The 60,948-nt window shown below is 39.4% G+C and overlaps 1 protein-coding gene across 2 annotated transcripts; it reads right to left on the bottom strand.

Moving 5' to 3' along the window:
* Positions 1–30,962: 30,962 nt before the first annotated feature.
* CD200R1L (CD200 receptor 1 like) lies at positions 30,963–60,674 on the bottom strand. 2 transcript variants are annotated; one of them, XM_070373886.1, is made up of 6 exons: positions 60,470–60,674; positions 48,179–48,238; positions 44,969–45,286; positions 44,602–44,853; positions 33,358–33,481; positions 30,963–32,970 (listed from the first exon to the last, which is right to left on the bottom strand). In XM_070373886.1, the coding sequence occupies exons 1-6, from the start codon at positions 60,501–60,503 to the stop codon at positions 32,958–32,960; spliced, it is 801 nt and encodes a 266-aa protein (XP_070229987.1). In that variant the 5' UTR covers positions 60,504–60,674; the 3' UTR covers positions 30,963–32,957. The 2 variants fall into 2 exon arrangements, with proteins under 2 accessions (XP_070229987.1, XP_070230043.1); XM_070373942.1 differs by lacking the exon at positions 48,179–48,238.
* Between the last annotated feature and the right edge of the window lie 274 nt (positions 60,675–60,948).

The raw sequence follows: 60,948 nt of genomic DNA on the forward strand, positions 1-60,948 counted from the left end.
GTCAACCACTTGTAAAAGAATGAAACTAGAACACTTTCTAACACCATACATAAAAATAAACTCAAAATGGATTAAAGATCTAAACGTAAGACCAGAAACTATAAAACTCCTAGAGGAGAACATAGGCAAAACACTCTCTGACATACATCACAGCAGGATCCTCTATGACCCACCTCCCAGAATATTGGAAATAAAAGCAAAAATAAACAAATGGGACCTAATTAAACTTAAAAGCTTCTGCACATCAAAGGAAACTATTAGCAAGGTGAAAAGGCAGCTTTCAGAATGGGAGAAAATAATAGCAAATGAAGCAACTGACAAACAACTAATCTCAAAAATATACAAGCAACTCCTACAGCTCAACTCCAGAAAAATAAATGACCCAATCAAAAAATGGGCCAAAGAACTAAATAGACATTTCTCCAAAGAAGACATACAGATGGCTAACAAACACATGAAAAGATGCTCAACATCACTCATTATCAGAGAAACGCAAATCAAAACCACAATGAGGTACCATTTCACGCCAGTCAGAATGGCTGCGATCCAAAAGTCTACAAGCAATAAATGCTGGAGAGGGTGTGGAGAAAAGGGAACCCTCTTACACTGTTGGTGGGAATGCAAACTAGTATAGCCACTATGGAGAACAGTGTGAAGATTCCTTAAAAAACTGGAAATAGAACTGCCTTATGATCCAGCAATCCCACTGCTGGGCATACACACTGAGGAAACCAGAATTGAAAGAGACACGTGTACCCCAATGTTCATCGCAGCACTGTTTATAATAGCCAGGACATGGAAGCAACCTACACGTCCATCAGCAGATGAATGGATAAGAAAGCTGTGGTACATATACACAATGGAGTATTACTCAGCCATTAAAAAGAATACATTTGAATCAGTTCTAATGTGGTGGATGAAACTGGAGCCTATTATACAGAGTGAAGTAAGCCAGAAAGAAAAACACCAATACAGTATACTAACGCATATATATGGAATTTAGAAAGATGGTAACAATAACCCTGTGTACAAGACAGCAAAAGAGACACTGATGTATAGAACAGTCTTATGGACTCTGTGGGAGAGGGAGAGGGTGGGAAGATTTGGGAGAATGGCATTGAAACATGTATAATATCATGTATGAAACGAGTCGCCAGTCCAGGTTCGATGCACGATGCTGGATGCTTGGGGCTGGTGCACTGGGACGACCCAGAGGGATGGTACGGGGAGGGAGGAGGGAGGAGGGTTCAGGATGGGGAACACATGTATACCTGTGGCGGATTCATTTTGATATTTGGCAAAACTAATACAATATTGTAAAGTTTAAAAATAAAATAAAATTTAAAAAAATGGAATCATATACAGCAATTAAAAAAAAAATAAAGGAAGTCTTATATACACACCGTACCCTAAAAATTGAGAGAGAGGACAGGTACACTCAGGAATTCCTAAGCATGATCAGTATTTCCTTCTCCTGATGCTAACTGTTATTTAGTTTTGAAGGAGAAGAATCTTGAGGGGAAAGTTGGACTGTAGATATACAAAAAGGATCATGTACCAGAGTCCCATAAAAATGGCCCAATTCTCTTACCACCTGCTGGCAGTGAGTTTTGTCTCTTGTTATCTCTTTTCAACACTTTCAAAATTATCGTCTCACCTGTCCTACTTTTGAGAATAAGCTCTAATATGATCCTAACCTGATGAAAAAATCTTCCCTAAATTGTTAATCACTGGTGATAAGTGAATGTATTTTATGTATTTAGCCCTCAGGTCATTTGCATTTATAACTTCTGTGAACTTTATCCCGCAATCTTGAGTGTGAGAAAAGTGTACCATTTCTTTACTTTCTTCAAACTAAATCCAAGTTTGAGCTTCCTTCCTCTTGCAATTGTAGAAAAATTGAGCTTCATTCATTGCTGAGATTGGTGGGAAAAAGTCTTCTTCTTCTTAGGCTCCATCTATAATCTAGGAGCCTGATGTGTGTGAAAGAGGAAGATTCACCAGCCTTTAGTCCATCCTATCTCCTGATATACATAGTGCAGATTGCATTGCTCTCTGAAGTCTGGTGGCTCCTTTCCTCTTCTATATGAAGGTGGAGAAAATGTAACTAAGGCAGAAGCCTTGTGTCAGTGTCCAGCCTCCTTAGCTGCAGCTTTCCTGAGTCCTGCCTCCCACCTGGATCTCTTTCATGATGCAGGGTTCCCCATGAAGAGTTTCATTCCCTCCACTCTTAAGGAGTCTCCCTTCTCCAAGGACACTCACTTCTCTCGCATCTCCCTGGTATACGGTCAGTCCTCTGTATCTTCATGTTCCGTAGCTGAGGATTCAGCTGCAGATGGAAATTTGTTGTAAAAAACAAATCCATAAAATTCTAAAAAGCAGAACTTGAATTTGCTGCACCAGCAACTATTTACATAGCATTTACATTGTACTTACAAATAGTTATATTTTGCTAGGTATGATAAGTAACCTAGAGATGGTTTTACAAAACTTTGGGAGAATGTGCATAGGTTATACGCAAATTCTACCCTATTTTATATAAGGGACTTGAGCATCCACAGATTTAAGTATCTCGGTGGGGGTCCTGCAGCCAATCTCCTGAGGGATGACTAATCCTTTCAAGGAGATCACCTCTTGTGGACATAAAAGACAGAAAGAGAGATGTTCACAGTCAGATTTGCTTCCTGCACCCACAGCACAGTCCTTCCCTGAGGCAAGGGAGAGACTCAGAGGGCAAAACTACCCTCCTAGGGCAGTTACAGAAAAACAAACTGAAAAGAAAAACACAGATTAATATTTCAGTATTTCAACAGAGCACTCAAACATGTATTCAACAAGATACTACAGAAGTAGTAACATTTTCACTCAGATGAATGGTGCTTTTAGAAATGTGTCCTCTAGCACTCCTCAGGTCTGGGAAAGGTCCCTCTTCAGAAAGGCTCTGCTCAAATTCAAAGAACAATGCACTTGAGAAAATCCTGAGTTTAGGGATGTTATTACTGGAGTCACACCTTGAAAAGGGAGACATGCCTGGAAGGACACAGTCCTGAATCGTGTCTGAGCTGTAAGCATTCAGGAAGACTTCTTCCTGCTCCAGCCCCTGCCTCCAGGAGAATGTCAGCAATAATTTTGGTTAGCTAGCCAAAGGCTTGCCCTGCCCTACCTGAGTCCTGCCAAGAGCAGCTGCCTTTGAAAACAGCAAAAATAGCTTTCTGTGTTAGGAGGAAGCAACAGGACCCCTGGCACTGAGCAGACCTCACACTTCCTTCTTGCCACTTGTTTACAGGCAGCATGGTGTAGGGAAAATGAGGTCAAGGAGCTGCTGTTGTTGCCTCTTTAAGGTCCAGGTGACCAGGGAGATGATGTTCAGAACAGATACCTGATCACTGTCCTCGGTACCCATAAGACTTAGACTCTGACATGTGGCTTCAGAGGGGTTCTGCCAAAACCCCCTGTTATCCTGAGAATGGCAAACTTAAAAGTCTAAAATGATGTAGATTTTCATATCTAAACAAGAGAGGTTTTCTAGCAAAGTACAGGTTATATTTCCATAGGATACTCCGTTTTTTTGTTCACTTAGATCGAGCAACCAAAAACCTAAGCCCTTAGTCTCTGACTTGTTTCTTTTAGTAACCTCACTTTACAGATGAGGTAAACTGAGGCTCATAGAAATTAAGTCACTTGTTTCAGGTCCTACAGGTAGTAAATTATATAATTCAGAATTATAAGCTATGATTTCTGAATGACTTGATCCATTTGTGGCCTTTTTGGATATGTATTTCACAAAAACATGTTGTTTATTTGTTATTTTAAGATAGATACTTGAAGAAGCCTGAAACTTCCTAACATTAATAGAGGCTACATCACTATTAGGACAAGCAGACAGGTCTTTATTAAATTCTTAGCAAATTATTTGTCTCTGGAAGACACCAGTATATCACAGTTGGCATGAGAAATCTAAACAAGCCTCCTAACTATTTTACAAAGAATTGCTTTCTGTTTATGAGCTGTTAGCTTAATCTAAGCATTAGTGTGTGTACTGGGTGTGTTTGTGTATGTGTGTGTGTTAGAGGTGTCCACAGGGTAAACAAATAAGCTTAATATAGAGCTGAGAAAAGCCAAAGAAAAAGCACATTGTATACAAAAGAACTACTAGCGTGTTCTGTAGCTTTGAAAACATTGTGGCCAAACAAAGTGTTCTGCCAGGGGCAACATGGTTTAGCGCTCTATCATCTCAATATGAGCAGCTTATTTTCAGCTTCTATTGGGCTTCAAGGCCCAGTCTCATAAACCCTGTTCTTGTGTACCCGTGTTGTATAATAAGATTAACAGTTCCATTTGGGAAACTGAAAGGGAGGAGCTAATTTTTAATTCCTTTCATCAAAGTGTACATTTTTCAGAAATATTCTTAGTCCTGAACGATGCCTCTAAAGACGGAAGTAAAAGGTATATTTTCTTTTGAGAAGTTTATAGCATCTTTTTGAGTTGATTGAAGGTTTTATTAGGACTAAGTAATAGTGCTGTGCTGTGTGCTTAGTCGAGTCCTACTCTTTGCAGCCCCATGGACTGTAGCCCACCAGGCTCCTCTGTCCATGGGGATTGTCCAGGCAAGTTCCAGGGGATCTTTCTAACCCAGGGATTGAACGCAGGTGTCCCACATTTTAGGTGAATTCTTTACCATCTGAGCCACCAGCTGCTGCTGCTGCTGCTAAATCGCTTCAGTCGTGTCCGACTCTGTGCGACCCCAGAAAGGGCAGCCCACCGGCTCCATCATCCGTGGGATTCTCCAGGCAAGAACACTGGAGTGGGTTGCCATTTCCTTCTCCAATGCATGAAAGTGAAAAGTGGAAGTGAAGTCGCTCAGTCGTGTCTGACTCTTAGCGACGCCATGGACTGCAGCCCAGCAGGCTCCTCTGTCCATGGGATTTTCCAGGCAAGAGTACTGGAGTGGGGTGCCATTGCCTTCTCTGTCTGAGCCACCATAGAAGCCCAAGAATGCTGGAGTGGGTAGCCTATCTCTTCTCCAGGAGATCTTCCCAACCCAGGAATGGAACCGGGATCTCCTGTATCGCAGGCAGATTCTTTACCAGCTGAACTACCAGGGAAGCCCCAGGTAATAATAACCACTGCTAATTGAATGCTTACTATGCACAAGTACCATACAGGCATGATTTCATTTAATCACTAAGGAAGTCTCAGGATATAGGCAGCATTTTTCATCATTCAGAAACAGAAACTGGGTTTCAGAGATTTTAAATAATTTGCTTTAAAGAACCTTGTGGAAAGTGATGGAGCTTTCTGACCTCAGCTCAAGTCCTTCTGACCCAAACCCTGCCACTACACATATTGCCTCCCAACTTGACACTAGGAAAAGGATAAATTATCCACATGGGAGAGGAGGGAGTTGGCACCTGATGACCAAGAACAAAGTTGTGATCCTTGGAAGCTGTGACACTTGCTCCTTGGAAAAAAAGCTGTGACCAACCTAGACAGCATATTAAAAAGCAGAGACATTACTTTGCCAACAAAGGTCCGTCTAGTCAAAGCTATGGTTTTTGCAGTAGTCATGTATGGATGTGAGAGTTGGACTATAGAGAAAGCTGAGGGCTGAAGAATTGTTGCTTTTGAACTGTGGTGTTGGAGAAGACTCTTGAGAGTCGCTTAGACTGCAAGGAGATCCAATCAGTCAATCCTAAAGTCCTGAATATTCATTGGAAGGACTGATGCTGAAGCTGAAATTCTAATACTTTGACCACCTTGTGCGAAGAACTGACTCATTAGAAAAGACCCTGATGCAGGGAAAGATTGAAGGCAGGAGGAGAAGGCAACAACAGAGGATGAGATGGTTGGATGGCATCATCGACTCGATGGACATGAGTCTGAGTAAGCCCCGGAAGTTGGTGATAAACAGGGAAGCGTGGCATGCTGCAGTCCATGGGGTCGCAATGAGTCGGACATGACTGAGTGACTGAACTGAACTGAACTGAACTGAGCCATCCCTCCAAGTTAGAGGACAATTGTAACTTTGATCCTTGCTCTGAAGGGAACTTTCCTTTAAGCCCAGTGTGTTTTTTTCCAGCTTTCAGCTGTGTAATTTGCTAGGGGGAAAAGATACTAAAATTTAATTGCTTTGCAGAAAACACCTCTTTTTTTCATCTCTTGGGGCCATGGGAAAACAGTAAAGAAAACAAAAAAGCCACATAAAACTAGATCACATGTAAAAACTTCTTCTGAGCTAATCACATAGATTATTCTGTCCTAAAGAAAAATCACACGGAGGTTCAAATGTGTCTAAAATGAAAGTATCTACAGAAACGTTTTTATTAGTGACATTGATGGCTTTAAATCACAGTAGTCTTCACAAAATGCTTATTTGAATGTTCATGAAAAGTAAAAATGGTAGCACCCAAAATTGTGAAATTGTGATTAGTTTTTCCACTTGGCATTAACATGGGTGAATATTGTGAACATAAGGAGAAGCAAAACACAGAAATTTCAGAGGAATACGTAAATATGAGTCCATTTATATAAAATTTAAATATGCAAAATTAAATAATATATTTTATAAGAATACAAATATATGCCAAAACAACTGAGAATTTCATGAGAGCAATACTCTCCAAATTCAAGAGAGTGAGGGGAAGGAAGGAGGTATAATCTAAATAGGACACACAGAGAGCATTAACTGGGTTTGTCAAGTTTTCTTTCTTAAGTCAAGAGATGACTGAGGTGTTTCTCTTTCACTGTTTACATCTTCTGGTTTTTTGAAACATCTCATGATTTTAAAAAATTTCCCTGTTTTTCCTGAGATCAACACATCCCCTCCAAGTGAGCAAAGGTCTGTTCAGCATTGGAGTACATTGCTTTCTTTTGACCTGAGAACTCATATCTCAGATTAAACACTAAAGACAACTCACAAGATTCTGTTCTGGAAGAATGTGGAGCTGTCCTAAATTTGCAACCTGGGCCGTCTTCAACAACATTCAGAAGTTCACTAGTGTGGATTCCACGACTCTTCCCTCACCCTCAGTCCTGGGAGCTGGTGAAGAAGGGGTGCTGACTTCCAAAGACAGAGAGATTTGGGTTTCATTTCTAGCCTTACCACTTTCTAGCCTTAATTTCATTTGTAAAATTGACCTAATAAGACAAATCTTCTCACTGGATTTTTATAAGGATGGAATTAGTTACCACTTACAAAATAGTGCCTAGCATGCAAAAAACACTCATAAATAAGTTGCCATGGTTTATGTAAATCACCAGCCTAGGAAAATCCGTTCTGATTCTTTTCTTGATCTTACTTTTTTCCCAGCTGTCTGACATTTTCAAATTTGCTTTGTAACTAAAGATTTTCATTCAAATCACTTTCCTGAGACCCATGGTAACATGCTTAATTCATTGTTTGGATAGCCCACTTTCCAATTATTTCTGAACTTTTTAAAAAAGAAATAAAAATGTTCTACTTATTCATGTTTCTTTCATTTTTAAAAGTACTAGTTGAGGTCATGAGACCATTACCTCAGAGTGCTCAGACGTTATTAAAATAAATTATGCTGGGTCACTGCAAGGGGAGCCCTAACACTCATTCCAACAGAGGAGGCTGGGAGGCCCCCTGAGAAGGAGTGAAAGAATGGATCTTTTGTTGGCTCACACATGACATTATTTAGAAATAGCTTATTTTGCTAATATGACCAGATGTGTCCCAGTCATATATAAAAACATTCTAACCCACAATGATTTGCTTAACAAGTGTCCACAACAAGGTAGTTAACAAGACCAAAGGGCCTGTGTCTATTTAAGGGTAGACTTTGTTCAAGAATTACATCGTCTGCTGACAACAGCTCTTCCTTAGAAGTACTAGAACCCTCATGTTAATGGGAAAAGTACTTACTTGAGCCAGAGATTGGAGGTTTGAAACTTTACTCTACCACTTCCTGATGATGTGGTATGAGTATACTGTTTAATTTCTAGGTCTCTCTTTCTTCATTTGTAAAACAGGTATAATAATATGCCTCCCAAGGAGTTCTGATAAGATTTGAGTGAATACTATGAAAGCATTTGGAACAGAGACAGATACATAACAGGCATTAAATAAATGTTAGGTGAAGTATTAGTTGACTCAGTAGATCAACTTGGACATGTTATCTTCAAATTTCAGATCCTAGTTTCAAGATGATAGGTATGATAATGGAGTGGAAAAAAAGTATTAGACTTTGAGTCAAGAAACATAACTAAATTGTACTTACTACTCGCTCTGTGGCTTTGTACAGATTCCTTAACTTTTCTAAGTTCTATTTACTGAATGTATAAGTTGGGGCATAATAATATCCTCTCTCTCCACATCCTAGGATTTGGAGAGAAGCAAAATTTGGGTTTCCTCAATCTTCAGATTATGTATTCCTTCTGTTTCTAAAAGTAAGAAATACTGTTAAGGGTATGTTTTGTTTTCTCAAATTACTACCTTCTAATGGAATGGATGACCTGCAAAAGGATCCAGTGGAAGAATTGTAGCTCGATTCTGGAATTCTGTCTGAGGGGACACTTTATATGCAAAGGCAAACAGAATGCTAGTTCCTCCACACAGAGCACTAGTAACAGCCATAGTTAGGATAATCCTCCATCTCTGGAGAAATGCCACCACCTTCCTGACCTTGTGCTTTTCAAGTTCAATAAGGTGGAATAATTCCATAATAATTTAAATACCAGAACTACCTTTACTAAGAGCCTGAGTAATAGTTCCTGAACACTCTCCAAATCAAATTTTATAGCCAATTGGCTACATTATTGGGTAAAGGATAAAGCCTGACTTCTGTAACAGTTTAGACCCAGTGAACTGGGTGGTATTCTAGAACATTGTGTATGCATGAAGGTTTACATAATATTGCCTGGAGAAGAATAACTTGAGTTAGATTTTCATTTAATTGAATAGAAAATATGTAATTTATTTTCTTCCACTGGAAAAAAAAACTTTAATGTCTAAATAATATGTTAATACATTCTTACTTGAAAAGAGCTTAAACCCAACTAACTTCTTGTTTAATGATAGGAAAATGGTATCTCATTGCTGTCTTTATTTGTATTTCTTTGCTTAGTAGTAATATTGAGCATCTTTCCAGGAATGTAATAATGATTTTATCTTTAATAAGTTACCTTCTGGTATATTCATAAACTCTACTTATTCTGTTCTTTCAACCTTTTTTTCATTTTCCAACATCAATGCCACATGTTTAGTTTTTCAGTGTTTCAATATTTTGGAGTAGGAGCTCATCTTCCAGTTATATAGATATTTTTGTGAATTTATCACACAAGGAAATATCTAATTGCCTATGATACCTGTGACCAAATGACATCTGCTACTCTGCATTTCTTAGAGATGAGGAAATAAAACCACAAAATGTATAAAGCCAGATCTAAAACCCAGATCTTTGGATTCAGTACATTTCCTTCTGAGGCTCTGCAGTTATACGCAGATCCCATAGAAGCCTAGACTATTTGAGGGAAATTAATTTAGGCAAGAATGATCCAATTTAAGCACCTCATTTCACAGATGAGCAAAGTAAGGTATGAAAAATTGAAATACCTGTGACCAGATACAAGAACACAGGCATTCAGGCTCTAGTTGGGATTCTCTCCACTACTCAATGTAAGTTTCCATAATGGCAGCATTTCATAAAAAATTTCTAATGTTTTATCCCTATTAGTTACCTGGAGGAGGAAAGAATTCAGAACTCATTCTCTTAACTCATAAGAGTTAATAATGGGAAATAACATTGAAATAAGGGGAAATAACATTGTTAAAGTTGACACAGGACACTTGAAAATTAAAGCTTGCCAGTATTTTATTGATATATCTTTGTATTCACTCTGTGAAAAGACAAAGGGAATAGAAATATCCTTGGTTAAAATGAGGGCTTCCCTGGTGACTCAGATGGTAAAGAAGCTACCTGCAGTTTGAGAGACCTGGGTTCCATCCCTGGGTTGGGAAGATTCCCTGAAGGAGGGCATGGCAACCACTCCAGAATTCTTGGCTGGAGAATCCCCATGGACAGAGGAGCCTGGTGGGCTGGTGGGCTACATTCCATGGGGTCTCAAAGAGTCAGACAAATGATACATTCTGTTCATCAACTGTCTGTCTATAGGGTATTTCAAGCATTTCATGACTGATGTTGCATATATAATAAGGATTGTCATTGTTGTTTAGTCGCTAAGTCATGTCTGACTTTTTGTTACCCATGGACTGCATTAGCCAGGCTTCCCTGTCCTCCACTGTCTCCCCAAATTTACTCAAACTCATGTCCATTGAATCGGTGATACCATCCAACCACCTCATCCTCTGCCATCCCCTTCTCCTCCTGCCCTCAGTCTTTCCCAACATCAGGGTCTTTTCCAGTGAATTGGCTTTTCACATCAATTGGCCAAAGTATTGGAGCTTCAGCTTCAGTATCAGTCCTTCAAGTGAATATTCAGGATTTATTTCCTTTAGGATTGATTGATTTGATCTCCTTGCAGTCCAAGGGATTCTCAAGAGTCTTCTCCAGCACCACAGTTCAAAAGCATCAATTCTTTGATGCTCAGTCTTCTTTATGATCCAGCTCTCACATCTGTACATGACTAGTAGAAAAACCATAGTTTTGACTGTGCAAATCTTTGCTGGCAAAGTGATGTGTCTGCTATTTAATATGTTGTCTAGGTTTGTCATAGCTTGGGCAAATATATTTGGGATGAGCAGTCATAACTATCTTGAGGACTTCTCTGAAACAGAAACTGATTTAAGGTCTTTCTTTTATTGGGATACTTCACACCTTTGTTTTTGGTATTCTGAGCTAGGAAACAATATAAACTGTGTTTCAACAGCCCTCTTATTTCATCCAATCATACTTTCCTTTGCCTGTGTAAAGGACAAGAATACATTACCTATGTCTCAAACTTCAAAACTATTGTAACTACTCTTGGAAAACAGGTATAAAAAGTTGTCCTTAAACAGACACCAGTACAGATCTGCAGGGTAAGTTGCAGATAAGTTGCAGATAAAGGAAGCAAGGAAAAAGGAGTCCTACAGAGTCATGAGCCAAAAAACCTGAATGAATAATTCCTGATTGTTCCTGGGTCCCCAACTTGGTTATCTTCCAGCCTGTATGCAGTCCTAGGCAAATTCTTTAAGCTTTTTGGTTGCATTTTCCATTTCAGTTTGTTTTAAATAATAGGTCAGAACACATGTCTTGAATAGTCTAAGATCTAAAACATATGTTTGTACAATGAGACCACAGAGGTAGAACTACATAACCTAAGCCAGTTTTATTTTTAGCAGAGACTTTAGATGTCTGCTCAACACATTTATTTGTAAAGTAATATTTGTTCATCCAATATGTCATGCTGTCAAGAAACATACCAATGAAGAAGACCAAGTTCCTATTCTCCTGGAGTATATAATCTTGTTGGAAAGCAAATGTCTCAATCATAAATGCCTTTTCTCCATACACAGAGAATACTAGTTTAAAGAACTAGATGTTCAAAAAAGGTAAGGGAAGTGAAATCAAGTTGAAGGGGAGTACACTTTCCCTTTTAAGCTACTCTTTGTTTTTTCTTTTTAGCTACTCTTAAGCCAAGAAGAATCTTTACCAATTACCTTCAGGCCCTTAAATAAGAGCCATTGACCTGTCAACTGTATGGATGACTCAGGTCTACTTTATATAAAACACTCCTTTGTACCCTATAGTTGTGTAATCCTCCTATTCATGCACATACTTTCTTGACTCTAGAGCAGAAACATGGGCACAAAACTCATTTCTCAGCTGAGTCTATCTTTTTCTTTTGGTGAGGAAAGTTCCATATGCTCAGATATTCCTCCCTTTAACTTAGTACAGGTATCTTTCTTCACTAACTTGGCAGGTACTTTCCTGCTCCTTCTGGAGATTTCTGCTCTTAGAACAATTATACTCTTCCTCTTACCCTTCCCAAATTTCTAGAAGAGGATTGAGGAAGAAACTGTGTTGTAGGAAAACCCTGAATTAGAACTCTGGACCCTACCAGTTAATAATTTGAATTTCAGTGTTCTCGATTATAAAATAGACAATGAAATAGTGTGTGTTTGGTTGCTCAGTTGTGTTCTACTCTTTGTGACCTCATAGACTGTATGTACCCTTCCAGGCTCCTCTGTCCATGGGACTTCCTAGGCAAGAGTACTGGAGTGAGTTGTCATTTCCTCCTCCAGGGGATCTTCCCTAGCCAGGTTATAAAGTCGATGAAAATTACCTGCTTTGGCAGATCGATCAAATGATGGAGGTATGTAAATCAGGTGCTTCTATAAATATCAGCTCCTTTTCCTAATTTAACCTTAAATTTCTCCTCTAGGCTGTAGATCATTCCATTCTGGTCTGGTCTACAGTCACCTTTCTTACTTTTTAAATAAGTTTCCATGGCTCAAGCCCATGAATATCACTCTGGACCAGTTCTCTCTGACCTGGGAATACTGCCTTCATTTGGTCCAACCAATTTATCCAAGTGAAGCTCAGATTTTTCCACTAGTACCATCACTCATTGTTGTAAACTTTACTACTTTTTCAGCAGTAAAAATCTCCACTGTGAACCTCCTACAGGTCCTGGTAAACAGGTAAATTAGTTTGCTAGGGCTGCCAAAATGAAATCCCACAGACTGAGTGGCTTAAGAAACAAAAGTTTATTTTTTCACAGTTCTGGAGGCTAGAAGTCCAAGATCAAGGTATCAACAGGTTTGGTTTATTCTGAGGCCTCTCTCCTTGTCTTGTAGATGTCCATCTTCCCACTGTGTCCTCACGCGCACATGGTCTTACTCTGTGCATGCATACCTTTGCTGTCTCTTTGTGTGTCCTGTTCTCATTTCCTTTAAGGACATCAGTCAGGTTAGAGTCCATCATCATGACCTCATTTTAACTTAATTGCCTTCTTAAAGGCCCTCTTTCCAAATACAGTCAAATTCTGAGGCACAGGGGGGTTAGGGCTTTAACGTCCACATATGAATTTGGGGGCAAGAACATCAGCCCATGAAAGCTGGTTCTTGGCAAGGGCAGAGGCAGAGCCTTGATTTGCATGCAGCATGATGCAAGTGTTCCCATCATAGCCTACTTCAAGCTATCAGTCATTTAATAACAGTGCACAAACATCCTGAACACTTAAGAATCAATCTCACAAGCTGCTAAGAGCTGGTTCTGGCACATAGATGATACAGATGCCAGCCAAATGCCCCTTCTTATGTTGAAGGAACTGTCCTTGTATTCTGTAACCACCATCAAACTTCACAGGACGTTCTACTGTGGCTTTCTTCCAGCTGAGGGACATCTCTAGTTTGTAGCCCATTTGCAGTGCAGAAATTATTGACATAAGCTTGAGGTCAGTAAATTCCCCAGCCCTTCAATGATTAGATTACAAATCCATTCATCTCATCAAGATGGTAACCCATTCTTTCTACCTAAGCCCCCCTTTTTTTACCATGTTAAACTCACTGGTACTTATTTAAACTATGAGACATATATACAAATAATTTCACTTGGGGTCAAAGAGGGGAAAAAACTTGTTAAAATTCTCCCCAGTTCTCAAATGCTCTTTTTTTAAAAATTTTATTTTATTTTTAAACTTTAAAAATTGTATTAGTTTTGCCAAATATCAAAATGAGTCTGCCACAGGTATACATGTGTTCCCCATCCTGAACCCTCCTCCCTCCTCCCTCCCCATACCATCCCTCTGGGTCCTCCCAGTGCACCAGCCCCAAGCATCCAGTATCGTGCATCGAACCTGGACTGGCAACTCGTTTCATACATGATATTATACATGTTTCAATGCCATTATCCCAAATCTTCCCACCCTCTCCCTCTTTCACAGAGTCCATAAGACTGTTTTATACATCAGTGTCTCTTTTGCTGTCTCGTACACAGGGTTATTGTTACCATCTTTCTAAATTCCATATATATGTGTTAGTATACTATATTCATGTTTTTCTTTCTGGCTTACTTCACTCTGTATAATAGGCTCCAGTTTCATCCATCTCATTAGAACTGATTCAAATGTATTCTTTTTAATGGCTGAGTAATACTCCATTGTGTATATGTACCATAGCTTCCTTATCCATTCATCTGCTGATGGACATCTAGGTTGCTTCCATGTCCTGGCTATTATAAACAGTGCTGCGATGAACATTGGGGTACACGTGTCTCTTTCCCTTCTGGTTTCCTCAGTGTGTATGCCCAGCAGTGGGATTGCTGGATCATAAGGCAGTTTATTTCCAGTTTTTTAAGGAATCTCCACACTGTTCTCCATAGTGGCTGTAGGAAATCTGGTCAACCACTTGTAAAAGAATGAAACTAGAACACTTTCTAACACCATACACAAAAATAAACTCAAAATGGATTAAAGATCTAAATGTAAGACCAGAAACTATAAAACTCCTAGAGGAGAACATAGGCAAAACACTCTCTGACATACATCACAGCAGGATCCTCTATGACCCACCTCCCAGAATATTGGAAATAAAAGCAAAAATAAACAAATGGGACCTAATTAAACTTAAAAGCTTCTGCACATCAAAGGAAACTATTAGCAAGGTGAAAAGGCAGCCTTCAGAATGGGAGAAAATAATAGCAAATGAAGCAACTGACAAACAACTAATCTCAAAAATATACAAGCAACTCCTACAGCTCAACTCCAGAAAAATAAATGACCCAATCAAAAAATGGGCCAAAGAACTAAATAGACATTTCTCCAAAGAAGACATACAGATGGCTAACAAACACATGAAAAGATGCTCAACATCACTCATTATCAGAGAAACGCAAATCAAAACCACTATGAGGTACCATTTCACACCAGTCAGAATGGCTGCAATCCAAAAGTCTACAAGCAATAAATGCTGGAGAGGGTGTGGAGAAAAGGGAGCCCTCAAATGCTCTTTTGAGAGCAGTAGGATAAAAAGAGAGTGAGTTAGGCTCAGGAGAGGCAAACATGAAAAAGGCTAAGACGTGTGCTAGCATAAAAATGATAGTCTTTATCTTTTACTATCCATGCCCAAAACTTCATGACTATTCACGATACTAGGTAAAAAGAATCTAATATTTTACAATAAATTAAAAATTTTGCAATCAGGTAGAATTCTAGCCAAACACGGCACCAAAAAAACAAATCTCCTTACTTTATAAATTCTCATCTTATTTTGACATCTTTGGAAGAGTAACAGGAAGAATCTCTTGATGAAGAAATTCCCAACTGGGTTCAAGTGAATAAAATTTCTTGAATCTATTTTGTGAGACAATTTCAATTTCTGGATTTAATCATCCTAAATTAGTAGATTCAGCAAAGTTTCTGGGCTTCAGATCACATAAATATGTTAATCTCATTCCAAATTTGTGTCTACATATTTCAGAGTCATTTGTATAGTGAAACTATTTCACTTTTCACTTTGATTGTGAAATTAACCAGATAACTCTCAGATTTCTATTCTGCTTAGCATGATTGCCTGTCACAATGATCTTCTCCTGGTGTTCATCTGCAATGTCATCCTTTCCTACGCTGAATAGTATTGACCTGTGTAAACAGTAGAATATCATGTAGAAATGTCATAGAAGACATTGCAGCTTGTACTTTTTTCTCTTGGATTATTCACAGCTTTCATATAATGTTGTTGTTCAGTTGCCAAGTGGCGACCGACTCTTTGTGACCCCATGGACTGCAGCACACCAGGCTTCCCTGTCCCTCATCATTATATTTCATGTAATGAGGACTCTCAAATAGCCCTATAGAGAGACCTATATGGTGAGGGTGGGCAATGACCTCCTGTCAGCCTCAGGAATCAACTGTCAGCATGTTAGTGAGACCTCTTGGAGGGGGATCCTCAGGCCCAGTCAAGTCTTCAAATGGTAGCAGCCCCAGCTCTTATCTTGACTGCAAGCTCATGAGTAATTTCAAGCCAGAACCACCCAACTAAGCTAACCCTGAATTCCTGAGCTATAGAAATTGAAATAATAGATGTTTTTTGTTTTAAACTGCTAAGTTTGTGGAGTAATTTATTATGCAGCAATAGAAAATGAATATCATGTAAGCATTTAAAACCCAGTATTCAGACAGACAGGGTTTATAAACTGCTTAGGATCAGTAAATGCAAAAAAAGTCTCCATTTTAATCCCTGTGATACAGTTTATTAGGTTTCTGAAACTCCCTGGCCTTTGAACTGCTCTCCTATATTGACTAATTCTCCACCTTCTGGGTCTTGATGAGAATCAGAGAATTTTCTTTACTCAGAAAATGCAAGATACCTACTTTGTCAGTTACTCTGGCAGCTGTTGAACAAGTGCGCTAGACATGATTCATCAGGTGCACCTGTTCATCTAGGAACTTGAATTAAGGTCTAGTGATGCAAACAGGAAGACAATGAGAGGTAGAGGAAGTGTCCAATACCCATGGCAGTAACGGTGGTATTGTAAGTTACACCATCCACTGAGGACCGGCAGCTCTGACAGCAATGCTCTTCCTCATTAGACTGGTTTGGTCTAGCCACAGAGATTCCATGAACCACCTAATTTCCTTAATAAACTTCTTTTGTGTTTTGAGCATCATCTACAGTATGGGTTCTACTTCATGGTAGGTAACAATGGAAATCAAAAGAGCATGGGATACCACAAAATTGCCAGTAGGAATTGCCTGAGAAGAAAAGATGACCTCATTCTGATCAGTTGAATCTATCTTCAAAGACACAACTTAACTGTCAGGGAGAAGCTGAGTCATGATATAGAATGAAAAATGTTAAAGGACATAGTTTAGTTAAAATAAACCATTGCAGGTATGCATCAGTGAGCCAGGAGTTTGGAATCCTCGAATACTGGTGATTTATAAATGAAACATTTTTTGTTCAGTAGTTTTATAATTATAGGGTTTTGTTGTTGGGTTTTTTAAAATATTTATTTACTTCTTTGCCTGTGTGGGGTCTTGGTTGCGACACATGATATCTTCGTTGCATCGTGCGGGATTTTTTTGTTGCAGCGCAGACCCTCTAGTTGTGGTGTGTGGGCTCTGTAGTTGCAGCACCCTGCAGGCTTAGTTCCTTCACAGCATGTGGACTCTTAGTTTCCCGACCAGGTATCCACCCCTGCATAGCAAGATGGATTCTTAACCACGAGACCACCTGGGAAGTTCCTGTAGGTTTTTCTTTTCTTTTTTTATTCTTTTTTTTAACTAGAGGAAAATTTGTTTACAATGTTATGTTGGTTTCTGCCATATGTGAAAGGTTTGAAATAATTTTTCAAATTATTTGTGTTAATTTGTGTTATATAGCACAGGGAGCCCTATAGGTTTATGAACTTGCAAACACAGGGAGTTCTATAGGTTTATAAACTAACTAAAAATTATTTCAACCCTTTGATGTACTTCAAAAAAGAGAGGCATCAAGAACTGAAGAACAAAATTAATTTTAAAGCCCTACAAGTTAAAGCAAGGACTCAGAAAATGACATTTTATTTGCACACAACTTAAAGTACTTGGCATTGAAACCAGCTGTGAAAGTATGAAACAGTCATAAATATTAGCTCTTAATATTGCTTCCCAAATAATTAAAAAGGCATATCCATGACAGAACTTGGATTGTTTGTTTCATCTTTTTCCTCATATGTCTTTGATTAACACTTGAGTTTCAAATTCTCATATTCTGGTATTTTTAGGCTGGGAAACAGATAAGTAAGGGGGTTAGAGAAATCACCTATATGAAGGATGAATAAAAATGCAGAATCACAGCTTCCTGTATGTTAAATTATCCTTGTTTTGCCTCAGCCTTTTTGGACTTACCCATAGTAACCTGTCAGCTCCAAGTTCAGCCTCTCTACATGGCCTTAGCAAGTCCTCCAAATCTTGCCCTACATTTTGGCAAGAAAGTATACCAGATTATCTTACCTTTTATTTTTTAAATCTTTTGGGAATTCTTACTTTTAACTGCAACAGTTAGAATTGGACATGGAACAACAGACTGGTTTCAAATAGGGAAAGGAGTACGTCAAGGCTGTATATTGTCACCCTGCTTATTTAACTTGTATGCAGAGTACATCATGTGAAATGCCAGGCTGGATGAAGCACAAGCTGGAATCAAGATTGCCGGGAGAAATATCAATAACCTCACATATGCAGATGACACCACCCTTATGGCAGAAAGTGAAGAGGAACTAAAGAGCCTCTTGATGAAAGTGAAAGAGGAGAGTGAAAAAGTTGGTTTAAAGCTCAACATTCAGAAAACTAAGATCATGGCATCTGGTCCCATCACTTCATGGCAAATAGATGGGGAAACAGTGGAAACAGTGGCAGACTTTATTTTGGGGGGGCTCCAAAATCACTGCAGATGGTGACTATAGCAAGGAAATTAAAAGACGCTTACTCCTTGGAAAAAAAATTATGACCAACCTAGACAGCATATTAAAAAGCAGAGACATTACTTTGTCAACAAAGGTCTGTCTAGTCAAGGCTATGGTTTTCCCAGTAGTCATGTATGGATGTGAGAGTTGGACTATAAAGAAAGCTGAGCGCTGAAGAACTGATGCTTTTGAACTATGGTGTTGAAGAAGACTCTTGAGAGTCCCTTGGACTACAAGGATATCCAACAAGTCCATCCTAAAGGAAGTCAGTCCTGAATATTCACTGGAAGGACTGATGCTAAAGCTGAAACTCCAGTACTTTGGCCACCTGATGTGAAGAACTGACTCATTTGAAAAGACCTTGATGCTGGGAAAGATTGAAGGTGGGAGGAGAAGGGGACAACAGAGGATGGGCTAGTTGGATGACTCAATGGACATGAGTTTGAGTGAACTCCGGGAGTTGGTAATGGACAGGGAGGCTGGCGTGCTGCAGTCCATGAGGTCGTAAAGAGTGGGACACAACTGAGCAACTGAACTTTTAACTATAAAGAGTACATAAATACATTGTGGGTACAAAATCCAAATGTTATAGATAAATTAAAGCCTTCCTTCACTGCTACTCACAATCCTCTGTGCATTCCTATAATCTTCCAGACCTTTTTCTATGTATCTATTGGAATATGTAGACACAGCTTCATTCATACTCATTTTAATAGCATGAAAAAAATTACTAAAGTCCATCAGTTCCTTCGGTCCTCTCTTCTGCCATGGCTGCATCTAAATTTGGTGTTAGTTAGAAAAGCATCTGGTCCTTTAAGTCATCTGTCCTGTAGGCATTGGTGGAGAAAACCCCTGTTCCCATTCACCTAGATCTTTAGAACTGAGACTGCCTTTGCCACATCAAGATGATGTATAGTAAGACAGTCTACCTGCATTGCCTATAAAGCAAGAGAATTTCTGCGATGACTTCCAAGGTCTCTGCTGCCTGAACTCCCTCGGGCCTTTCATCTCCTGGGCTCTGCCTGGGAGCGATATTTTCTCACCAAAGGAATCTATACTGTCATCACTTGTCTCATTAGCCCTTCTTCTCAGTTCAAGGTGGAGTTTTGTTGTTGTTTTGTTCTTTTAAGCTGTGGAGTAAGGTGGGAGAAGACAGAATTCTCTCTATTCCCTTACGAGAATTTACACTTTTGCAAACCAGCCTTAGGAAGAAATATGTATGTGACATTTCTACCTTCTGCCAAAATATTTCTTTCTGCTAGGGTAATGAGCCTGGGATGGTCAAGCTTGATATAGGAAGGGATGAGGACAGACTGAAATTATTAGAAGGATATTACCAAAAAAAGGGCGGGGGGCAGAAAACAAAATCATTTTGTACTTACTTTATGAAAGTTATATCATCCTATATGTATTATTCCATAACTTGCTTTTTCTTATTCAGTATGCCTTAAAGATATTTCCATGTTTCTCTATATAGCTCTACATTATTCATTCAATGGTCATTTATTGAGCCTTTGTTGTGTGCCAGGGGCTGGTGTATTGCATGGAAAAACAAGCAAAGTCTCATTCTTGTTAGTCTTACTTGTTAGAGAGAAAGATAACAGTTAAATGTACATGTGCATGAGAAATATAACATGAAATGATGGGAATTAAAAAGAAAATGGGACGAAAGGATAGAGACAGGGGTGGCTTTTTAGACAGAGAGGACTTCTCTGCAGAGGCCACTTCATTCTTTTCAGCTGCTTCATGATATTGCATCCCCCAGGGTGTCCCTGGTGGCTGAGGTGGTAAAGTACCTGCCTGCAATTCAAGAGACCCAGGCTAGATCCCTGACTTGGGAAGATCCCCTGGAGAAGGGAATAGCAACCCACTCCAGTATTCTTACCTGGAGAATCCCATGGACAGAGGAGCCTGGAGGGCTAAAACCCGTGGGTTCACAAGGAGTTGGACAACTGAGTGACTAAGCATGCATGCAAAGAAGATAGTGAGGTTTGTTACCCATGTTTACTACCGCAAAGCATGTTGTAATATTTACCTCCTTGTGCACATGTACAATGGTCTTTGAATAGATACTGAAAACTAGAATTACTTGGTCATACTTGCAAACTGCTCTCTGAAATAACCATATATTTATACTCCCATCACAAACTGCTTATTCACTGTAACTCTCTTAGTTAAGTCTATCAAAATTGCTAATTTTGACAATCTGATATGTGAAAAAAATGATACCTTGATTTTTTAGTAATTGGCACTTCCCTGATTCTTACTTAGGTTGAATATCATTTCATATGTTTACTAGACATTTAAATTTCCTATCTTGTAGAATGGCTTTTTGTATCCAGTGTCCATGTATCTACAGGATCTTTGGTCTTTTCCCTTTGATTTTTTGGAGCTGATGTGTTCAGGGTAATAGTATTTTACCTTATATATGTAGCATATATTTTCTCCCATTATTTGTTCTTATCTTTGTCATATAAAGCTGCTTTTATTTATATAGTCAAATGTCTCTGTATGTCCTTATAATAATCATACCTCCATCAGCCTTTTTGATTTTGAGTTTGTAAATTTAAATTCAGCATACATTTCTTGAGTATTCAGTATATGTATGGAGAAGGAAATGGCAACCCACTCCAGTATTCTTGCCTGGAGAATCCCAGGGACAGAGGAGCCTGTAGGCTGCCGTCTATGGGATCGCACAGAGTTGGACACGACTGAAGCGACTTAGCAGCAGCAGCAGCAGCAGTATGTGTAAGATACTGTGCTAGGCAATTTAGTAGATATAAAAAAAAGAGACAGGCCATCATGGGTCTCACAGATTAGTGTTGGAAATACATGTGCACAAATCTGCCAAGTCATATAAAAAGAAGCACTTCAGTGGAGCAATGCCTAGCTCCGAACAAGGCACCAGGAAATCTTTCACAGAGGCAGTGGCATTGGAGAGTGAGTAGCCTTTTGAAAGGCAGGAATGGCAATGAAGGAGAAACAGCAAAAGCCAGGCAGAAAAGGTAGCAGAAAGGGCTGGGGAGGAATTTCTGGGGAAGCTGGATAGTGGATATATAGGTAGGAATAAAAGACATAAACATAGTGGAGGACTGGATTGAAAAGGTAGGGTGGAACTATCTTAATCTTTTACCCATAAATAAGAAATATAGGAATAGGTTCTACACTTCCTAGTTCCCTTTAAAAGTAGCCATTAACTAAAAGAAGACTGGTGACCCTGAGAAGTGAAGATTTGGAGTGATTGGATGAACATAGATAGCCTTGCCCTCTGGCTTGATGACAGCTTGCAGATGGATCATTCCATGATCCTTTGGCATATATGTGAGCCTTGCCAGTGTGTCTTCTGGTTTCCACTGGCCAGAGCCCTTGCCTGACAACAGCTACAATTTGCAAGTCTTATGTCTCTTTAACCATCCTGCGGAGGTAAGAGTTGGACCGTTTGTGCATTATGACCTCACAGTCCTCTGGAGAAGCTGCCAATGAAAGCATGTTTTGGATAGAAATCTTAAAAAAAAAAAAAAAAAAAAAAAATTTAAACACCCAAGACGAATTTGGCATAGGGGTGAGATTTCACATCCAGCTCCTCTCTGGGCTCTGCCATTTAGTCATCCTCCAGGATGCAGGGGCTGCCACGGGGAACTGCTGCGAGGAGTGATTAGGTCTCCTTGAGCTGCATCAGCAAACACTCGCCTTTGATAGGCAGTTGGAAAGTAATGGGATTTGGGTTTCAGTTCTAAGGGAATGGTGGAAAATGTTGCAAACAGCTGACCTCCTTTGCCCCTGCTGAAATGGCTGCCTTCCTCTGCACTTTTTATGTTCCTTTGGGGAGAATGACAAAAGACAGATGCTTCTTGCTGGAATGCTAGTTGTTTAATCATTCTTTCTAGTCCCAAGACAGTTACTGTAGTTTCTTGGAGCTAACATCTTGGGCCGTTCCTTGGTTTTCAATATCTTGTAAATGTGTTGTGTTGTGATTTTCCATTGCATGGAAAATGAGAAAGTCTGTGGGTGAGGTTTTTTGTTGTTGTTGTTGTTGTTGTTGTTGTTGTTGTTGTTTTTAAGGTATTATATAGCAGATGGTGTCCTTGGGTCAAAGCCTTCAGTGGGAGTGCATGAACTATAAGCAAGCTGTAAGTTCTTGTGTTCAGACACAAATACACAGCTTGGTCCATCTCCTATCTCCCACAGCACATCACTCGAGTCTACAGAGACACTCTTGTCCTTTCCAAGGGTCAGCAGCAACATATAAAGTTCATCTTTCTAGTAGCATGACATGTGCACACAGCACCCACAGAGGAGGAGACCTGCTTCCTCTCCAGGTTCCGTGGCCCCCACTGAACCCCAGGAAGCTGCACAGTAGATAAGATGCCCTTAAGAAACAAAGCAAAACTCTTCTGTTAGCCACAAACCACCCTGCTCAATAGGTCTCTATTTTCATAAAGATAACACAGGGGAGAAACTGAAAAGATGTGCATTTTCATTATCTTAAGGAAGGTAAATGATTAATCTCATAATCGTACACAACTGTTTTCCCAGGAGGATCCCATTCCAAACAACAAGCACATCATAATAGCAATTTGGAAGACGATTCCTTTCTTCTCCCTTAATAATCTTAACATTTTCTTTAGTGAGTCTTGTTTAATTTTTTCTCTGATTTCGAGTCTATGTATTTTGCTCTTTCTCGTTACATTTGCGATTTCTTTTGGTTAGTCCCCTAGCCGCCTTCTGCTTGTGGAGAGGCGATCATTTCTTTCCTCTCTGGCGATTACCATACCTCTGAGGAGCCCTCTCCTCCACGTGTGGGAGGTGTAGAATAGAAGGGACATGACAGGAAGTGGAGTGTACCTGTGTAGGGTCTCTGTGTCTTAGACAGAAGAAACGTTTCAGGGAAGGATACTTCATTCACTTTTTTCTACATACCAACGTGTGCATAAGGGCCTTTCAAAAGCCAATAGAATGAATAACAAGACCTTTTGTTTCTATAGCACCTTTCCTTACAAGGACATTTGAAAGTATAGAAGGATTGGCCTCAAAACCTTCTCTTCAACTGTATTAAGAGCAAGAATTATTTTCATATTTCACGAGGGGGCACCAGAATAAGGAGAAGTACCTCAACTCTGCCAGCTTTACCCAGCTCAGACACCAAGTCCCACCCTGTTAGATGAGTAACATCAACCAGCCAACCCACTGCTGCTCCAACCTGAGGCCCCGTGCCTCTCTTTGGTGCTTCACTGTGTATAACCAAAGTTCTTGGCTCCTTGTTTGATCTTAAAATCAGTGTTGGGTGAATCAGTCAGAAGATTTGGACATTCTGTTCAGAAAACGTTATAAATTCATCAAGAAATGCTGGATCTGCAAAACTCTCCTGGCATTCTCAATAGAATAGCAATCTTCTGTCCCCAGATGACTTCAAGAAATGTGGGACTTGTGTGAGGAGATGATACAGACAATTTCCATTGCCCTGAAAGAGACACACCCTGTCACAGCTCCCTGTCTTTTTATCGACAGCGTCCTCTCTTCCCTGCCTTGTCCACTTGTAGCATTCCTATGCATCTTTTAGAACTCATTTTGATTGCTATCATCTCCCTCATCAAGGCTTCACATGCATTCTTAAGTTCTGCTTTTTTAACAAAGTCCCAATTTTGTGTACTAGAATGAGTGCCTAGAGAAAGGCACTGACTTTAGCCCAGTTCCATGGAAGACTTCATCAATGTAAACATGATCTCTGGCCCCTTTGCCAGAGATTGGATCTCTAGCTTTGACCAATCAGACAAGAGACAAAGTTTATGAGGGCTCTAGGTCCTTGCAAATAAGATGGGGTTTGAGGAAGAAATGCTTGGCCCTCTTCCTCTGGACATGCTATGTCTTCTTGTGGCCTTTAGATGGTTGCCATTGTCTCACTTCCAGCCTGAGGATGAAGCAGACACATATGATAACAGAGCAGAGACAAAGATAAAATCCAAGTTCTTCAAGGCTTTGAAGAGCCATTGAAATAACCAGACTTGAGGTTGGCCCTACTTCTGGATGTCTTCTTATATAAGATAGTTCAGTTCAGTCGCTCAGTTGTGTCTGACTCTTTGCGACCCCATGAACTGCAGCAGGCCAGGCCTCCCTACCCATCATCAACTTCCGGAGTCCACCCAAACCCATGGCGGTGATGCCATCCAACCATCTCATCCTCTGTCATCCCCTTTTCCTCCTGCCCTCAGTCTTTCCCAGCATCAGGGTTTTTTCCAATGAGTCAACTTTCTGCATCAGGTGGCCAAAGTATTGGAGTTTCAACTTCAACATTAGTCTCTCCAATGAACACCCAGGACTGATCTCCTTTAAGATGGACTGGTTGGATCTCCTTGCAGTCCAAGGGACTCTCAAGAGTCTTCTCCAACACCACAGTTCAAAAGCATCGATTTTTTGGTGCTCAGATTTCTGTATAGTCCAACTCTCACATCCATACATGACTACTGGAAAAACCATACCTTGACTACACAGACCTTTGTTGTCAAAGCAATGTCTCTGCTTTTTAATATGCTGTCTACATTGGTCATAACTTTCCTTCCAAGGAGCAAGAAGTCTTTTAATTTCATGGCTGCAATCATCATCCGCAGTGATTTTGGAGCCCAGAAAAATAAAGTCTGACACTGTTTCCACCGTTTCCCCATCTATTTTCCATGAAGTTATGGGACCAGATGCCATGATCTTAGTTTTCTGAATGTTGAGCTTTAAGCCAACTTTTTCACTCTCCTCTTTCACTTTCATCAAGAGGCTCTTTAGTTCCTCACTTTCTGCCATAAGGGTGGTGTCATCTGCATATCTGAGGTTATTGATATTTCTCCCAGCAATCTTGATTCCAGCTTGTGTTACTCCAGCCCAGCGTCTCTCATGATGTACTCTGCATATAAGTTAAATAAGCAGGGTGACAATATACAGCCTTGACATACTCCTTTTCCTATTTGGAACCAGTCTGTTGTTCCATGTCCAGTTCTAACTGCTGCTTCCTGACCTTCATACAGGTTTCTCAAGAGGCAGGTCAGGTGTTCTGGTATTCCCATCTCTTGAAGAATTTCCACAGTTTATTATGATCCACACAGAGCTTTTGGCAGTCAATAAAGCAGAAGTAAATGTTTTTCTGGAACTCTCCTGCTTTTTCAATGATCCAATGGATGTTGGCAATTTGATCTCTGGTTCCTCTGCCTTTTCTAAATCCAGCTTGAACATCTGGAAGTTCACGGTTCACATATTGCTGAAGCCTGGCTTGGAGAATTTTGAGCATTACTTTACTAGTGTGTGAGATGAGTGCAATTGTGTGGTAGTCTGAGCATTCTTTGGCATTGCCTTTCTTTGGGATTGGATGAAAACTGACCTTTTCCAGTCCTGTGGCCACTGCTGAGTTTTCCAAATATGCTGGCATATTGAGTGCAGCACTTTCACAGCATCATCTTTCAGGATTTGAAATAGCTCAACTGGAATGCCATCACCTCCACTAGCTTTGTTTGTAGTAACACTTCCTAAGGCCCACTTGACTTCACATTCCAGGATGTCCGGCTCTAGGTGAGTGTGAGCAATCACACCTTCATGATTATCTGGGTCATGAAGACCTTTTTTGTATACTTCTTCTGTGTATTCCTGCCACTTCTTCTTAATATCTTCTGCTTCTGTTAGGTCCATACCATTTCGGCCCTTTATTGAGCCCATTTGCATGAAATGTTCCCTTAGTATCTTTAATATTCTTAAAGAGATCTCTAGTCTTTCCCATTCTATTGTTTTCTGCTATTTCTTTGCATTGATCGCTGAGGAAGGCTTTCTTATCTCTCATTGCTTTTCTTTGGAACTGGGTATTCAAATGGATATATCTTTCCTTTTCTCCTTTGCCTTTCCCCTCTGTTCTTTTCACAGCTATTTGTAAGGCCTCCTCAGACAGCCATTTTGCTTTTTTGCATTCCTTTTTCTTGGGGATGATCTTGCTCCCTGTCTCCTATACAATGTCACGAATCTCAGTCCATAGTTCATCAGGCACTCTATCAGATCTAGTCCCTTAAATCTATTTCTCACTTCCACTTTAGAGTCATAAGGGATTTGATTTAGGTCATATAAGATAGTAAGTGGCCTTATTAACTGTCAGAGCCCTAGTTTCTGTTTCATGCAGCAGCTGAGAGCCTCCTAATGTGTCCGATGATTTTCTTTAACTGCAAGCCACATCTTCAGTCAGAATTGAGTATTCCTTCCTTTGATTGCTGTAGCACTGTGTATATACCTCTATTAATACATAAATCTGGATTTTAATGATCCACTATGTCTGTCTTCTTTACTGTCAAATCTTCAAGGATCTTATTTTACTTAATATTTGATTCACATTTTACTTACTTATTTTTAGAATTTAGTGTTATGGCTGACACATACCAAGTAATTAATGAATATTTGATGAATGGAGAAACAAATTTACTCAGAATATGGCAAATGAGTGCACACAGGCAGCCTTGGGTGTAATCAATTTAAATAACTCCTTGATATCTTAGCCCTTTACACCCTGCTTCTAGAACTGACTGTTTTTTTCTATCACCTGTTCATCCAGCCATCCAATCTACAGAAATGCCAGGCACCATGCCAACCTCTAGGAATTCAGAGAGATACACTGTCCCCTACTGGCATAGATTCCATTCTGCCCTCCGCTATGTAAATTGGAGGCCCTCTGCCCTTTGATACCATTTCAGATATAAACGCTGTCTGGGGATGTGTGGGAAGCTGGCAATGGATAGAAATAGTGCTCTTGGTGTAAACATATAGGCTAGCATTGACAAGAAAATGCTCAGTGATCTGCTCAGGAAGACAGGTGAACACATATCCAAGAGAGAACAGCAGAGGGTGCTGCTTCCCATCTGAGCACTGTGGGACATGTGAGGGACTCTCCCTGGGCACACACCGTGGGACATCTGTGGGACTCCCACTGGGCACACACAGTAGGACTCTCCCTGGGCACATGCCGTGGGACATCTGTGAGACTCTCCCTGGACACACGCTGTGGGACATCTGTGGACTGTCCCTGGGCACATGCTGTGGGACATCTGTGGGACTCTCACTGGGCACACACTGTGGGACATCTGTGGGACTCTCACTGGGCACACATGGTGGGACTCTCACTGGGCACACACCATGGGACATCTGTGGGACTCTCACTGAGCACAACTGCTGAGTTGTCTTTCTGGCCTTTTGTGGCTGTTTAGTAATAGAGAGAGTCTGCAGTTTCCTAAGAAGAAAACACTCTCTACAAATCTAAGGATTTCTGAATATTTCTAGTTGATTCCCTATTTCTTTCTTCTGATTCAGAAAATTACAAGCTATAAGCCACTGGGAAGAAGGAAGGAGAATGTCACACTCTACATCTAGCCAGAACCTTCAAAGATTATAGAGTTCTTCTCCTTATTATTAGGACATAATATATCTTAAGTGTTCAGAGTTCAAGTAATAACTATTGGTAGACTGTGAACTTCTAATCATCTTTGCAGTTCCCAGTAGTGCCTAAGAGTTCCAGTCTTCTGGAAAAATCTTTTCCTTTAATGTCCAAATAAAATAACTCAAGCTGTAGCCAGTGTAGTTTGGGGAAGTACAATACCCTCCCCAGCATTTTGAAAATGCCTAATCAGTGCTTGCCTTCCTCTGTGGCTTCTTGTCTTCTCTCTCCCACCTAATTTGTGGTCATCCTTGGTCTTATCACAAGGCCTGCCAGCTGCTGCCCTCTTTGTTCTGTTTCCCCCAGAATGTGGGCTGAGTTCCCTCTTGCTTCATTTCTAAAGCACCAATAATCATGAAGTCTATTGTGTATAATAGATTTTAAGTAAATATTAACAGAGAGGCATCTTTAATTCTAAAATTCTTTAGCTAACCCTTAAGAGAGAATTTATGACCAGCCAATTCTCTTTTTGTAAATAAAGTATTAGTTGCTCAATCGTGTCTGACTCTTTGTGACCCCAGGGATTGTAGACTGCCAGGCTCCTCTGTCCATAGAATTCTCCATTCAAGGATACTGGAGTGGGTTGCTATTCTCTCCTCCTGGGGCTCTTTTCAACCCAAGTATTGAACCTGGGTCTCCTGCATGGCAAGCAGATTCTTTACCATCGAGCCACTAGGGAAGCCCCTTTTGTAGCTAAGGCCTATTCTATTTCTTCTCTTACTTGATTCCTCATGAGATTCATAAATTCCTATTTCTGGATCCCAGAAAAAACATTTTCAAATTATGCTGATCATTTTAGTTCCCTTTGTTTTCGTAATTCCAATGCAATCTACAGCCTGAGCCTTACTTTCCCTGTCTGAACTGTTGGTGTATTTCCCTAAACAGGGAAATTTTCCTCTCATGTCTCTTTTTTTTTTTTTTTTGCATCCAGATTGTAAAAAAGACTAAAGTAAGACTTAAAAGGGCAATTTTTAAAATCTCTACATTACACTTGTTTCTCAGTTTAGATGTGATGTACCTGGCATGTGAGGTCCTTGGCACGTGGTGAAACTCAATCTTTAACAACAGTAATCTTCACTCTTTCTTTGAAGATAGCAATTAATCTCATGAATAGTTCATGTGTTGTTTTCCTTTTTCGTCTTGTGATCCTTTTAAGGACTCCCATAAATTCTCTGGAGAGGGAAATGGCAACCCACTCTAGTATTCTTGCCTGGAAAATCCCATGGATAGAGGAGCCTGGTGGGCTACAGACCATGGGGTCAGACACGACTTTGTGACTAAACCACCACCACCATAAATTCTCTCTTGAACCCTAACTCTCAATCCAAACAAAACAAACTACAAAGTCCACTTTGTGAGTGCTCTCATCAGCAAGCAAAGCAAGTCCACATTCCAGCTGGCTTCTGAGTAACACCCAATGGTCTCTTACTCTGAGAGTCTTAGTTTCCTCTTTTGTAAAATGAGGAAGTTGGCCGGCTTTTTCTGTAGCTTCCTTCCAGCTTTAGAAATCATGTATGCCTCTTAAAGATGATGGGGGAGGAGAAAAGGGCTTGGACCCAAGAAGTGGAAAAGGCCAGCTAATCTTATTTGTACCTCTGACCATCTGCTGCCATTAACACTAACATTTGAGAAACAAAATGTTTCAACTAAAATGAAATGATAGGGGTAATACAATTGAAGTATGAAAAAAGTTTTCTCCTTAAGTTTAATTTAAACCATTTTCCTTTTCTTTTATAATTGTTTCAGAACTACCCAAGAAGATGCAAGAATTAGGAGGGAATAGGGAGGGACAGTTTTGTAGAAAAATTAAAGAAAAAAATTCAAGATTACTGTCTGAGGTAAGATATTAGCTTGCTTAGAAATGTTAAAAAAAAAAATTAAGTTGAAGCACCATCTAGTGGCTCTCAATTGTGTTTTGATAAAAATTGCCTCCAATTTCCCTCAATTTAGGACCACAGTTAATTTGTGTGCGTGTATATGTATATGTATGTTCAGAAAACAAAATAAAGCTGTTTTTTTTTTTTAATCTTTATATGTGGGTAGGATGTTGAGAGGAAATAGTTTAGCTTTCTACTCTTCCCAGGAAATCAGGGCAGTGAGGGTGGAATAGACAAACATGAACTTGGGTAAACCTCTTCAGGCAGCAATGGAGTCTCTTCTGTGGAAAAAGAACATAATAAAATCCCATAGAGTTCAGTTCCTGTTTTTCTGCTCACATCCTCTCTAAGAGCCCACAACAGTGTCTTTATCTTCCCAATCTTATAATGCAGACATGTCCTCACACGTCTAGGGATTGGCTGACTATTGGGTCATCTTTGCCCACCCCCGGCTTCCCACACCGTTTCCTATCATAAGCCCACAGCGTTCCTTGAGTTTACACAACTAGCGATTTTTTTGCAACTATCATAGAGATGGCTTTCTTGCTTATGATTACTATATTCTGAAGTTACGTCTGATTGATTACCTCTAAGGGAAGAATGAAAATAGACCATGACAATGCACATGAATAGAATACAACTCGCTTCATAATCCAGGAAAACAAAAATAGGCCATGAAAATGCACATGAATAGAGCATAATCTATGTTGCAAGACCGAGAGCCAATCTTATGGTCGATAAGCTAGATATTTATATCAATCAGATTAAGTTCAACTGCACATGGAGTAAAACTGAAAACAACAGTGCCATGAACAAAATAGTTTATTCTCTCTCACACAAAAATGTAGAGGTAGGTAGTCTATGGCTACTTCATGGTCATGAGGCGCCGGGATCCTTCTGTCTTTCGTTTTCACCCTCATTAAGTTAGGTTCCATCCTCAAAGTTACCTAAGACCCACTTTGGCTGGTGGACTTCCAGTCATCACACCAGAGTTGCAATCTAAGAGGTAAGAATAAAAAGCAAAAAAGGGCTTCTTCTTTCTCTTTAATTAAAGAACGATTCCAAAAATATCACACAATATGTGTGTTTACACTTGTGAAAACTTTTGTGGGTGGTCATACTGAGTTGCAAGAGAAACTGAGAAATGTCTTTTAGCTAAGTATGTCTCCACACTAAAGAAAAGTGGAGTTTTATTACTAGGCATGTGTCAGAAACCTAACATGACAATGCTGTGTATCAAACAACCACAAAAACTTCTGTGACAATTGCTCAAATGTCTGAGATCAACTGAAGGTCAGGTGGGCAGCTCTTCTGACCTTGACTCAGCTTCTTCACACTTCTGGGGGAGATGACTAATAGCTATTGAATTGTGTAGGCTGGCCTTGACAGAAAGTGGGGGATGATCCTGGGGTGTCTCAGCTTTCTACATCTTTCTCATCCTCCAGAAGACTAGCTCAGTCATGTTCTAATGGAGTAGCAATAGAAATTTTCAGGACCTCTTAGATCTAGGCTCAGAACTGGTACACTGCCACTTCTGCCTCATTTTATTGGCTAATGCAAATAAAATTCTTTATGGAAAGAATTTTCCATAAAGACTTTTTATGGAAAGAAGTCTAAGGTTATTGACAAATTACATGGATAGAGGGAGAGGAGAAAATTTGGAATCATGAATACAATCATCTACTATGAGATGAAAGGGGAAATGAACACTGCACCAGGCAGCTAGCAATATGTGCAACAGTATTTTTGAGGCTGTAATTGAATTGTAGTATTAGACTTTCTTCCATTTTATGCCCTATCTTAAAAGTGAGGGAATTATGATTTAAAAAGAGAGAGAAAAGAACTAATATAAGTTATACATGACATTGTTTACTAATGTATTTCTTGACTCATGTTTGGTTACTAACAGGGTATTAAACTTCGCATTTGTCTTATTATTTACTGTAGGCAGAGATTGGGTATATGTACCCAAAACCTGATTTTATTTATTCCAAGACAGCTACAATACATTCTTTAGCTCCATAGCAGTTAGTGTGGCGATGTGACAAGCACTAGTCAATGGAGTGTGAGCAAAAGCGATTTCCACTAAAATCCTGCATCTATCTCTGTCTCTCTCTGTCCTCTGTCTCTGTATCTCTCCATATTTTTCCTATTCACTTGCTGAACAGAAAATACTCTGAGAAAGGCAGTGCCATAAAATTCTAGCTTCCAGCAAAATTCCTCCTACCACCTGCCCTAGCCCCACTAGCTTGCATTGGTATGTGAAGTGAGCAAAATAAACTTTTGTGCATGAATACACTGAGATTTTGGAGTTGTTCGTTTCAACCACTAGACTATTCTACTTATTTTAGTATTCTCCAGGTAGTATGCATTCATTTTCTCCCTTAGAGTTTTGCTTAAAATAAAAGTAATAGCCCAAATCACCTGCCACTTTACACAATAAATTTTTCCTTTATATAAAAGGATACTTTTTAATACATATTACCATAAATATCAATGATGATAAGGTTCCAGTTTACAGTGGCCCTAGAAGTTGTTACAGTTCCACCAAGTACTCTTACTCTTATCACAATTAACACATTTTGTAATGCAGACAAGAAATCCAGACACTGCAGCTCTAAAAGGTGAGGCGACATTTAGCACTCTCTCCAATGGCTAGCAGTTTCTTATGTGGAATCAACTAATAGTTTCTTCAAAAATACAGGTACTACTAAAAACAACTTCTGGACATTTATTTAATGATCAGGTCAAACATTCAATACAAATGTCTCAGTAATTACTAGCAAGCAAGCAACAATGTAAAGTTAGCTATGGGGTGACTTGAAGGCAGTGTTTGGAGTGGGTCCTGCTATTGCAATGTTGATTAGCGTCTCAAGTGGGTAGAGGAAACAACTATTAATAGACAGGATGAAAGCACCACCCAATAATCCAACGTGCATAGAAAAACTGCACAGCATTGTTCTTTGCCTTTTACTGAGCCATCTTTCTCTTTAGGCTGAGAAGCAGGGTTGTTTCTAATTGGCAAATAAGAACTCCCTAGGGCAAAGGGGAAAATAGATGACTCATCCTAGGCAATTATAATGGCAAGTGACAAGCTTTTGCATGTGTGTATATATGTAGACTAAGAATTTGAAACCAGCCTGACACCTATCACACAGATTCTAAACACAAAGATTTCCAGTAGTAACAAGAGCAGTTGAGCTAGATGTTGAAACGAAGGTTGATCTCAGCTGGCTGCTTTTCTGTGATAACTCAAGTCTAAATTGACATCCAGATTTTTTTTTATTTTCTTGATCTAGGAAAAAACATAAAGTATATAATTAAGCAGAAATGAATATAAGCCTTCAGAAGTATAGAAACTGGGAAGCAAACACTGAAGGAGCGCCAGTAAAACTTCATTTCCCCCACAGAATTCTCAAAGCATGGACTAGGCAAGTCTCTCTCAGGAAAAAACCACAGTGAAGTAGTAGTTTTTCATTGTCTTGCGCTAGTGCTGCAGGCACTTCTGCCTGGGCTCTCAACTGTTAACAAGGCTTTTATATCAAAGAATGAGCCAAGATACAAACAATGTGCCCCCCCCCAAAAAAATGGGTCAGGCTTTCCCCAGGACATTGTAAACTCAAAGTCTTCTGATAATGTTTTCTTTCTAATGGATCTACAATTTTCACTTTTCATTTCCTACCTGCAATCATTTGTTCTCTGGAAGTGGATGAATCCCACAAAGACCAGGATAACCAACAAAAGAGAGAATTTCACGCAGAGAATGATCAGTAAGTCTGATCCTGGAAATCCCAGGGTTCTGACACCTTTAAACATAGATAACACAGGCAGAGGTGAAGAGCCATTTCAAAAATTCTTCTAACGAACAAATCAGAGTCTATAGTTTAAAAGAGCCTTTTAAAATATTCTTGAAAGTTTACAGATCATCATAATCAAAACACCTTCTAAAGTACAATTTGAATTCTGCTAGTGTGGTTTTTCCTGTGGTCATGTATGGATGTGACAGTTGGACTGTAAAGAAGGCTGAGCACCAAAGAATTGATGCTTTTGAACTGTGGTGTTGGAGAAGACTCTTGAGAGTCCCTTGGATTGCAAGGAGATCCAACCAGTCCATTCTGAAGGATATCAGCACTGGGATTTCTTTGGAGGGAATGATGCTGAAGCTGAAACTCCAGTACTTTGGCCACCTCATGCGAAGAGCTGACTCATTGGAAAAGACTCTGATGCTGGGAGGGATTGGGGGCAGGAGGAGAAGGGGACGACAGAGGATGAGATGGCTGGATGGCATCACTGACTCGATGGACGTGAGTCTGAGTGAACTCCTGGAAATGGTGATGGACGGGGAGGCCTGGCATGCTGCGATTCATGGGGTTGCAAAGAGTCGGACACGACTGAGCGACTGAACTGAACTGAGTATATCATTCTTCCAGGACTGAATTTAGCAAGGGTATCTTTGCTTTTGTGCATGTTATCTTTTTAATAAATATTTTCGGAATGAATAAATACACAGTAAGCATCGTTAAAATTTCCCAATTTTATAAGAAAAAAGTAAATGTACTTTCTGACATCCTATGTAAATGTTAGTCTTTGGGCATTATTCTTAAATATTTTGAGTACTCTTTGATAGTACTTTCCCCACAGTGAAGTGGTTTTGTCAGAGTTGCTGTAACGCCATTAGTAGGGTATTTTATGTCTTTCTGCTTTAATTTATTCATCTGTAAAATGCCCCCAAGAACTGTTGAAAAGATAAAATGGGAATAGTTGGGGCCATCATTCTGAAGTCTTTTCTCCTACAAAAATGGCAGCCAAAAGAGTGTGTGAAGTCTAAGTACTAATCTAAGTTTTCATTTAAAAGGTTATGTCATCCTGTTAAATAATCTGCTCAAGGTCTAATTTAGCAGACTATCTCCTAGCAGGCTAGTGCTCAAAATATTTAAGAATAATGCTCAAAGATTAACATTTACATAGGAAGTCAGAAAGTACATTTTACTTTCTTCTTATAGAATTGGGAAGTTTTAAGCTCAGTCATGTCCGACTCTTAGCAACCCCATGGACTGCAGCCCACCAGGCTCCTCCGTCCATGGGATCTTCCAGGCAAGAGTACTGGAGTGGGGTGCCACTGCCTTCTCAATTAACAATGCTTACTATGCATTTATTCATTCAGAAAATGTTTATTAAAAACATACCACGTACAAAAACAAAGATACCATTGCTAAATTCTGTCCTGAAAGAATGATACACTAGCAGAATTCAAATTGTAATTTAGAAGGTGTTTTGATTATCAGGCACTGTCATGGAAGAAGACATGTCACAACCCTCAAAAAGCTCACAAATCAATTGGAGAGTCAGATCTAGACAATGAAAAGATAACCTATAAGAGAAAAAAGCAGTGCTAAGTGAGTATTATAGATAGTAAATCATCTAAGGAATAAAGAAGCTTAGTCAGCTCTAACAGGGAGGTCATAATGGAATCTGAACTGAGCCTTGCTGATAAAAGAATTAAATAGGCTAAAAGCAGAAGAAAAAGACTTTTCAAGGGAAAGAAACAATATGAGCAAAGATTTGAAGATGAGTTAACTTCAATCATACCTGGAGCATAGAGTGTAATTTATAGAGAAGTCAGTGATGATCTGAATTTAAGTCTGCAATTATTTGTAACTGCCACACACTGTGTCAAACTCTGAGGATGTAGAACTGAATAGTATGGTTCCCATTCTCAAAGGGAGCTAAAGAGCCTCTTGATTAGTATGAAAGAGGAGAGTGAAAAAGTTAGCTTAAAACTCAACATTCAAAAAACTAAGATCATGGCATCTGGTCCCATCACTTTATGGAAATAGATGGGGAAACAATGGAAACAGTGACAGACTTTATTTTCTTAGGCTCCAAAATCACTGCAGACAGTGACTGCAGCCATGAAATTAAAAGATGCTTGCTTCATGGAAGATAAGCTATGGCAAACATAGTGTATTAAAAAGCAGAGATACCATTTTGCTGACAGAAGTCCATATAATCAAAGCTATGGTTTTTTCAGTTGCCATGTATGAATGTGTGAGTTGGACCATAAAGAAGGCTGCATGCCCAAGAATTGATGTTTTTGAACTGTGGTGATGGAGGAGACGCTTGAAAGTCCCTGGTTTGATACCAGTCAATCCTAAAGGAAATCAATCCTGAATATTCATCGGAAGGACTGATGCTGAAGCTAAAGCTCCAATATTTTGGCCACCAGATGTGAAGAGCCAAGTCATTGGAAAAGACCTTGATGCTGGGAAAGGTTGAAGGCAAAAAAGAGAAGGGGGTGGCAGATGCGAGATAGTTAAACAGCATCACTGACTTGGTGGACAAGAGTTGAGCAAACTCTGGGAGACAGTGAAGGACAAGGAAGCCTATCGTGCTGCAGTCCATGGGGTCACAAGGAGTTGGACATGATTTAGCAACAACAACAACAACATTCTCAAGGAGCTTACACTGTACTGGGAATCAGAGAAATGGGCAGTTAATTAAAAGACTATGGAAGTACTCAGAGGCATGCATGAGGCATTATGTGAGCACAGAGAAGGAACAGTTAACCAAACTGCAGGGTGAAAGAAGTTATCACAGAATTATATCAAATTGTCTTAAAACTGCAATAGCAATTGATTGAATGGAATAGAAGAGAGTTAGGGAAAGAAGTACACTGTGAAGCGGTAGAAGTTGCTTGTAAAGAGGAGAGGCCTGAAAGAGGATAACACTTTTGAGGAGCCCAAAGAGGCCCACATGCTTAGGGTACACGCTGGAGACTAGCAAGATACGAGGCAAGCAGAGCAGCAGGCCGAAGGGGCTTAACTTTCCAAGCGGCAAAGAGAAGGCCCTGGGCACATTTAAGTAGGGGAGAAGCCTGTTTTTCATCTTGGAAGTCACTGGCCACAGTGTAGGAGAACGGAGGAAGGTAAGTTAGGGCCAGAAGACCTGTTACAAAGGCAATGAAATAATCCTGGAAGGAGATGATCATGTGCTCAATTAGTGCAGTCAGAAGAAAGAAAAACGTCTGGATTTAAGAAAGAATTTAAAGCAGAATCAGTGAAAGATAGGAACTGACTTTCATTCTGAGAAATAAGAAAGAGTGCTATTGTAGGATGATGTCTTTAATTTTCTGGCTTAAATCATTTATCAAGACATAAAATATAGGTGTGGAGCTTCAGAAGGGGTGTTAGTCCCTCAGTCCTGTCTGACTCTTTGTGACACCATGGACCGTACCAGGCTCCTCTGTCCATGGAATTCTCCAGGCAAGAATACTGCAGTGAGTGGTGCCATTCCTGTCTCCAAGGGATCTTCTCAAACCAGGGATTGAACCTGGGTCTCCCACATTGCAGGCAGATTCTTCACCATCTGAACTAGAGTAGAGGAATTATGGTTGAGAATACATGCACACTGAGGTGCCCCTGATGCATTTGGGTGAAGCTGGTCAATTAGAAATTGATTTTGATCATGGGTAGCTAGGGAGAGGGGCTTCCCTGGTAGCTCAACAGTAAAGAATCCACCTGCAATACAGGAGTCCCGAGCTCGATCCCTCAGTCAGGAAGATCCCCTGGAGAAGGAAATGACAAATGACAACCCACTCAAGTATTCTTGCCTGGGAAATCTCATGGATAGAGGAGCCTGGGGGGCTACAGTCCATGGAGCTGCAAAAGAATCAGACACAACTTAGTGACTAAAACAACAATGAGCCAAGGAGAGAAATCTGGGCTCAAAATATAGATTTAAGAGTCAAGAATTAGATGTGGCTGAAGTCATGGGTCTCGATGAGATCCCTCAAAGAAAAGATGTAAAAATGAAAAGAGAAGAGAATCAGTGATGGAACGCATTGAAATACCTTCCTTCTTGGAATGAGTAGTTGAAAATGTATCTATTAAAGAAGACTAATAAATTGGCTGTAAGTTAATAAGAGAACAAAGTGAATATGGAAGGAAAACAGATGAAAAGGGAGGAGAGACCACATCAAATATCATAAAGAAGCTAATTAATAACAAGGAATGAAATTTTTATATTTTATTTGGCATCTGAGAGAATTCTAGTACCTTCTGTTAGAACATTTTATGTGCAAAGAGATGCATGTGATTTAAGGAGCAGATGTGAGGTGGCATAGAAAAGACAGTGAATATAAAATCTTCCTTTTCTTTTTTTTTTTAAATTGAAATGTAGTTGATTTACAATGTCATTTTAGTTTCAGGTATACAGCAAAGTGATTCAGATTTATGTATATACTTCTTGAGACTCTTTTCCAGTATATGTTATTACAAGATACTGAATATGGTTCCTATTTAGACAGTAGTTCCTTCTTGTTTACCTATTTAATAAATAGTCTGTATCTCCGGAGAAGGCAATGGCACCCCACTCCAGTACTCTTGCCTGGAAAATCCCATGGACAGAGGAGCCTGGTAGGCTACAGTCCATGGGGTCGCTATGAGTCGGACACGACTGAGCGACTTCACTATGAATTTTCACTTTCATGCATTGGAGAAGGAAATGGCAACCCACTCCAGTGTTCTTGCCTGGAGAATCCCAGGGACGGGGGAGCCCGGTGGGCTGCTGTCTATGGGGTTGCACAGAGTCAGACACGACTGAAGCGACTTAGCAGCAGCAGCAGCAGTCTGTATCTCTTAATCGCAAACTCCTAACTTATCCCTCCCCCATGCTTTCCCATTTGGTAACCATAAATTAACTTAATTACCAGACCACCTGACCTGCCTCTTGAGAAACCTGTATGCAGGTCAGGAAGCAACAGTTAGAACTGGACATGGAACAACAGACTGGTCCCAAATAAGAAAAGGAGTACGTCAAGGCTGTATATTGTCACCCTGCTTATTTAACTTATATGCAGAGTACATCATGAAAAACACTGGGCTGGAGGAAGCACAAACTGGAATCAAGATTGCTGGGAGAAATATCAATAACCTCAGATAGGCAGATGACACCACCCTTATGGCAGAAAGTGAAGAACTAAAGAGCTTCTTGATGAAAGTGAAAGAGGAGAGTGAAAAAGTTGGCTTAAAGTTCAACATTCAGAAAACGAAAATCATGGCATCTGGTCCCATCACTTTATGGAAAATAGATGAGGAAACAGTGGCTGACTTTGTTTTTTTGGGCTCCAAAATCACTGCAGATGGTGATTGCAGCCATGAAATTAAAAGATGCTTACTCCTTGGAAGGAAAGTTATGACCAACCTAGACAGCATATTAAAAAGCAGAGACATTACTTTGCCGACAAAGGTCCATCTAGCCAAGGCTATGGTTTTTCCAGTAGTCATGTATGGATGTGAGAGTTGGACTATAAAGAAAGCTGAGTGCCAAAGAATTGATGCTTTCGAACTGTGGTGCTGGAGAAGACTCTTGAGAATCCCTTGGACTGCAAGGAGATCCAACCAGTCCATCCTAAAGGAGATCAGTCCTGGGTGTTCATTGGAGGGATTGATGTTGAAGCTGAAACTCCAATACTTTGGCCACCTGATGTGAAGAGCTGACTCATTGGAAAAGACCCTGATGCTGGGAAAGATTGAAGGCAGGAGGAGAAGGGGACGACAGAGGATGAGATGGTTGGGTGGCATCACAGACTGAATGGACATGAGTTTGGGTGAACTCGGGGAGTTGGTGATGGACAGGGAGGCCTGGCGTGCTGCAGTTCATGGGGTTGTAAAGAGTCAGATATGACTAAGCAACTGAACTGACTGAACCATAAATTTGTTTTCTATGTCTATGAGTCTACTCCTATTTGTAAATAAGTTCATTTATATCATTTCATTTTTTAAAGATTGTACACATAAGTGATACCATATGATATTTGTCTTTCTCTGTCCAGCTTACTTCACTTAGTGTGACAATCTCTTAAGTCCATCCATGTTGCTGCAGATAGCATTATTTCATTCTTTTTTGTGGCTGAATGATACTCCATTGTATATATGTAGTTAAATTGCTTCCATGTCTTGGCTATTGTAAATAGTGCTATGAATATTGGGGTACATGTATCTTTTCAAAGATAGAGTTTCCATTGTTTCCAGACATATGTCTAGGAGTGGGATTGTGATATTTAATGAATCTCCACACTGTTCGTAGTGGCTGTACCAAGTTACATTTCTACCAGCAGTGTAGGAGGGTTCCCTTTTCTCCATACCCTCTCCAGTGTTTATTATTTGCAGATTTTTTGATAATGGCCATTCTGACTGGTGTGAGGTAATACCTCATTGTAGTTTTAATTTGCATTTCTCTAATAATTAGCAATGTTGAGTGTCTTTTCATGTGCCTATTGGTCATCTGTATGTCTCCTTTAGAGAAATGTCTATTTAGGTCTTCTGCTCACTTTTCAATTGGGTTGTTTGTTCTTTTGATATTGAGCTGTATGAGCTGTTTGTATATTTCAGAAATCAATACCTTGTTAGAATCCTCTTTTTCAAATACTGGATATGAGTAAAAGGCAAGACCTAACAGCTTGAGGAATTCATAGCATCTTGTTTTAAGTATGAAAGGAAAACAGGCATGTTTATATAATCAGGCTTAGGGAAAGGATTTGTGAAACAGAAAAGACTGAACAAAGGAGAGCAAGGATGATTAATGAAGCCAAGCTTCTGAGGACATGGAAGAGGAAAATAGAGTACAGGTTATGTTTGGTCTACAGAAGAGAAGGTCAGGTGAGCCTGGAAATAAATGATTCAGTCTGGAATCAATAAGTATAAAATAAGAGCCTAGAGTTGGTGGGAGATGGATTGTTGCTGGTGCCATTCAGTTGCTAAGTTGTGTCGAACTCTTTGCAACCCCATGAACTGCAGTGCTCCAGGCTTCTCTGTCCATCACTAGGAGATGGATACCAGAAAATAAAGATTAGAAGTGGGTATACTCATATAAATATTATCTATATATTTTATTTCACTACTAGAATGAGTAGAAGCTGTAAATATCAATGGAACATTATAAAACATTATAAAAACATTATGTAACATTATAAAACATTAATTATAAAACAATTAATTAAAAGCTGTATTAATACCTGAGCTAGTAGGAATTAGTCCAGCAGATCAACTCATGGAGTAGTATTGTCCATTAGAACCTATAATCTCTGTTCCCACACAAAGTTAATTGCTGGGGTTGGAGGGAAATGTATAAATATATAGATGTATTTGTTGTTGTTGTTTGGTCACCAAATCATATCCAACTCTTTTGCGACCCTATGACTGTAGCCTGCCAGTCTCCTCTGTCCATGGAATTCTCCAGACAAGAATACTGGAGTGGGTTGCCGTGCCCTCCTCCAGGGGATCTTCCCAACCCAGGGATTGAACCTAGGTCTCCTGCACTGCAGGCAGATTCTTTACTGTCTGAGCTACCAGGGAAGCCCATATTTATCTATATGTGGACATACATATATATGTGTGTGTGTGTGTGTGTGTGTGTGTGTATGTATAAATATACTTGTGAAAGGATATGCACCAAAATGTTAACTATGGTTATTTTGGGCTGGGACTGTGTTTGCTTGTTTCTTGTCTGTATTTCCTGATTTTTCTATACTGAATAATGGACTATTTGTATATTAAAATCCAGAAGGGTAAATGCAGGCTGTTTTCTTATCTGTATTTAATTTGTTCTACGATGAGAAAAGCATATATTTGTGTCATTTCAAAAACCTAATTTAAAATAAATAACATAAATATATATAAAGAAGAAGCGAATGTACCGATACACGCTACAACATGGGTGATTCTTTTTGTCGTTGTTGCTGCCGCATGGAGGCTTTCTCCAGTTGCTGCAGGTGGGGGCACTCTAGTTGTGGTGCACAGGCTTCTCATTGAATTGGTTTCTCTTCTTGTGAGGCAGAGTCTCTAGGGTGTGAAGGCTTCAGCAGTTACAATGCATGGGCTCAGTAGTTGCAATATACAGGCTTAGTTGCCCTGAGGCATGTGGGATCTTAGTTCCTGGACCAGGGGTCCAACCGGTGTCCCCTGCATTAGCAGGTGGATTCTTAACCACTTTGCCACCAGGGAAATCCCAGCATGGGTAATTCTTGAAAAAATATGCTAAGTAAAAGAAACCAGTCACAAAGGCCACATATTATATAGTTCCATTTATATGAAATGTCCAAAATAGGAAAATCTATTGTGACAGAAAGTAGATTAAGTGATTGCCTAAAACTAGAGGAATGTTGGAATTAAGGAGTGATAACTAAAAGGTAAAGGGTTTCGTTTTGAAGTGATAAATATGTTCTAAAATTGATTGTAGTGATGGTTATATAACTATGTTCAAAGACCATTGAATAATGCACTTTAAATGGGTGAATTGCATGCTATATAAAGCTGTTGCAGAAACACAGATCAATATGAGAGATGTTATGATGAATAATTAATATATATTATTTTAATAATGGAATAGAGTATAATATCTAATGCATTTATATAATTAATATAATAGCTAATAATTTTTCATATAATAAGTATAGCAGCTAATATTTATTGAGTACTGATTTTGTGCTAGGCACCATGTTAAATACATATATTATTTTATTTGATGGACATAATAACTCTGTGAGGTGGATACTTTTATCCTATTTAACAGATGAAGAAACCATGAGACTAGATCTATTTAGATGATCATTTCACAAAAACAAGCATTAAATATTATGCTGTACATCTGAAGCTAATATAATGTTATATATCAGTTAAAAACAAAATCTTGAGACAGAGAACTTAAATGCTGTTCAAAGTTACACATTTGGTAAATGAGAGCCATGTGTTACCAAAGACATTGCTCCTAATCAACATATTATGTTCCCTGGAACAATAAGAAAGCATGGGTTTTGTCTTTTCATCTCTGTATCATCAGATTTAAATACATAATAACATTGAAAAAATGTTTGGTCAATGAATTGGCTTCAGACAGCAAGGGAGAAGGAAAGCTCTGTTACTCAGAGTAGCAATAAAGCGGTGACTACTATAAAAAATAAAATATCAGCAAAGAAGTTATTGTTCTTGACTATCTACTGAGTTAGTATTGTTAAATGATATATAAGTATTGATATTTTGAACCAATAAAAGGTATGGACCTAACAGAAGCAGAAGAGATTAAGAAGAGGTGGCAAGAACACACAGAAGAGCTACACAAAAAGATCTTCATGACCCAGATAACCACAGTGGTGTGATCACTCACCTAGAGCCAGACATCCTGGAATGTGAAGTCAAGTGGGCCTTAGGAAGCATCACTATGAACAAAGCTAGTGGAGGTGATGGAATTCCAGTTGAGCTATTTCAAATCCTAAACGATGATTCTGTTAAAGTGCTGCACTCAATATTCCAGGAAATTTGGAGACCTCAGCAGTGGCCACAGGACTGGAAGATTTCAGTTTTCATTCCAGTCCCAAAGAAAGGCAGTGCCAAAGAATATTCAAACTACCATAGAGTTGCACTCATTTCACATGCTAGCAAGGTAATGCTCAAAACCCTTCAAGATAGGGTTCAAGGCTTCAACAATAGGTGAACTGAGAACTTCCAGATCTTCCAGCTATATTTAGAAAAGGTGGCTGAACCAGAGATTAAATTTCCAATACCAGTTGGATCATAGAAAAAGCAAGAGAATTTCAAAAAAACATCTACTTCTGCTTCACTGACTACACTAAAGCCTTTGACTGTGTGGATCACAACAAACCGAAAAATTCTTAAAGAGATGTGAATACCAGACCACCTTATCTGCCTCCTGAGAAACTTGTAGCAAGTCAAAAAGCAACAGTTAGAATCAGATATGAAACAATGAACTGGTTCAAAATTGCAAAAGGAGTATGTCAAGGCTATATTTTGTCACCCTGCTTATTTAATTTCTATGCAGAGTACATCATGCGAAATGCTGGGCTGGATGAAGCTCAAGTTGGAATCAAGATTGCTGGGACAAATAGCAATAACCTCAGATATGCAGATGACAACACACTAATGGCAGAAAGTAAAGAGGAACTAAAGAGCTTCTTGATGAAGGTGAAAGAGGAGAGTGAAAAAGCTGGCTTAAAACTCAACATTCAAAAAATGAAGATCATGGCTTCAGGTCCCATCACTTCATGGCAAATAGATGGGGAAAAAATGGAAACAGTGACAAAGTTTATTTTCTTGGGTTCCAAAATCACCGCAGATGGTGACTGCAACCATGAAATTAAAAGATGCTTGCCTCCTTGGAAGAAAAGTAACAATGAACCTAGACAGCGTATAAAAAAACTGAGACATCACTTTGCCCACAAAGTTCCATATAATAAAAGCTATGGTTTTTCCAGTAGTCATGTATGGATGTGAGAGTTGGACTATAAAGAAAGCTGAGCGAAACTGTGGTGCTGGAGAAGACTCTTGAGAGTCCCTTGAACAGCAAGGAGATCAAACCAGTCAATCCTAAAGCAAATCAACCCTGAATCTTCATTGGAAGGACTGATGCTGAATCTGAAGCTCCAATATTTTGATCACCTGATGCAAAGAGCCAACTCATTGGAAAAGACCCTGATGCTGGGAAAGATTGAGGGCAAGAGGAGAAGGGGACGACCGAGGATGAGATGGTTGGATGGCATCTCTGACTCAATGGACATGAGTTTGCGTAAACTCAGGGAGATGGTGAAGGACAGGGAAGCCTGGAGTTCTGCAATCCATGGGGTTGCAAAGAATCGGACACAAATGAGTGGCTAAACAGCAACAACCAATAATTAATCTCAAAGTACTTTTACAGTGCCAGAATAAAAGATATTAGGAGAATATATTAGTAAGGAGTTATTGAAATAATTCCTTCTATGTAATAAAGGAATACAATTTCTCTAGTATACTAATGCATTACTCAGTTAAGTTTTAGAGACTATCTCTGAATTAGAAGCATAAGTTTTCTTACCCTCTGCTTGGTTATTCACAATCTTCTATAGAGCATCAAGTTCACTATAGGAACAGGCACTTACCTTTATCCAGCTCTATGGACAGACTCTTGTTGCCAGCCAAGTGGGAGACAGAGCAGGACACGTTCAGCACATGGCGGCCCCCCCAGCGGCATGTACTCTGGACGGTCACTGTGCCGTCACCCCAGTAAGGCTCTTGCTCAGTGACACAATCCCCCTCTGGGGTCCAAGAGATCTGTGCAGCCGGCTTCCCCGAAGCTGCCTTGCACACTGCAGTTCCCTTCTCAGTTTGAACAAGGGTCACTTCAGGGGGCACTGCAGAAATGTAGGGGAAATGCTTCAGTCTTAAAACCTGGGACATAGAATTCATAGATTTGTTTCAGTACCAAATCTGGTAATTGGAAATACCAAAATATATGATGTTCCTTACCTAACACTTGGAGGTGATACTCATGATAGAAATTCCCATCACTTGTTACTATTTGGCACGTGTAATTCCCATCATGAGTGATGGCCACTGGATCAACCTGAAGGGCAGGATTCTCGTCAGGTCTGGAGGCCCAGGTTATTCTCTTGTCAGTACAGTTTCCTCTTGTGGTCTGATTTGTATCACGTCTGTAGGCTCCGAAGCAGGGCGGCTTGTCTCTGAGGGCTATTTCCCATGCTACTACCAACACACTTGGCCACAGCACAGGAGGGCAAGTGAGCACAGCTTTTGTATCCACTAGTACTGATAGTGAAGTTTTAACTGGACACCCACACAGGCACAAACATGAAAAAAATAAGAGAAAAGCTCTTCATAGAACTTCATGTGTTGAAATTAATCCACAGTATATTACATGAAGTTGTACTTGAACTTTGCTGGTGGTAATATTCCAGAAATATTAGACTTACACAAGAAATTACATGAAATATATATAACCCTGGAGAAGGAAATTGTAACTCGCTACAGTATTCTTGCCCGGAGAATATATAAAGTATTAAACTTATCCAAAGATTAACCAACTTCATCCTGTATTATGAATCATTAAGATAGCAACATGAATTATATATGCAACAAAATTTTTCAAGTGTTATAACATTAGTTCAGGAGATTTGATGTCTATAAAACAAACAGATGAGAAAATAGAATCTATAAGACAGTGTTCTAAATCTAATCTTTTGGTCATAAAGTAACTAGCAGATTTATCTTGTAATTCATACTCCACAGGATAGAAAAGGGCATAATAAGTGATGTTTAGTCTCTTCCTAAGTTTTGATGAGAAAATGAATCAGTAACCTCAGAACTAAATGCCTGTTCCTAAGAGTAGCACTTCAGACAAGCATTAAATAGAGTGGCATTTAGGTTAAGCAAGCTGGGAATTTTTTAAACAAGCTGGAAACTTTTTAAGTTTATTTTTATTTGGAGAATCCCAAAGTCAGTAAAATCAACAGATCTTCCTTACTTCCTCCTTCCCTCGCTCCTTCCCTCTTGTTCTTCCTTCTTTCCTTCCTTCCTTTTTTCCTATTCAGTTATACTACCAGACCCATTCAACTGTGAACTTTGCTTGCAGATTTTATTTCCAGACATTAAATGTAACTATGAGAATTAAATAAAGAAATTGATTCCTTTTGTACATCTTTTAAAGTAAAAATTCAGCTCTGCAAACCTACAGATATTTTCCAATTTAAAAGGTCACTCTTTCCCATAAATTCACATAATGTTCTGTGCTTGGTAGGGGTTTGGTGAGATATGCTAATTAGGTGTGTCTGTTACAACTCACCTCTAACAGAAGTGCATGTCAGTTATTTATTCATAAATAGAATCAGCTATAATGGACAAGAAGTTTATATGGATGAAACTTGTCTGTACTAAACTCTGCATTTAATATCTCCTTTCTCATCTTCTGGTGTCACCTGCCTCTTCAGAGATGTACTCAAGTCCTTGCATTTTATAGCTAAATAAAGATCACATAACTAATGAAGGAAGATGGAAGATTCTAAAAGCAGAGTGAAGGCGGTTAAATCATATTCTTCCCATTACTCCAAAAAGTATTCCCTTCCAGAGGGAACCTCTTGTCAAAGATGTAGATACAAGCAAGAACTTTCTAATTACATAAGAAATCACATGAAATATATAAAGTATTAAACCTTTGTGGAAAACAACTAGAGTGGGTGTGGGTAAACAGATCTGTACACAAGGGAAAGATGATGAAGATAACACCAGAAAGATAAAGAGACTGATGAGATAGCAAGGTGTGAATGTTCCTTTGTGTTCTCAGGAGTTTGAACTTTACCTTGTAAACAGTATAAGTTTAATGTTTTTGCTAGTATTTATCCACAAGTTCTGACTGTTTTTTTAAGGGAATGTACTTGCCAGTCAATTAAGCACACTTGAACAGGGGCACAATATCCAAAAAAAAATAGCTCCAACAGTGAAGATTCCAAGCATGGCAGATATTTTATGCCCTTTCATCTTCCATTCTCTGAACTTCAATCACCCTTCACGTATGATAGCTCTTATGGTGTTGCTATTATTTCACTCTTTCTTCATTCTCTTCTTTCATTTTCATACCTGTTGTGATAATTTACACAATGGCCAGAGCCAACCCCACAGACAGTGGATTTGGCTCCTATCTACAAATATATTCTTTGTACACGCCTGTGATCAGCTACAGGGATTTTTACCTTCTACTTCACAGAGAAGATAGAGGATAGAGTCTCATCTTTGTTTCCAAACCAGCAGTCATATCTCATCTTTTCTGCATCCCTTGGCTATAAATATGCACACAGACAAATTCCAGTTGGCTTTGGGGCATTCCCTTTCTTTTCTCACTACCACACCCTAGGTTAAGTCCCTGTCACCGTGTACCTAGATTGCTGCAAAGCCTCCTAACTTCTATCTCTGTCTCAACACTCTTCTCCCTTCACTTCATACCTTACACTGCAGCCAGTATATCATTCTACAACACAGATGTCACTCCCTCAACTCTGAAACCCTCCAAACATCTCTCATGGCCTAAAAAGGACAAATTTAAATGTCTTAATATTGGCTTTGAAAGCCCTCTTTTTCACATTGACTCACTTTACATTTGACTACATTTCCTCCACACTCCAGAAAAAACACCAAGTACAATTCTATTTCTATGTCATTTCTCACATTGTTTTCACTCTCTAAGGTGGTCAGTATACTGCTTTTTTTCTGTTTAAAAACCCTTTCTTTAAGACCCAGTTTACTGCTATGTGCTCTGTGAACCCTTTCCTAAGCCTTGGTGCTTAACCATGCCCTTTCTCCCTTGATACACTTGCTATGAGCGCTTACCTCCTCTGTCTGTCTGATAGCTGAGCTCCTGATGGCTGGGTTCCCCCACAAAACTGGGCTCCCTTGGGGCTCTTTGATAGTCTTGTTAATCTTATATTCCCCACAAAGCCCAGCACAGTGCCTGATAGAGAACATTCCATAATCTTCCAGTGAAATTGAACTGCTTTAGGGGAGGACATGTGGGGTCATTCAGGTTCCTTATCCCACAGGGTTCAGATCACCATATTCTTCAACTGGGCACAAGGCTGGCACTCAGTCCAGACCATTGACTCTGTTTCTAAGTAAGCTCAACGTTTCATGCTTCAGCAGTGGCCTCAAAAAGATAAAAAAGCATACTACCTTCTGCATAAAGTGTTACAGTGCTCTGCTTTCTGTCCACAGAGGAAGTAATTGTTGAAGCTAGAAAATATGCAGAGAAAAGCAGATGAAATCAATTTTAGATACATAAATGGAGTGAAAACCATTATTTCTCCATAAGAGCTTATATACAATATGATAGAAAATCAATTAACTATAGTTAAAATCACATAAAAATCCTTAGACAGAAATTCAAGGTTTTTCCTTGGAAAAACATGCTGATGTATGAAAAGTACCTTTATAAGGTACTAATTAATGATTTTCCCATTTATGAGACACCTTGTTTTGTACCTGACAACTATTTTGTACAAAGTAACCCCACCTCCTCCCAAGCCATAATGTACTGGTTCATCGTGGGCACTTCATGTGAGCCGGACTGATTATAATCCTTTTACCGGATACCACCCCCTGCTTAAAATTATTTGGCCCAGTGGTGGGCACTGCACACAACAGGACAAACCAGAGTATTTTCTCAAAGAATTTTGAAACCAGAATTAAGAAGAGTAGTTCATCCCCTTCCTTCCTTACTTTTCCTACTGCGATGGTTAATTTTATGTGTCAGCTGGGCTAGCCATGTTATCCCAATATTTGGTCAAATGCTATTCTAGATATTTCTGTGAAAGTATTTTTAGATGAAATTAACATTTAAGTCAGTGAAAGAAAGTGAAGTCATTCAGTGGTGTATGAATCTTTGCGACCCCATGGACTGTAGCCTGCCAGACTCCTCCATTCATGGGGTTTTCCAGGCAAGAATACTGGAGTGGGTTGCCATTTCCTTCTCCAGGGGATCTTCCTGACCCAGGGATCAAACCTGGGTCTCCCACACTGCAGGCAGACTCTTTACCATCTGAGCCACCAGAGAATCCCTTAAAAGTCAGTAGACTCTGAATAAAGCAAGTTACCCTCCAAAGCGTGGGTGGGCCTCATCCAACCACTTGAAGGCTTAATAGAAAAAGACTGACCTTGTAGGCAAGGGAGCTCTGCCAGCAGTCGGCCTTCAGACTCCAAGTGCAACTCTTACCCGGGGTTTCCAGCCTTATGGCCTACTCTGCATATTTTGAACTTGCCAAGTCTCCGCAATCATGTGAATGAATTTCTTAAAGTAAATTAATCTCCCCTCCACATCCCTACCTTGCTTTTGCTTCATTCTTCCTAAAATAGGTCTATTGGTCAGGGTTCCTAAGAGAAACAGAACAGGATGTGTGTATGTGTGTTGGACATACATCCAGTAGAGAGAGGTACAGAGGGAGGTACGGAGAGAGAGAGAGAGGTAATAGTCTTTACTTTGTCCAAATTCTCAGTTTCATCGTTTTTGAGACCTATATGCATTCCTTCTCTTGAATTTTGCAGTTTCTGACAGTCAAAATAGTCTTAATCTAGTTCAAATTTGGTTTTTGAAAACACTCTGTTTTATAGTATTTTTAGTATTTAGTATTTTAAATATTTTTATAGTATTTTTCTGAACAACAATGATTTAAAAAATACTTCTTATATATGACCACAATTCAATAAGCATTTGGGGGCTTCCCTGGTGGCTCACTGGCAAAGAATCCACCTGCCAATGCAGGGGACATGGGTTCAATTGCTGGCCCCACAGGCTGCGGAGCAACTAAGCCCATGCTCCACAACTATTGAGCCTGTGCTCTGGATCCCAGGAACCACAACACTCCTGAGCCTACAGCAGCCTACAACTGCTGAAGCCTGTGTGCCTGGAGCCTGTGCTCAGCAACAAAAGAAGCCACCACAACGAGAAGCTCACCCTCCTAGAAAGCAGCCCCTGCTCTCAGCAACTAGAGAAAAGTCAGCAAGCAGCGAAGACCCAGCACAGCTAATAAATAAATAAAATTATAGAAAATAAGCATTTGTGAATCCTAAGCTTATAAAAATACACATTTTACCTCCCATTCTAATTTTATATCCATTTTCACCACATTAAAAAAATAAACAAAGAGCCTGTCACAGATACAGAGAAGAAACTACTGGTTACTAGTGGGTAGAGGGAACATGGGGAGGGGCAATATAGGAGTAGGGGATTATCAGGTGCAAAGTATTATCTATAGAATAAGCTACAAGGATACATTGTAAAATAGGGAATATAGCCAATATATTGAGCAAGGCATTTAAAAGTTCTGAATAACTTTTGCACACATGTAACTTAAATAATATTATGTATCAACTATACTTGAATAAAAATAATTTTTAAAAACATGTTGACATAAGAAAAATAGATTCAATAAAGTTCTTAAAAATAAACAGTAAACAAGTCTCTGAAATAATTTTACTTTTCTAGACAGCTAAATATTACTGGTTTGGGCTGGAAGTAAGACAAAGGATGAGATTCTAACTATTAAATTTAGTTCATATTAGGCTCAAATATCTATTCCAGAAACAGATAAGAGGTGAGAGCTGACCTCAGAGGGATTACTCTGTAGCTTTTCCAAAGGGCTAATGAGTGAACTTTTGAGCCTTTGTGTTCCATATGGTCACTGTTGCAAGTATTCAACTCCGCTGTTGCAACAAGAAAGAAGCCACATATAAGGGAACAAATGTGCATGGCTTTGTCCAAAAAAAATTAATTTGTAAAAATATGACTAGATTTTGTCCATGGGCCACAATTTGCTGCCTCGATTTAAAGTATAGTATTTCACTTGCCCTAATGCCATTTCTTGCATTTATCACAACTGAAAATAAGCAATGATCATCTACTGCATGTTCTATTTTCTTCTGCTTTCTTTGCCTTTTAAAAGTAAACTAAATCTCCAGTGACAACCTCAAGTTCTCCCTCAAATTAACTTCCTATTTTGTTTTTGACTTATGTCACAATTTCCTTCCTTCTTTCCTTCCTTTCTTCCCTCCTTTCCTTTCTTCTCTTTCTCCATCCCTCCTTATTTTCCTTCCTTCCCTCTTTTCTTACCCTAAGTGTGACAAGTATTGAGGGCATCTGACAGGATTCCAATGAATAATAAAACTACAGTGAGCCTGCCCATTCCCAGCTAAAAGGGAGCTGTCTGCTGGTCAGAAGACAGCAGCCATGATAGCGTAGCATTACTGGAGCTTATGAAGGCTTTCTCGTATAGGTATTTTGGTCTGTGCACCTTGAGACCCAATGCTTCTGGAAGAAAGTGTTTCACGAATATGGTATCCTGTGGTCCTTGCAAAATAGAATTCCTCTTCAGTGTCAATTCTTCACGTATTCTGTCACCCATTGCGCTCCCTATTTTAAAGATATAGGTTGTTGTCCATGGAAAATTCAGAGAACCCAGCCTTGATTAATGCCTTTCAAAGGATACTCAAAGGCTTTTCTTCTATCCTATGGATTCTATTTCAAATGCCCCATAGAAAGTATTAATTTTAGTGATAAAACATGATTTTCATGCATGAACTGTTAAGTGAGAGTGAAAGTCGCTCAGTCATGTCTGACTCTTTGCAACCCCATGGAATATACAGTCCATGGAATTCTCCAGGTCAGAACACTGGAGTGGATAGCCTTTCCCTTCTCCAGGGGATCTTCCCAACCCAGGAATCGAACTGGGGTCTCCTGCATTGCAAGCAGATTCATTATCAACTGAGCTATCAGTGAAGTTGTTGCCATTTCAGTAGATTCTCATTTTAGCCATTTTGTTTGAGAGTATTGACAATTTGGCATGTTAGTTTTTATCAGATATAACTAAATCAGTGCCTTAATACTAGAGGACTCTGTTGTAATAGCTTTGTCATGCATTAGTGGTGTCTTCAAAATTGACTTAAGTAAGTCTTCAAGTATATTGAGTTTCAGTGATCTCTTACTGGCTGGAGAATGGAAGACACTTTATGGTTAATAAAGGTATTTTAGGGAATGGAGGCCCGTGGAGAGTCCTGCCTTTTAAACCAGACACAAAATTCTCCTACAAGTAAACAAAATACCACCTTCCAAAGAATACACTGAGAAGGTAAATCAGTAAATTATCTCTGCAACTTCTCATGCCAGAGATAAAGCCTGCAACTTAGAACATACCCCTTAAGTGTACTAAAACAGTTGTTTTTAGAAGAGAAAAGAAATTGTCCTTGCTTTCACAAATATTCCTGTGATTATTTTTATAATAGTGAATTCATTTTAAAACTTAATTGCTAATATGAGTTATTCTGTTTCATTACCTCCATTGGCAGCAAGTTTGTACAGAATGTCAATTTTATATCAAGTATCATGTCTTCCCTGAGAGAAGAAAGCATCTTCTTAGAGTCTTGGTTGAAACTTTGCATGCACTGAAGTATTACAACAAATGATCAAAGGTCCTGAGACTTCTTTCTTTAATTTTTCAGATGAAACTAAATTTTCTTTTAAGTTTAGAAACATTGGGCTTTACATTGTTCACATCAGATATCTGAAACTGGCTCTCTAATCTGGTTACATTTAAAGACTGTAATGATTCTATTTCTAGTGATGAAGAGGGTACTAATAATCCACAACCTTTAGTCATAGAGATATGCGAAGTATCACCATTGGATACTTCTCATTAAATTCTTTTAAAATGTTCTGAGAGACCATGTATTTACACTTTAGAACATTTTAGCCTAGCGAGATTGGCTGGTTTCTCCTCACTGCCCTGGAAAGTAAAGGGGAAAAGTATGAGATTAGTTCAGTTCAGTTCAGTTCATTTCAGTCACTCAGTTGTGTCTGTCTCTTTGCAACCCCATGAACCACAGCATGCCAGGCCTCCCTGTCCATCACCAGCTCCCCGAGCTCACCCAAACTCATGTCCATTGAGTTGGTGATGCCATCCAACCATCGCATCCTCTGTCGTCCCTTCCTCCTCCTGCCCTCAATCTTTCCCAGCATCAGGGTCTTTTCAAACGAGTCAGCTCTTCACATCAGGTGGCCAAAGTACTGGAGTTTCAGCTTCAACATCAGTCCTTCCAATGAACACCCAGGACTGGTCTCCTTTAGCATGGACTGTTTGGCTCTCCTTGCAGTCCAAGGGACTCTCAAGAGTCTTCTCCAACACCACAGTTCAAAAGCATCAATTCCTCGGTGCTCAGATTTCTTTATACTCCAACTCTCACATTCATACATGACCACTGGAAAAACCATAGCCTTGACTAGATGGACCTTTGTTGGCAAAGTAATGTCTCTGCTTTTTAATATGTTGTCTAGGTTAATCGTAACTTTCCTTCCAAGGAGTACGCATCTTTTAATTTCATGGCTGCAGTCACCATCTGCAGTGATTTTGGAGCCCCCAAAAATAAAGTCAGCCACTGTTTCCACTGTTTCCCATCTATTTTCCATGAAGTGATGGGACCAGATGCCATGATCTTAGTTTTTTGAATGTTGAGCTTTAAGCCAACTTTTTCACTCTCCTCTTTCACTTTCATCAAGAGGCTCTTTAGTTCTTCACTTTCTGCCATAAAGGTGGTGTCATCTGCATATCTGAGGTTATTGATATTTCTCCTGGCAATCTTGATTCCAGCTTGTGCTTCCTCCAGCCGAGCATTTGTCATGATGTACTCTGCATAGAAGTTAAATAAGCAGGATGACGATATACAACCTTGATGTACTCCTTTCTTATTTGGAACCAGTCTGTTTTTTCATGTCCAGTTCTAACTGTTGCTTCATGACCTGCATACAGATTTCTCAAGAGGCAGGTCAGGTGTTCTGGTATTCCCATCTCTTTAAGAATTTTCCACTGTTTATTGTGATCCACACAGTCAAAGGCTTTGGCATAGTCAATAAAGCAGAAATAGATATTTTTCTGGAACTCTCTTGCTTTTTCGATGATCAGGCGGATGTTGGCAATTTGATCTCTGGTTCCTCCGCCTTTTCTAAAACCAGCTTGAACATCTGGATGTTGATGGTTCATGTATTGCTGAAGCCTGGCTTGGAGAATTTTGAGCATTACTTTACTAGTGTGTGAGATGAGTGCAATTGTGCGGTAGTTTGAGCATTCTTTGGCATTGCCTTTCTTTGGGATTGGAATGAAAACGGACCTTTTCCAGTCCTGTGGCCACTGTTGAGTTTTCCAAATTTGCTGGCATATTGAGTGCAGCACTTTCACAACATCATCTTTCAGGATTTGAAATAGCTCAACTAGAATTCCGTCACCTCCACTAGCTTTGTTCATAGTGATGCTTCCTAAGGCCCACCTGACTTCATATTCCAGGATGCCTGGCTCTAGGTGAGTGATCACACCATCATGATTATCTGGGTCATGAAGATTTTTTTTGTACAGTTCTTCTGTGTATTCTTGCCACCTCTTCTTAATATCTTATGCTTCTGTTAAGTCCCTATCATTTCTGTCCTTTATTGACCCCCATCTTTGCATAAAATGTTCCCTTGGTATCTCTAATTTTCTTGAAGAGATCTCTGGTCCAGGGTTTCAGATTACTAGCTCAAGCTCTGACCAGAAAGTTCCTATATCTGCTCTGAAAATAAAAAGTCTTATCTTCTATAGCAGCAGGACTAAGATTCTGAAAAATCAAACTTTATACTGTGAGTGGCTGAATTACAACATGGATTCATAACCTTGCAGACAATTTTCTTTTTTTTTCTTGGAAAGGCATTTTATTTTAAATTTGGCAACGTGTACATATCGATCCCAAACTCCCCATCTACCCCATCCTCCACCCTTCCCACCTGTGGTAACCATAAATTCATCCTCTAAGTCTGTGAGTCTGTTTCTGTTTATTAAATAAGTTCATTTGTATCATTTTTTATATTCTGCATATAAGCTATAGTATTTGACATTTGTCTTTCTTTGTGTGATTTACTTCATTTAGTATGATAATCTCCAGGTCCATCCACATTGTAGCAAATAGCATTATTTCATTCTTTTTCATTGCTGGGTAATATTCCATTGTATATATGTACCAATTTTTCTTTTTTTCTTTTTTGTCTTGCTACACAACATGCAGATCTTGGTTCCCCAACCAAGAATTGAATCCTTGCCCCCTGAAGTGGAAGCACTGAATCTTAACCACTAGACTGCCAGGGAAGACCCCATACCACATCTTCTTTATCCATTCATCTGTTGATGGACATTTAGGTTTCTTCAATATCTTGGCTGTTGTAAACAGTGCTGCAATTAACACTGGAGTGCATGTATCATTTTGAACTATGTTTTTCTCTGGATATATGCCCAAGAGTGGGATTGCTAGACCATATGGCAGCTGTGTTTTTTGTTTGTCAAGGAAACCCCATACTGTTTGGGACAGTGGCTATACCAATTTACCAGTTTGATTTCAAGAGAAATCATTTAACCAGAGCCTCCCCTGCTGGGGTTTAATCAGAGCCTAATTTATTTGAGAAAGGAAATATCCTACTTCATTCATCCTGGTCAATCTGAGTTGTGGGAACAAAAACTGAGAAGCATTTGTAAAGTTCACAGTTCAGAGGCATTGGCTCTCTGAAAGACAGACACCTAATTGTAGGACTCTAAAATGCTTCCTCCTACACCATTTTATCACCACATTACTGAAGGTCTAGTTACAGCAGTTCTTTTTACCAGTATATCACATCTGGGTATCAAGAAAAAGTTACAAGACATACTCTTCAACACAGTTTGAAGAGACAGAGCAATTATCAGAACCAGACATGGCAGATATATTGGAATTATCAGACTTAGAATTCAAACAATTATTAGAAAAAGCAAGGGAATTCCAGAAAAACATCTACTTTATTGACTATGCTAAAGCCTTTGACTGTGTGGATCACAACAAACTGGAAAATTCTTAAAGAGATGGAAATACCAGACCACCTTACCTGCCTCCTGAGAAACCTGTATGCAGGTCAAGCAGCAGCAGTTAGAACCAGACATGGAACAACAGACTGGTTCAAAATTGGGAAAGGAGCACGTCAAGGCTGTATATTGTCACCCTGCTTATGCTGGGCTGGATAAAGCACAAGTTGTAATCAAGATTTCAGGGAGAAATATCAATAACCTCAGATATGCAGATGACACCACCCTAACGAAAGTGAAGAGGAATTAAAGAGCATCCTGATGAAGGTGAAAGAAGAGAGTGAAAAAGCTGGCTTTAAAAAATCAACATTCACAAAACTAAGATCATGGCATCTGGTCCCATCACGTCATGGCAAATAGAAGAGGAAACAATGGAAACAATGACAGACTTTATTTTCTTGGGCTCCAAAATCACTGTGGACAGTGATTGCAGATATGAAATTAAAAGACGCTTACTCCTAGGAAGAAAAGCTATGACAAACCTAGACAGCAGCATTAAACAGCAGAAACATTACTTTGTCAACAAAGGTCCCTATAGTCAAAGCTATGACTTTTCCAATAGTCATGTATAGATGTGAGAGCTGGACAATAAAAAAGGCTGTGCACCAAAGAACTGATGCCTTCAAACTGTGGTGCTGGAGAAGACTCTTGAGAGTCCCTTGGGCTGCAAGGAGACCAAACCAGTCAATGCTAAAAGAAATCAACCCTGAATATTCATTGGAAGGACTGATACAGAAGCTCCAATACTTTGGCCACCTGATGTGAAGAGCCGATTCATTAGAAAAGATCCTGATTCTGGGAAAGATTGAAGGCAGGAGGAGAAGGGGATGACAGAGGACAAGATGGTTGGATGACATCACCAACTCAATGGACATGAGTCTGAGCAAATTCCAGGAGATGGTGAAGAACAGGGAAGCCTGATGTGCTGCAGTCCATGGGGTGGCAAAGAGTCAGACAGGACTGAACAACTACAACATGATTAATATGCTAAGGGCTTTAATGGATAAGCAGACAACATACAAGAGCAAATGAGCAACGTAAACAGAGAGATAGAAACTCTAAGAAAGGACCATAAAGCAATACCGCTGCTGCTGCTGCTGCTAAGTTGCTTCAGTCGTGTCCGACTCTGTGCGACCCCATAGATGGCAGCCCACCAGGCTCCCCCGTCCTGGGATTCTCCAGGCAAGAACACTGGAGTGGGTTGCCATTTCCTTCTCCAATGCATGAAAGTGAACAGTGAAAGCGAAGTTGCTCAGTCGTGTCTGACTCTTTTCGATCCCATGGACTGCAGCCTACCAGGCTCCTCTGTCCATGGGATTTTCCAGGCAAGAGTACTAGGGATCAAAAAAACTGGAACAGAAATGAAAAACACCCTTAATGAGCTTATGAATAGTTTATTAATAATTAATGCTGTGGAAAGAATCTATGATTTAGAGGACATATCAGTAGAACTTTCAAAAATTGAATAGCAAAGAGAAAAAAGATTTTTAAAAATAGAGTGTCTAAGGACTGTGGGACAAATACAAAAGTTGCAATGCATTAATGGAAACACAGAAGGAAAGAAAAAGAAAAGAGATAAGAAGAAATATTTGAAACAATAATGACTGGAAATTTCCCCCAAATTAATGTCAAAACCAAACCAAAGTTCAGGGAGACTTGGAGAACACCAGGCAGGATAAATGTCAAACAAACAACTACTAGGGGGCATATCAACCAGATTCAGGCAAATCATATTCAAACGAAATAAAAAATGAAGAAAAGCATCCCGAGGAGAGCCAGAGAAACAAAGCATCTTACTTACAAAGATAAGAATTACATCTGTATTCTCCTCAGAAACTGTGCAAACAAAAGAGAGTGGAGTGAACATATTTTAAATATTGATAGAGAAATACCCCTCCCACCTAGAATTCTGTACCTTGTGAAATTATCCTTCAAAATTAAAGAAGAAATAAAGACTTTCTCATATAAATAAAAATTGGAGAAAGTTATTGCCAGTAGCCCTGCCATATGAGAAATATTGTTGCTAAGTCGCTTCAGTCGTGTCCGACTCTGTGCGACCCCATAGACGGCAGCTCACCAGGCTCCCCCCGTCCCTGGGATTCTCCAGGCAAGAACAGTGGAGTGGGTTGCCATTTCCTTCTCCAATGCATGAAAGTGCAAGTGAAGTCGCTCAGTCATATCTGACTCTTAGAGACCCCATGGACTGCAGCCTACCAGGCTCCTCCATCCATGGGATACTCCAGGCAAGAGTACTGGAGTGGGGTGTCATTGCCTTCTCCGACTCAGACCTCTATTGGAGAATAACTAAGTGAAGGTAAAATAAAAACTTCTTTTATTTACTTTTAATTGATCTAATAGCTAACAGGGTTCAAAATAATAATAGCCACACTGTTTTCAGTTATACAATTGAATTATTGGTTGTTTATATATAAGTGAAATGAATGACAACATTAATACAAGGAATGGCCCAAGTTGAGAATATTAGTAATTCTGAATGTTGGCCAGGATGTGAAACAACATGGACCCTCATTGCTGACAAGAATGCAAAATGGTACAGCAACTTTAGAAGACAGTTTGGTGGTTTCTCAGAAAACTAAACATACTTTTATCATACAATCCAGCAATAGTACTCCTTGGTATTTACCCAATGGAGCTGAACAGCACATGTCCACACAAAAACCTGCACACAAATGTTTATAGCAACTTAATTCATAAATGCCAACATGTTGAGGCAATCAAGGTGCTTTTCAGTAGGTGAATGGCTAAATGAATTGGTACATCCAGACAATGGAATATTATCCAGTGCTGAAAAGAAATGAGCTCTCAAGCCAAGAAAAGATACTGAGGAATCCTAAATAATATTAAAGTGAAATAAGCCAATATGAAATGGCTACATACTGTACAATTTCAACTACATGGTTTTATTTAAAGGTAAAACTATGGGGACATTAAAAAAATCAGTGATTAGCAGGATTCAGAGGGGAAGAGAGAGAGAAAGAGGCAAAACACAGATTTTTAGGTCACTGAATCTTTGTATGATACTATAATGATAAGTATATGACATTATACACTTGATCAAATCCATGGAAAGTACAACCCCAACAGTGAACTTTATGTAGACTATGGACTTTCAGATGATAGATATGCGTCGATCTAAATTCATCAGTTGAAATTAACATAATGCTCTGGTGAGGCATGTTGATATTGGGGGAGAGGGTATGCAAGTGAAGAGTTAGGCAGTATTTGGGAAATCTCTGTACCTTCCTCTTAATTGCTGTTAACATAAAACTACCCTTAAAAAAATAAATCCTAAAACACGAACACTTTTTTATAATTAGTGAATGTTTAATGTTATCAAATACATAAGGCAACCTTATGATTTTCTTCCTTTGGACAGGTAATAGAGTCAATTACATCAACAGGTTTTAATTAAACTCTCCTCCTGGTGACTCAGAGGTAAAGAATCTGCTTGCAATGCAGAGAACATAAGAGACTCAGGTTCGATCCCTGGATCAGCAAGATCCCCTGGAGGAGGGCATGGCAACCCACTCCATTATTTTTGCTTGGAGAATCCCTTGGACAGAGAAGCCTGGCAGGCTATAGTTCACCGGGTCGCTGAGTTGGACACGACTGAAACAACTTAGAATAGCAGCACAGTTACCTTGTTTTTGGCCATTTATTTCCTGCCGCACCTAAATATTTCTCTAGCCCTTTACATGAGTCAGAATCTGCTACTGACTTTTGACTTCATCCAAAATGTTCCTCCCCACTCCCAATTTCTTTCCGCTTTCCCTGGCCCTAGATTGCTTTCTTTCTTTCTTCAAAGAACAGGTTATTTTCTCCCTTGACTAGATATAATACAGAAGCGTGGAAGCCAGTGTTTCTCAGAATATTGTGAACTATCATTGGGATCATTGCAAGAAAAAATAGGATTCAAAGGTTTATTTCTGGCTACCCAAGTATGCTCTAATCAGTATCACTTCACTCGTTTATTCTGCGTGTTTACACTTATGAGTAAGATTCCGTTTGTACAAAGAATTCTGGTTGGAAGTTGAAAGTTAAATCAAGATTAATTATTTATCATTTATATGTTCTTATATTCCCTGAGCCTCATTTTCTGAAAATTGTACCCACAATTTTCTTACCTCTATTTAAAAACTGCAAAACCCCAAATAGAAATTTAAGGTTTCCTTTTTAGCCTTGGGGCTAGAAATATCAAAGCAGGAAAAGCTACACACCAGTAAATATTAACATCCGAAAATTAAGAATTCAATTGACTCAATAAAACTACAAACCAAAAAAAAATGGAGAAAAAATACTACATTTGTCTAAATATAGAAGTTTAGTTTTATTCCATTCGAGGGTCCCCAGTATTACTCTGGACTTCACTAGTCTGTGCAACATTGGAATAAAGTAAAATCAGCAGGTTTGCTAGATAATGCACAAATCTATCATTGCTACTAGAGCAAACCATAAAACATCTTATAAATGGATCAAGAGCATCCTCATCACTATTGAAAGATAGCTTTAATTTTTGCTAAAAATGTCATAGAATCAGACTTACCAGACATCGTGATAATGAAGGAGATCAGTAACATCTCAGCTGAAGTCCCCCCAAACTTCTGCTTTTGGGGTAGTCGGTGTTTACTTTGATACAAATCCACTTAAATCCGTCCAGATCTCTATCTTTCAATCACTTTTGTTTACTCTCAATTCAACAGTATGATGCATCATTTTTCCTAGCCATTTTAATTTATCTCTGTTCTATATGCTTTTGGCTGGTTAACAACTGACAGGAAATGTCTGTGAGTTTTGCTAAGTGATAAGGCAAAAAAAACAAGGCTTACTATTCATTGGTTTTCCCACGGTACTGAGGTGATGAGATAAATTACACAGCAATTTTTTTTAAAGTTAGCATTTTTGGAAGTATAAATTACATAGGTAAAATGCACAAAGCTTAAGTTTACAGAATGATGAATTTTTATATGTGTATACACCAAAAGCAAGATAAGGCCATTTCCATTATTTAAGAAGTTTCCTTCA

This window comes from Bos mutus, chromosome 1 (genome assembly GCF_027580195.1).
Source record: "Bos mutus isolate GX-2022 chromosome 1, NWIPB_WYAK_1.1, whole genome shotgun sequence".
NCBI classification, from domain to species: Eukaryota; Metazoa; Chordata; class Mammalia; order Artiodactyla; family Bovidae; genus Bos; species Bos mutus.

Bases quoted from the DNA above. Each gene is read 5' to 3' on its own strand.
- CD200R1L (XM_070373886.1), bottom strand. From the start codon at position 60,503: ATGTTACTGATCTCCTTCATTATCACGATGTCTG. The intron at 45,287-48,178 runs GTAGTATGCTTT...GTGGGTGTCCAG, and splicing joins TGTAACACTTTATGCAGAAG to TTAAAACTTCACTATCAGTA. The intron at 44,854-44,968 runs GTAAGGAACATC...ACATTTCTGCAG, and splicing joins GTATCACCTCCAAGTGTTAG to TGCCCCCTGAAGTGACCCTT.